Below are 72,089 nucleotides of genomic sequence, written 5' to 3' on the forward strand. Positions count from 1 at the left end.
ATTATTATAACACCCACTACAACCATAGTGTAAACAGTGTCCTGTGACATAATGGTGTAGAATCAGGGTATCCTTTTGACGGTGAAGTTGGTAGAATTTTGGAGTATTAATAAATAAAAACTGGATTATTTGTAGAAGTAAAAACGTAGATTTCAAAATGCCTGGAGGAAATATGAGTGATAATGATCCAAAATGTGAAAGTGTCCACAATATATTGCTCTTGTTTATTCATTGTGCATTGGTATTGTTAATTTGCCCAGCAAATTTAGTGAGAGAGTGAGAATGTGTCACAGTCTGACTTGCTACATCCCTTGCAAAAAGTTAACCCACTTTCATACCAAAACACACTTAAACCAACATAAAACTGTGTTTTTTCTAAGTTTTTCTGAGCGGAAGTTGGTTTTTGCTAATAAAAGCGAGTTTTATGTGAGCTAAACTGTGCTTAACTGAGTTTAAAGTTGGTTTTTTAAAGTAGATGTGTGTTAAAGCGAGTTTTTTTGCTGTAAGAAGTTGGTTTTTTATGTGTCAAAAGTGAGTCTTTTTATTTATGAGTTGGTTTATGTGTGTTTAAGTGTGTCTTTTTGTTTCATAAGCGAGTCTTTTACAACAGAAGTGGGTCTTTTTATAAACAGAAGTGGGTTAAAGCGAGTTTAAGTTGGTCTTTTTATAAATAATTTGAAAGCCGCAACAAGGCTAAAAGACTCACTTTAACACACTTATCAATAAGTTGGTCTTTTGTTTATTAACATAACTCAACAATAAAACAATAATTCTTCAACTAGGTCTTTGTTTCATGTTTATAGCCATATATTATCAAGGTGAATTGTAAAGGGGCTTTTTTTCAGCTTGTTTGCCATTGCACCTTTTGTACATTTATGGGCTCCCCATAATTTTAAGGAAACATTGGATAAAAATTGCTCTTTCAGAACATCACAGGTTCACAGATACTATAAAAATGTTAAAATGTTCAAACTTAGTTTTATACCTGAATATGAAATTGTTTGTCTTTCACTTTGAATCAATACATAAATATTAAATATATTATAAGAACAATCACACATCTATAAAAATGAGTATACTTCCATTTAATTCACGTTCTTTGGAGAATTCAATAGACTTACAGTGTGTTTTTTATAGATTTTTTGAGGGGGAGAGTGACACTGTTTCTATAATAAATAAAACTAGTTTCAGTGTGAAAGTGTTGATTAATATATGGAAATTTATGTGGGCTTGCCAGCATCAATTATATCTCCTCAACATAAAAACAATAACTATTTTAACTTTCTTATACTGATATTTAACCCCAATACAATTAATGCCTACCACATTGACCTTTAACATACAATTTAAAAGGCAATAAAAATAAATAATATTTATACTATTAATATTATTTGCTAACACCATTCAGCATGTTTTTTTTTAAATATTCACAATTAAATATAATATGCTAAGGGTGCTGTGTATTATTCAATAAATACATATATGTTGGTGTTGAAATCAGTAGATATTTCTCAGATTTAGTAATTGGCTGACACACATAAGAGATTAGCCCCCCCCCCCCCCCCCCCCCAAATTAAATCATAAACATTAATTCTTATCACAGTATCAGTGCTCCATCTATAGGCCTAACAAAGGGGTGTTGATAGACTTTTGATTGGCTGAGCCACCATCTATTTGAAAACAAGCGACTTTGATTGGCTGGAGACAGGAAGTTATGTTTTGAAAACAAAGGGGGTTTTCATCAACTGACTTTGAGCTTTAAGGTATAATTGAGTAACATTAAGACTTATAATACTAGTTTAAAATGTCTTGAATAACTTTCAGCATGAAGTATTGTGTGGTGAAAACAATGTGTATGTACTACAATGTGTAAATCAACAATAAGTTTGTTGCAAAGGAGATTCAAAGTGGATGGTTAAAGTGATATGGTCTCATAATTCATCAACTGCCTGTTATCTTGGAATACTGAAGAACAGTTGTTTTAGGTTTGTATTTTCATTTTTACATCACTTTTTTATTTAGTTTTATATTGAATTAATTATGATCATTATCATATTTATGTATTGTCACTGGGAAATGTAAATGGATAAGTATAAATGTAATGCAATTATAAGGAAAAACAACACCATTTGAATAATTATGGCTGTATTTTATGATTATTGTCATCTTAAATGTTATTTATACCTATTTCTGGTCATTAATGAACAGATTTCTTTCCCACATATTCAATGAAAACTTTTATATTTTAAATTTGAAGGTTAAACTCCCAAGGTGAAATTTACATTGATTGGAAGATTCTTTGGATAGAATATTCCTGCCAAAAGACAGCAGAAGGGGGACTAACTGATGTATGGATTTTAACACCAGATTTTACCCTGCACGAGCAGCCCAACTTGAGTAGATCAGGAGTGGGAAAACCGAGCCCTGTCCTTGACCAAGGAAAGTTGGATTTGTTGAGAGGTAAAACTATACAGGTTTTAGCATTTGAAAGGCGTCACACTTCCGACCAGTCCACACAGCCAAATGAGACCACATATCTTGGTACATTTTCAAACAGTATTTTCTACCACACGTAATTTCTTTTAATTATTTATGACAAGCGTTAAGTCACATGTGATCACAGGATTTAAATTGCAAAAATAAACAAACAAAAACAACAAGCAAACAAACTTGTTTTGATTTAAACTAATAATATTTATAGTAACAAGATATACCATAACAGCAATATTTATCACTTACATTATAAAATATCTTTCAGGACCTGATCTCAAATGAGATCATTCACAAGACGCACCTCGCAAAGGCCATGACAGTATAGTTTTCAGACCTGATCAGCTGGTGACTGCTCTATGAAGTGCTGTTCAACCTCCCCTAAGGGGGAGATTCGAGAGGGTCTCCTGATTGCTGAACACTACGCCATGGTTGGTATGATTCTTTTTTATAGGGAAAAAGGGGATTTAAATATATAGGTGTTCTACTGCCTCCATATTCATTTTGAAACAAACATAATGCAATTGATTCAAATTTGACTCCAGCACATAATCTGTCTTGCGTTAATTTAATACAACTGCTAAAATTTAAGAGTTACTAAAAATTGTGTTTGTGTATAAAAGTTTTGAGAATTTAACACATAGGCAGACAAAAATAACCCCAGTATAAAGTTAACGATCAAGCTCTAATTTTGAACGATAAAAAAATTCAAGCAACAGTAATTTGCCTCCTTGTTTCAAAAACCTCTTTTGAAATCCTTCTAATGTAGATGATGTTAAAATGGGATATCTGAACTGATGATATTGATGTAAAAGTTTATTCCACCAAAATCAAGTCATTCAGATCAGACTTGATTTGGGTGGAATAAACTTCTACATGTTTTTTAATACTGTAATGTACAGTAAAATCCTGCATTGATTGTTCATATACATTTCAGTTGTCATCTCCAAAAAGTTTGCCCTGCCCATATCAACAGTGGAAGAGAACATGAGATGGGCCTTGAGGAGGCTTCGTGTCATGTACTGCGGGGAGAATATATAAACTGTTTAGTGCTGAGCAATATGTTCCTTTGTTCATAGGTGTAAATATGTGTAAAGGGCTATTCCAGGAAAAGATAGGATGAAGGATTCCTTAATGTTGTCATTTTATAAATCCGGTACCACCAACACAGTTAAAAACAATTATTATTAAATTTATCCTCTGTATCACCCCTCACTAACTGAAACTGTATATAATCATGGTTCATACCCTTCCTCCCATTTTTACCTGTGGTAGCCCAAAGAGGAGAATGTTATTTATTTTAATTTATTATGTTAAATGTGCTCGCATATTGTGATAATGTATCTTGGGTAGATGTTTTCCTGGTTTTGTTAAAAATGCACTGTAAAAATGTTCACATTATTTGTTTTTTTTAATATAAACATTGTTTTTTGCAAATTGTGTGTGTCTTTTATTTATAATCACATGGGGCTTGTAATGATCTGTTGTGATTTTATCTCAAATAACCTTTTTACCATTAAGGTGTAAATATTTTTTTTTACAAAGGTTACAGGTCAAACAAGCAAAATTTTATGATCCCTTAAGCGAACAAAAGACTCACAAAAACCAACTTAAACACACTATTGTAGACAGAAGTGTGTTTAAGTTGGTTTTTTGTGAGTTTTGGTATGTTGGTTTTTTGTGAGTTTTGGTATGTTGGTTTTTTTGTGGGTTTTGGTATGTTGGTTTTTTGTGAGTTTTGGTATGTTGGTTTTTGTGAGTTTTTTCTGTGTTTAACTCAGTTTTAACCAAGTTGGTAAAAAAACCCACTTTAAACACAGAAAAAACCAACATACCAAAACTCACAAAAAACCAACATACCGAAACTCACAAAAAACCAACATACCAAAACTCACAAAAAACCAACTTACCAAAGCCCACATTTATGTAACAAGTGAGTTTTTTCTGTGTTTAACTCAGTTTTAACCAAGTTGGTAAAAATACCCACTTTAAACACAGAAAAAACCAACTTACCAAAACTCGCAAAAAACCAACATACCGAAACTCACAAAAAACCAACTTACCAAAACTCACAAAAAACCAACTTACCAAAGCCCACATTTATGTAACAAGTGAGTTTTTTCTGTGTTTAACTCAGTTTTAACCAAGTTGGTAAAAATACCCACTTTAAACACAGAAAAAACCAACTTACCAAAACTCACAAAAACCAACATACCAAAACCCACTAAAAACCAACTGCCAATACCGCTTGGTTTAACACGGATAAAACTCGTGTTTAACTCGAGTTTTACACACTTATTTGGGAAGGGATACTGGATTCATCTTAACAGTCTAACATACTTAGTACTGATATCATTGTCTCAGTCTGAAATGCTATGTACATGTATGATTGTCATAGTCTAATATTCTACTTACTGGTAACGTTGTCATCATCTTGTATTATGCTACATATTGGTATCAGTGTCGGTCTAACATGCTACATACTGGTTACATTGTCTCAGTCTTACATCCTATGTACTGTTACCATTTTTCAGTCTGAAATTATACTGTTCTGTTTTCATTGTTAAAGTCTGACATGCTTTGTACTGGTATCACCTTCTTAGTCTTACATGCTACGTAATGGTACCATTGTCTCAGACTAACATTCTATGTACTGGTACGATTGTAACAGTGTGAGAAGTTTAGTGGATGTGGTGCCCACCTAGAAAACTTTAGTTTGAAAACTACCTTTTTATCATTTGCTCTCTGTTAAAAGAAAACATTTGTGGGGTCTATCTATGAACATGGACTCAAGTTTGTCTCATTAGGTATCACTGAAAATTGTTACAAATTATTTGTCGAAGTGTGTGGTTTCTGTGCTATTTTTTTATGAGTAATAGAATCCCTGTTTCACAAAACAAATTATTCCATGTAACCTAACAATATTGACACATAGTTTATACATATAAAAGTCAAGATGATAAACATACGACTCAAAAACACAATTTTGCTTAATTTATCACATAAAAACATTCAATAAATAAAAGAAAAAGTAAAATAATTTGTCATTTAATTTTTATTAACATATCACTTACAAATATACAGCATAAAAAAGAAAACAAGTACAATGTTAACAATTCAATGTTGATTATATCATGTTAATACAAACTACATATAAAAGAAAACAAATATAATTTAATAGTTAAATTTTGATTAATACATCATGTATATACAACATAGTAAAGATAACAAATATTATTTTATTATTTAACAATCATATTTTTATAAGTGTACCACTTAAAAACATTCAACATAGAGAAACAAATTAACAATTGCATATTGATCAATGTATCAATAATAAACATATAACATAGACAAAACACAAGTATTATTGAACAATCGATTTTTTTGTTGTTAAACACTTCAGGTTTAAACATACAACATAGGAAAGAAAACAAATATACTTCAACAATCATATTTCGATTAATGCATCACGTAAAAACATACAACATAGAAAAGAAAACAAGTATAAAGTTGTTTTTTTTTAACGAAGCACATTAAAACATACATCATGTGAAAGAAAACAAATATAAATTAATAATCATATCAAGACTCATATATTATGTAAAAAACATACAATATAGAAAAGAAAACAGTATTACTTTATTTCCAATTTTGATAGAAGCATCAAGCATAAACACACAACATTCAAAAAGATAAACATTATTTAATAATCATATTCTGATTAACACATCATGTAAAAACATACAAAATAAAAAAATACAAATATAATTAAATAAAAAATAAAAAATAACAATATAATTTCGATTAACAAATATGTTAAAACATTCAACATATAAAGGAAAAAAATTGAACACTCCAATTTTCTGAACATATCTTGAAAAACATACATCATGTAAACGAAAACAAATATAATTAAACAATCAAAATTTTATTAGCATGTCATAAAAAACATACAACATGGAAATAAAAGCAAATATGATAAAACTATCAAATTTGTATGAACATATCACATATAAACATACAACAATGAAAAATAACTTAACAATTGAAGTTTGATTAATGCATCTGTATTTATATACAACATAGAAATACAAAAAAATAATTTAACAATCAATTTTGATAAACATATCACGTAAAATCATACAACAAAGAAAAGAAAAAAGAAATTGAATTTAATAATCAAATTTCTAATTACATATCACATAAAAGCTCACAACATTGATTTTTTTATTATTTAACAATGGAATTTTGATTTACATATAATATAAAAACATACAACATAGAAAAGATAAAAAATATTATTTAACAATCAAATTTTGATAAATCTTTCACATAAAAACATTCAACATAGAAAAGAAAAAGAAAATCATTTAACAAGGGAATTTTGATTACCAGTAACGTATAACATAAAAACATACAACAAATGAAATAAAACAGGTATAATTAAACAATCGGTTTTGATGACAATGTATCACAAACAAACCTACATCATAGAAAACAAAACAAATTTAACTTAACAATCACATTTTGATTAACACATCACATCACATCATAACATAGAAGATAGAACAGAAAACAAAAATTATTTAACAATCAAATTTTGATTAATTGATCACTTTAAATCATACAACATATAAAATAATACAAGTCTTCTTCAAACATTGAATTTTTATAAATGTATCACGTAAAAACATACAACAAAGAAAAGAAAACAAATATTATATAACAATCTATTTTTAATTCATGCATCACATAAAATATACATAAATGTATCTAGTAAAACATTCAAGAGTTAAGAGAAAATAACGATGATTCAACAATCAAATTTTGACACGAAGCACATAAAAAACATACATCATGTTAAAGAAAAAACAAATATAATTCAACAATATATTTTAAATAATATATCACATAAAAACAAAATACAACATACAAAATAAAACAATATCATACTTTTCAATCAAATTTTGATTAAGGTAATTTCACGTAAAAACATACAACATTGAACAATAAATTATAATTGAATCATGTAAAAACATACAACATAGAAAAAATACAAATATAATTTAACACTAAAATTTTGATTCACAATTAAAGCATTCAACATGTAAAAGAAAACAAACATAATTTAACACTCTTTTTTTCTTATTACATATCTTGAAAAACATTCATCAATTAAAAGAAAGCAAATATAATTATTCAATCAAAATTGTATTAGCATACCACGAAAAAACATACAACATGTGAATGAAAACATACAACATAAATAAAAAAACATGTCACATAAAATATACAACATAGTAAATAAAACTAATATTATTTAACAATCCAATTTTTATTTACATATCAAATAAAAACATACAACATAGAAAAGATAACAAATATTTTAACAATAAATCTTTTATTAAAGTATCAAATAAAAACATAGAAAATAAAACAAAAACTATTTAACAAAGGAATTTAGATTAACAAATCAGTCAAATATACAACATAACAGAAAAATAACACAAATAACACAAATATCATTTAACAATAGAATTTTGATTAACTCGTACCGTTAAACATGCAAGATAGGCATTGAAACAAGAATAATTTAACAGTTTTTTTTGTTTACAAATCACATGCAAACATTCTGCTTAGAAAAGTCAACAAATATAATTTAACAAATGAATTTTGATTAAAAGTTGTATGTAAAAACAAATACACACACATAATATATATATATTGACAATTTTGACTATTTTGATTAACATTTCACTTCAAAGCATACAGCATGTAAAAGAAAACAAATATAATTTGCCAATCAAATATTGATTGACATATCATGTAACAGAAAATAAATATAATTTTATGTAAAAACATACATCATTGAAAAGAAAAAACAAACAAGTAATTCAACAATTGCATAGTCATTAATGTATCATGTATAAACATATAACATAGAAAAAAAGCAAGTAACTCAACAATCAAATTTTGATAAACATGTAAGGTAAAAATGTACCTCATGTTAAATCAAACAAATATAATTTAACAATCAAATTTTGATTAAAATATGTGCAAACATACAACATAGAAAATATAATTAATATAATTTAACAATTGCATAGTCATTAATGTATCACGTATAAACAGATAACATACAAGAAAAGCATAATTTAACAATTGCAATTTGATTAAAACATCATGCAGGTTACAACATACACACAGAAAAGAAAACAAATATAATTTTACAATAAAACTTTGATTAACATATATCCTCAAAACATACAAGATAGAACAGGAAAAAGATATTATTTACGATCAAATTTTGATTAATGTATCACATAAAATCATACTGCATAGAAAAGAAAACAAGTATAATTCAAAAATTGAACTTGGTTAATGTATCACGCAAAAACATACAACATAGACAAAAAAACAAATAATTTTTAATAATCAAATTTTGATTAACCCATTGAGTTAAAAAATTCAACACATAAAAGAAAACAAATATAATTAAACAATCTAAATTTCATTAATGTATGTAAAAACATTCAGAATTTAAGAAAACCTAAGAATAAATACAACAAGCAAATTTTAAAATGAAGCACATAAAATATACATTATATAAAGTAAAACAAAAATAATTTAACAATGGGATTTTGATTTATATATCACATTTCAACATACACTATTAAAACGAAACAACTATAATTTAACTTTCAAATTTTCATAAATAATTATGATGTAAAAAAACATACAATATAGAAAAGAAAACAGTTTTACTTTACATTCAAATTTTGATAAAAGTATCATCCAACATAGAAAAGAATTAAATTTTGATAAACGCATCATGATTAAACATTCAACATGTAAAAGAAAACAAACATAATTTAACAATCGAATTTTGCTTAATATATCTTGAACAAGAGCTGTCACCATAGGATGACTTATGCCCCCTATAAACGCTTGATAGAAGTTATGAGCCTATTTTGAAACCTAAACGCGGACCCTAAGTTCAAGGTCAAGGTCACAGGGGTCAAAATTTGTAAGCGTATGGAAAGGCCTTGTCCATTATACACATGCATACCAAAAATAAAGTTTATATCTCAACGGACATAGAAGTTATGAGCATTTTTCAAAACATAAACGCATATTTCGAAACCTAAACGCGGACCCTTACTTCATGGTCAAGGTCACAGGGGTCAAATTTTTTGTGCGTATGGAAAGGCCTTGTCCATATACACATGCATACCAAATATGAAGGTTATATCTCAAGGGACATAGAAGTTATGAGCATTTTTCGAAACCTAAACGCAGATTTCGAAACCTAAACACGGACCCTAAGTTCAAAGTCAAGGTGACAGGTGTGAACAATTTTGTGCGTATGGAAAGGCCTTGTCCATTTACACATGCATACCAAATATGAAGGTTATATCGCAAGGGACATAGAAGTTATGAGCATTTTTCAAAACCTAAACGCAGATTTCGAAACCTAAACGCGGACCCTAAGTTCAAGGTCAAGGTCACAGGGGTAACATTTTTTGTGGGTATGGAAAGGCCTTGTTCATATACACATGCATACCAAATATGAAGGTTATATCTCAAGGGACATTTTTTGAAACCTAAACGCAGATTTCGAAACCTTCAGCGGACCGTAAGTTCAAGGTCAAGGTCACAGGGGTAAAAATGTGTGTGCGTGTGGAAAGGCTTTGTCCATATACACATGCATTCCAAATATGAAGGTTATATCTCAAGGGACATAGAAGTTATGAGCATTTTTCGAAACCTAAACGCCAAGTGTGACGGAAAGACGGACAGACAAAAGGACGGACAGACAGACGGACAGACAGACAGACAGTCCGATCACTATATGCCCCCTTTTCTTCGAAAGGGGGCATAAAAATAAACATCATAAAAAAGAAAACAAATATAAATTAAAAATCAAAATTGTATTAACCAATCATTAAAAAAACATACAACATGTAAATGAAAAGAAATAAAATTTAACAATCAGATTTCTATTCACCGTAAAAATGCAGTCATAAGTCTACCGGCTCATAAGTCGGGAGGTAAAAAATGAAACGAAAATCGGAGATTTTGCATATGTCCAAGTCATAATTCGAGTCAGAAATTATCCGTGCAAGAATTTCATAAACAGACGCAATTATAAATGCACAGGAAGTTTTTATTCTATACATAGACCATGACGTCAATATTGCACTGTAGGACGTAGACATAGCGGACACGTGTATTATGTACTTTGTTAAATATAATCAATACGAATCGATATATATTTAGGAAATCGAAATTATATATGAAATTAAAGACAAGCAAATCATAATGAACCACATAAAAACAAAAAAAACAACAACATAGGAAACCAGAACTTATATACATGTACATCGTAATTTACACATCAACGAAATACGAAACACCAAACTCGCGTTCAGCAGCACTATTATTAATTGATTGCTCTGCAGATTCTATCACGCGTATTTTAAACGTATTGTCATACGCATGGTGTTGGCGTTTTCGAGGCATTTTCACAAATAAAATGTGTTAGTCAAATTAATAAATTAGTATTTTAAGTTTGCACTAAATTTTCTACGCTAGTAATATTCCACAAACTTAAAATCCGATGACACACTGTGATCACTGTAATCAAATCTTTGTACTTTTATCTGACTATCAAAACAATTGCTTAGTTCCTCGGTAAACACGTTTTTATGACTATGATTGACATAACCAATAGACCGCTAACTCCACCTTTGTTCTACATAACAGTTTCAAAGGCGGAGCTATGCACGTGCTCAATCATAATTGGACGATTGCCAGTGAATAAAAAACTCGCGATTGGTTAAACATTTCGCTTCACAAATTAAAGAAATTTTATTTTATCGGCGAGAAGGGTGATGCTTTATGGCTTCTTGACAGGAAGCGGCTTTCCTTTGATGACGTCAAACTGTCAATTCACACAGATTGCCAATTCTCGCTCTTCTTTAAAAATGACTTGATCTTTTGTTTACACGTTCAGTTGTAAAAAAACAACACCTGCGTACATGAAAACTTTGGATTAAATTATGAAAATAAAAACGAGGGAAATGTTGCGGCAAACTGTGGTTATATTAATTGGTAATTATCAGTTAAAAGAGGAAATTTTGTGTGTCGTATTTCAACAAGTTTTCTATACAACAACAACAACAACATTAAACATTTCCGCGGGGATCGATCTTAGTAGAATGTCATCATTATTTTTTATGGACGACCTCATAGGTCGAGACTGTAAATTTAATCAAAATTGTGAGGAAAAAAATCTCGACTTATGACTGCATTTTTACGGTACATATAATGTAAAATCTTACAACATAAAAAAGAAAACAATTATAATTTAGCAATTGAATTTTAATTAACATATCTAAGTAAAATGCAACATAGAAATAAAAAATGCATAATTTATCAATCAAATTTTGATAAAATATATAATTAAAAAATAAACAACAGAGAAAAGAAAAGCAAACATAATTAATAATCAAAAGTTGCAACATACAAAAATAAAACAAATACCATCTAACAATCAAATTTTGATAAATGTATCATGTAAAAACTACAAAATAGAAAAGAAAACAAATATAATTTAAGAATTTAATTTTGAATAGCATATCATGTATAAACAAACAACATAGAAAATAAATAAAACAAGTTAAACTTTACAATCTAATTTTTATTAACATGTCACGTAAAAACATGCAACATTATTATAAAAAGAAAATCAATTTAAATTTAATAAGCAAGTTTTGATTAACGAATCATGTAAAATCTTACACCATAGAAAATAAAACAAATATTATTTAACAATCAAATTTTGATTAACAGATCACGTAAAAAAAAGTATATTAAAGATAACAAATATTATTTAACAATCAAATTTTGATTAATGTATCACAAAAAAAACATACAGCATAGAAAAAGAAAAAAATAATTTAACAATGGAATTTTAATTAACAAATCATGCCAAAACCTACAACATGGAAAAAAATCAATATTATTTTGATTAGCATATCATGTAAAAGTATAAAACATAGAAAAGAAAACAAATTTGAACAATATTTGTTTATTAATGTATCACTGGTATAAATGTCCAACATAGAAAATAAAACAAGTATAATTTTACAATCAATTTTTTTATTAATATATCACATGAAAACATACAACATGTAAAAGGAAACAAATAGTATTTAGCAATCAAATTTTCATTAAAATATCACATAAAACATACAGCATAGAAAAGAAAAGAATTTTGATTAACAATCATGTAAAATCATTCAACATAGAAACAAAAACAAATATAATTTAACAATTGAATTTGGATTATTGTATCACATAAAAAATCCAACATAGAAAAGAAATCATATGTAAATAAAAAATAGAATTTTATTAACGTATCAGGTAAAACATACAACATAGAACAGAAAACAAATATAAATTCGCAAATAAATTTTGATTCATGTATCACTAGAAAACATTAATTAATATTGAAAAGAAAACAAATATAAATTAACAATCCAATTCTGGTTTATGCTTCACGTAAAAACAAAAAATATATGTATTTAATAACGATTTTGAATAATCACGTAAACAGGTACAACAAAGAAAAGAAAACAAATACAAATTAACAACGGTATTTTGATTAACATATCACATAAAAACCTAATACATTGAAAAACAAACAAATATAAATTGACAATGAAATTATGGTTAACACATCAAGCATATCAATTTGTCAAAGCCACAAAGGTGGGTTTCTTCTTTATGTATTAGTTATTTCCTGTTGCTATGTTTCATTGGTTCCCTGCATAAGTGATTTGCAAAGTTGTCATCTTGCTACCTTTTCATTGTTTCTCTTTATGTGATCTTCAGACGTGGCCATAAATGTAGTTTGTTGGCAAATCAGCTCGAACAGTACCACACACGCAGCAACATTATATATAGAGGAAGAACATCTTGTAGTTGTGGGGCAGTTAGGCCTTGCATGAATCATGTTGTTCAAAATCGTTCAAAGACTTAATAGAGAGTTTGTGTTTCAGATATAACAGAAAAATAAATCTCAATGAAAACTTTGTGGAGTCGTGCATTTTATTGAACCATCACAGTTACTGTACAACAAATATATCATAAAGCAATTTTATAACATGATCAATAAATATAGAAAAGTGTGGAAAATCTTTTAAAGGCTATCATGTACTGAGTTGAAAGTGTATTATTATCTAAATGACCTATACTACCTATAATGATGCTCTTACAGGATTGTGCAAAGTCATAGGGGAATAGGATTGGTAGTCAGGGGTGGGGGTATTCTGTGCTAAGTCATATGGGAATAGGATGGGTAGTCAGGGGTGGAGGTTCTACCTGCATATGAGCGGAGCTGTGTGAAAATGGGGCTTCGTGCATGTGGAACAGGCTAATCAGGAATGAAACTTTCTACTTTAATGGTATTTCTTGTTTGAATTAAGTGTCTTCTTTGAGAAAATCTAGTTAAGGCATGTGTTTAATCTCACATACTCAATCTGGTGACATGCTATGATCTTGTACCATAATGTCACACAGTCTGACATTCTACATACTGAGTATTTCTGGTATACTTGTCTAAGTCTAACATGTTATGTACAGAACTGGTACCATTGATGCTATCTGACATACTACATAATTTTATGGTATCATTGTCACAGTCTTACATGCTACATACTGGTATTATTGTCCCAGTCTGACCTGCTACGCACTTGTACCATTGTCTCAGTCTAACATGCTAAGCCTATGTACTGGTACCATTGATGCTATCTGAAATACTACAAAATAATTATGGTATCATTGTCACAACATGCTAGTGTTGCCTTTTTTAAAAATAAGCCTATTTTGGCCATTTAATTATGTTCAAGTTGGGAGTAATGGATACTTCTGTAATCTTATTGCAGGTCACACACTTCTGATAAATACCAGGTGTAGTCCATCTCTCTGGTGAGGGGTGACTCACATATCTCTTAATTTCTGCAAATTGCTCTTCTGCTAAAAGCTATAAATCTTACTTCTGCTAATTGCTATAAATCATAGTCACTTCTGAGAATTCCCAGAAATTTGCATATTGACAGAAATGTGCATACAAATTGCAAATGTCAGAAATTAGCATATTTGAATAGTATAAAAAAGGGTTTTGGGGATTGAGAGGGGGAAAAAAAGAGAATAGGACAGGGGAAACAGAAGGATGCTTTTAATATATAATATTGAAAACTTGTGTCTTGATATCAATACTTTAATGTTTTAAATATGCTTTTTGTTACTAATCAGAAGAGTGTATTTCTAGTGTATTTCTTTAATAAAAGTGTTAAGAGTGATTGTGAAATAAAGTTTAGAAGAAGACATTCGCCTCAGTTTGGATTTAATCATTGTCCAACACATCAACATGGACTGGTGGCAGCAAAATTACCGCTGAGAAATTGCCCAAACTAATAAATGTTGTTTTGGGCCATGCGCTAACTGACGGTGGGGAGAAAAAGGTTACACTGGTGTACAGCGGTCGGATTTCTGTGAAATTAATTTTTACAGATGTATGGACTTTAACACGTGAAACTTCAACGATTTCTGTGAAATTTATTTTTACAGAGGTATGGACTTTAACACGCGAAACTTCGAGGATTTCTGCAAAATTTATTTTGACAGATGTATGGACTTTAACACATGAAACTTCAATTATTTCTGTTTTGATGCAGTTTTACAGAAATGGGCCTTAAAACACTTCAATTGTTGTGGTGCTGGTGAAAAGCCTTTATTGGATACACGTTGGACTTAAAATTTGAAATGAATAATAAAAATCAACAGCGATTTGGACAGGTAGTTTTCAGTGGGATATATTAATAGCAACCATCAATCAGAGACGACAGGATTACAGTGAGCTGTTGGAAGCAATCATCTGGGGAGTGTTTTATTGCGGTTGGAACTATGGACATTGTACAGCGCTTCATCGTGATAATTGACGTTATAATTGCAATGATAATTGCCGATGTTCCAATTTTTGGAATAACTGTGGGTCTATGTGATGTATTAAGCACAGGGTCAGCTGCTAGCTGTTTAGTGGAACCTGAGGAAAAGTTCAGACTGGCTTCAGATCGGAATAACCATAGAAAGTTTAAGCTGAATCGATGTAAATAATCTTCAGCGTTTGAACTATGCGTAAATATACAAGAAGAATAGAAGAAATAGATGGTGTGATCTGTGGAAATTATGAGACGATTTTAAAACTTAAATATCAAATTGAAAATAATCACTTCAACTGTTACAGTTTAAACAGAATTCCCTGTGATCCAACAACGTGAGATTGTTACAGCACTGAAACCGCACTGGAAAATGTGTCTCTTCAAGTCTGCAGTGTTTGTTTAAAATATCATATAAAATGGTCAGAGTTTGTTATTGTAAATGTGATTATCTGTACACTTGAAACACTACTATTTCAAGTAGTAAGTCAGACAAAGTTCTCATGCTTCAAATTCACTTTTACTTATTTTGGAAACATGATGTTTTCAGTTGCATAATGAGTGAGAAATGTGAAGACGGACTTTCACAGGTACACTGGTGAAGTGCATTGTCTCAGGATGCGAGATATGAATTTGGATAATGGTCAAGAAGTATCTCCGAAAGGGGTGGGAGAGGGGACAACACTTGAACTACGATCTAGCATATCATTTTTGCATGAATGATTACGACATAACTGTCAATGCTAATGACCAGCTCAAGCCCTCGCTTTTTGTGAATCATTCTCCGTGAGGTGTTACAATGTTGCAATTACTCAGACGGACATGGATTACGTCATTCACTTGATTGTGGATGGACCAATGTTGTAATGTATTTACCCAGACATACATGGGTTGTGTCATCCGCTGGATGGAAGAAGGCCTTTATTTATCCAGGGATGTTTTTTTACCAGTGAACCACCTGCAGTTTGCAATTCATGGATTAATTTGCTTATCCTAAGTTGATGGATAATTTAGAAGATATCCATATAATGCGTTGACCATACAGGATCACATGGTGTTACTTGGATTATTTAGGAAGGATGTTTTAAAATCTATATAATTTTAATTTGTCAAGCATCCTAGTTCAAAGAATTTGCTTTAAGTGAAACTATTCTTTTACTGGTACCCACAGAAATGATTAGTTGAAACAACAAATTTAATCACACCACCATCAACTGTTACATTAAGAATGGGACTTTGAAATTATAGAAGACAGACTGATTTCTTCAGAGCAAAATGATGGATGGTTGGAACCTCTTAATGATGATGGCAACATTGTTCAGACAACAGAATGTTTATTTAACTTGCCTGGCAAAACAACCCTCCATCTATATTGCTTGAATCATAAACACACTGTCAGTACTAATGTCTCTACTGTTGATCTCAGAATGCAGAAAATTTCCAGAAATTAGACTGTGATGACCATTAGATTCCTGTCAACTGTCTGTGCAATCAAATGTATGTTTGTGCTTTGACCATTTTAATAACCAAATCTTATCAATTAACTATAATACAAAGAAATGACCATAAGATTCATGTCAAACTGTCTCTGCAATCAAATTTATGTTGGTACTTTGACCATGCTAACAACCAAATCTCACCTATGAACTCTTGTCCTTGGTATTTTTCCCTATCAACTAGTGGTTGGAATCGGTTCCCCAAAACCGAGTCGATTAATTGGAGGCCATAATCAGCGATTAATCGATTAATCAGCATTTTTAACAAAACATGAAGTTTTTAATATTTTTACCATTTTTTTATATTAACATTATATTGCTATATTTTATCAAAAAGAACTTTATCATGAATATTCCTTATGTGTTTTGTGATTTAATAATGAATAAATGCTAAAACATCTTGCTTCGTGTTCGAATAAGTGAAAAATCTTGTTGCTGCAATGTTACGTACTGTGTTGAAAATGGCGTTAAACCCCGATAACAACAAGTCAACAACAAATCTTGTAAAGAGTGAAGAATATTACAGATTGGTAAATAAAAACAGATCTTTAAAAAGTAATTTTAATTCTAAAGAACAACTTTTATGATCATTATCAGAAGAATATGAAAATATCAACTTTAATATGGATCTTATGATACTAGTTTCTTGACCACTTAATACAAATTCTTTTCTGACTGACATCTTGAAGAATTGCCTATACACATCCATGTTGTTTTGGGCCATGCGCTAACTAACTGACCGTGGGGAGAAAACAGTTACGCTACTCACTGGTATTATTGCCTCAGTCTGAAATGCTACATACTGGTAACATTTCCACAGTCTAACATGCTACATACTGGTCCATTTGTGATAGTCTGACAAGATAGTACTGGTACCATTGATACAGTCTGACTTGCTTCATATAAGTTCCATTGTCACAGTCTGACATGCTATGTACTGGTATCATTGTCACAGTCTAGCATGTTACCTACTGGTATAATTGTCTACGTCTTAAATGCTACAATACTGGTACTATTGTCTCAATCTAGCATGCTATGTACTGGAAGCTCTGTCTCAGTCTGACATTCTACGTCCTGGTACCATTGTCTCAGTCAAAATGCTACCGACGGTTACAATTGACTGGTCCTATTATCGTAGTCAAACATGCTTCATACTGGTGCCATTGTCTTAGTCTGATACCAGTATTCTACATTCTGGTCAAATAGCATCAGTCTGACATGCGATGTACTGGTAGCATTGTCTCAGTGTAACATGCTACATACTGATACTGTTGTCTCTGTCTGACATGCTATGTACTGTTACCATTGTCTCAGTCGGTAGTGGTCCCATCGTCTTAGTCTAACATGCTGCGTACTGGTATCACTGTGACAGTTTAACATGCTACATACTGGTATCATTCACTCAGTCTGTCATACTACATACTGGTTCTATAGTCACTGTATCTGACATACTATATTCTGATATAATTGTCTCTGGCTGACAAGTTATGCACTGGTATTGTTGTTTTCGTCTGGCATGCTATTTAATGTTATCATTGTCACAGCCTTACAAGCTACACACTGGTAGAATTACCTAGGTCGAACATGCTACATACAGTGATTTTTTTTGCTTTTTTTTCTTACAGCCAGTGCCTTTTGGATTGGGAAAATTAGCGCGATAAACCATGAAATTGGGAAAAATAGCGCGATAAACCATGAAATTGGGAAAAATAGCGCGATAAACCATGCAATTGGGAAACATTATAAATATGATTATAAGAACAGAATTAAAATTATTAAAGTATGTTTGACAGCATTTTTATATTATAAAGTATTAATTTAATGTGTTCTTACAATAAAGACAATGTTAAGTTAATATCCTTCCACATTCATATTGAACTTGCAATAATCTATATAGATTCTTAAATATACCATTTAATCATGACCTCTTTAACAGTAAGAATTAAATTCAGTATTCTTTTAAATTAAATATCATATGGTGAAAACATTAACACATATTTATAAAAAAACGCTTTAGTGGTCTTGCTATGTTAATGATGTATTATATGGAGTTAATTTTTTTTAAATTTAATTTCTTTACCTTTCAACATCTTGCACTTCAATGCTATTTCAGTAAACTGTAAAGCGTGACAAACATAATAAAGCAGAATATGCATATGAATCTGATTTTACACAGATCCACTAACATATAAATCATATCATGTTTGTCTCTTTCCATTTTCAAATGATACTCATCTTAAATGCATTAACTTTGTGAGTAACGGTAGACTAACTCCAATTTCCCAACACTGATTTCCGTGATGCACATTCACTGTGAAGATTTGTAATAAATATTTGTTGTTTTTATCTCAAACGTTATATTTTGCGTTAATTGACACACGCATCAAATTATTCCGTAATAACCATATGATATCCGTTGTTAATTTGAATGTTATTTATCATTTTCGCCGCGCATCGCAAATTTCTCGTCTGCTTGCCGCCATCTTGGGCGTGTGTAAAAACAGGCGTTTACAATCGGGATACATCGACTATCGTCGGTATCCTCCGCAATATAGAGAGAGATGTGGATAGCAACGTAAAATCGTATTGGCCAAATTCGCTAAAAATACGTAAGTCAGTTGTTGTTCGGCGACGACTCAGCAACTCGATCGGCACTCGTTCGAATTATTGCTAAATTACATTGTAATCTTATTGGCTTTATTGGGAAAATTTTGTCTTTTTTTGGGAAATTTTAATCAAATTTTTGGGAAAAAACGTCATTTTTTGCAATTGGGAAGCAGCTGAATATCGGCTGTAATTTCTGGCAAAAAAAATCACTGTACTGGTACAATTGTCTTATTCTAACATGCTTTGCACTTGTACCATTGTCTTATTCTAACATGCTATGTACTGGTATCATTGTCGCAGTCTAACATGCAGCATTATGGTACCATCGTCACACTCTGCATGCTGCTATATTTGTCACATTCTAACATGCTACTGAACTATTTTCTCAGTCTGACATGCTACATACTGGTACTAATTTCTTAGTCTAAAATGCTACATACTGGAACTATTTCTCAGTTTGACATGCTTCGCACTGGCACTATTGTCTCAGTCTTTCTTTCTACATACTGGTATTATTTTCTGACATGCTATGTACTGGTACTATTGTCTCAGTCTGTCTTGCTATGTACATGTATAATTGTCACAGTCTAATGTGCAGCATTTTGGTACCATTGTCACAGTCTTACATTCTACTTACTGATATCATTGTCGTCTGACATGATACTTTTTGGTACCATTATCACAATCTGACATGCTACGTACTGATATCATTGTCATAGTCTGACATGCTACATTCTGGCATTATTTTCTCAGTCTTACATGCTTGGTACTGAAACCATTGTCTCAGTCTGACATGCTACACACTGGTACCATTGTCTCAGTCTGACATGCTACACACTGGTACCATTGTCTCAGTCTGACATGCTACACACTGGTACCATTGTCTCAGTCTGACTTTCTACATACTGGTACCATTGTCTCAGTCTGACTTTCTACATACTGGTACCATTGTCTCAGTCTGACTTTCTACATACTTATCTCAGTCTGACATGCTATGTACTGGTACTTTTTTCTCAGTCTGTCTTACCATGTACATGTATAATAGTCACAGTCTAACATGCAGCATTTTAGAACCTTTGTCACAGTCTGCCATGCTATGCACTGACAGTATTTTCTCAGTCTAACATGCTAGGTACTGGTATCATTATCTCAGTCTGAAATGCTTAATACTGGAACTATTGTCTCATTCTGACATGCTTTGTACTGGTATCATTGTCACAGTCTATCATGCAGGGTAATGGTACAATTGTCACAGTCTGGCATGCTGCATACAGATAAAAATTAAATTGTCTCAGTCTGATATGCTACTAAACTGATATGATTGTATTTCTAACATGCTGCGTAGTGGTACCATTGTCTCAGTTTGACATGCTACGTACTGGTACCATTGTCTCAGTTTGACATGCTACGTAGTGGTACCATTGTCTCAGTTTGACATGCTACGTAGTGGTACCATTGTCTCAGTTTGACACGCTACTTACTGGTACCATTTTCTCAGTTTGACATGCTACGTACTGGTACCATTGTCTCAGTTTGACATGCTACATAGTGGTACCATTGTCTCAGTTTGACATGCTACTTACTGGTACCATTGTCTCAGTTTGACATGCTACGTACTGGTGCCATTGTCTCAGTCTAACATGCTACTCACTGGCACCATTGTCTCAGTCTGACATGACATGTACTGATACCATTTTCTCAATCTAAGATGGTACATACTTAAGTACCATTGTCTCAGTCGAACATGCTTCTCACTTGCTGCTATGGTACCATGGTCTCAGTTTGACATGCTACATACTGGTACCATTGTCTCAGCATGACATGCTACATTCTGGTACTATTAAATATTGTCTATGTCTAACATGCTACCGACTGGTACCCTTGTCACAGTCTAATATGTTTCATACTGATACTATTGTCAGAGTCTGACATTCTATGTGCTGCTACCATTGTCTCAGTCATACATGCTATGGTCTGGTACCATTCACTCAGTTTGACATTCTACGGGTACCATTGTCTTAGTCTATGCTATGAACTGACCCCACTGTCTCAGTATAACATGCGAGGTGCTGGTACCATTGTCTACATCTAATCTGTCTCAGTCTGGCATTCTAAGCTCGGGTACCATTGTCTCAGTCTAACATGCTATGTACTGGTACCATTGTCTAAGTCAAATATTCCATGTTCTGTTACCATTGTCTCAATCTAGCATGCTATTTAATGTCAACTTTTCTGCTGCATTATGTTACCATTGTCTTAGTCAGACATGCTAGGTACAGTGGTAAAATTGTCTTAAGTCTATGCTATGTACTGGTACCATTGTCTCAGTTTAACATGCTATGCACTTGTATAATTGTCAAAGTCAAATAATTCACGTACTGTTACCAATTCTCAATCTAACATGCTACGTTATGCCACTTTTGATAGGTGACAGAATTCCTATTTTGCAAAACAGTTTATATTAACCCATTTTTGCCTAGCGTCTAGAAAAAAAGCCTTGGCAAACAGCGTAGACAAAGATCAGGGTCTGCGCTGATTGCTTTATGGAATTTATGTAAGAAATATTCTAAATATAGAAATAAATGTTATAGATATCCCTAATTTTGGAAATAAATTGATCCAATTTAAAAGGATGGGAGAGTCCACTAGGCATAAATGGGTTAATATATCCTTCATCAATTATGACATGATCAATACATATAGAAAATTGCTCAGTAAAACTAAACAAGAACATCAATATTAGCAGCATTCATATAATGTTGTCATTAATTATAAAAAATAATAATAAATAAACACAGCAGCATATTATTTCCCTGAGTTTCACATTACAAAGAGCAATATGTCGACTTGAAAGCAGCTTTCACAATTTCTGCAATGAATTCTTGTCAGACCAATAGAGCAGAGTTCTGGGAAAACTGGGCTTAATACATATACAGTAGTGTAAAGTGTCAACAAGCTCATTCTTAGGAACGACATTTTAGGCTTAGACAGGATTTTCTTAAAGAAGGACTTTCTGTAAACAAAAAACACCACAAATGTGAAAAGTGTCTTCCTGTGTAGATTGCACAGGCTGAGATCTAGCTTGACACTTTATGCACAGGCTGATCTATGTTGACACTTTATGCACATGCATTTAGCCCAGTTTTCCCAGAGTGTCGACATTCAATGTTGCAAGAAATTAGCTCTGTGTGACATCTTTCCAATCAACAGCATGGCTTAAGAGGCTGATATTATATCATGATAAGAAGGTTAATTATCATTGCTTTTCGTACATTTATTGATATATGTATATATGCAACTTGCACTTTTTACGTCGGATGATGTGATCGCTTTGCACATGCACGTTTGCATATTTTACGGGTCTTGCAGATTTTACGCTACACCAGTATACCAACCTGATTTATTTTGTTATAGACGCAAACAAGCTAAGAAGGACAGTTATGTCAGTTACTGTCATAAATTGATGCACATAGCACTGGTGAAGCAGCTATACCAGGAAAAGTATTAGTTGGTTAACCCTTTGCATTCTGGGAAATTTGTCGTCTGCTGAATTTCTAAAATAAGCATTTTCTTAGATTTTTTTTAAAGGAATACTATCAGAATAGCAAACAGTTTGGATCCTGATCAGACGCCACAAAACAAACAATAAAATTAAAAGGGATCATCTCAAAACAATCTCAAGTCCTACCTCAAACCTTGTATCCAGTTATAAAGCAATTTTGCATGCACCGAAATCATTGTCAGCCTTCTGGAAAGTCCATTATTACACAGTCCACAGTTAAGTCCATGAATCAGAAGACCTGTTGGATCAGGGATGCTTTTTATTGTAGAAGGTGCTGCTTTCAGGTTGGAATCCATCAGGTTGTGGAAATGCTGAATATAAAGATGGAATAAATATTCAATCGTTATTGCAGGTTTACAGGAATGGATCAGTGGAAAAAGGTAAGGGTAATATTGTTTCTTAAAATGGGTTATTCGTATCGTAATTAATGTTGTGATCCCTTACAAAAATTTCTTAAAAACATTTTAATTTTACATGCAATTACTCATTTACAAACAATATGACACAATATAAATATATATTTATTACTTGTTACCATATGAAGTAAAAACACATCCGTTCCATTTAATATCCAAATAACAATACAACCAATATTCACACCTGACCATTATGACACTCTGATCAGAACTCAGTACAGTGAAACATGCCACAGGCAACAGTCAGTCATTCACAAATGGGGCACCATTCAGTGATATTTAAAGTAATTATCAGCTTATTATTTTTTTAAAGGATATAATGTATTGAGCCTACATTGTATTATTATCGAAATGGCCTACTATAATAATCATGCTGTTCCAGGATTTTGTTAAAGGCACACTAGGGGCATAGGATTGTTGGCAGTCTGCACAGGCTAATTAGGGACAACTCTTTCAGCCTTAACTGGAATTTTGTTAAAGAAGCAACTTCCTTAACTCTTTCTCACTTAGAAGCTAGTGTATATGGCTATGTGCAAACAGCATACAACCAGAACAGCATGCGAGTAACTCGCAGTCTGTTCAGGTTGTATGCTGTTTGCTGCTCATCAGTATCTAAGGTTTGGAGATGAAGCCTTAACAACTTGAATCTAGTATGAAAGGCCTTAAATTAAAAATAGAAGTTTCTAAGGGACTACAAAGGCATGAAAATACGTATTTAAGTGGTAAAATGTTAAGCCCCATTCCAAAAGCAGTGAAAAACAAGTTGTCTCACAGACACTTAAACAGTCATGAAAGATGTGTGGACACAGAAAATCCAAACATCTGTTAAAGACTTGGATCAAGTAAGAAAGACCTTTGATTTAATATATCTTATATATAAGTGGTGAAGGGGGTTAAAAAGGATAATTCGGTAAAAATTGAAAATGATATCTCTGCTTAGCCTCTTCTGAATGACAGGCCAATAGATCTGGGATTACACTTTACGCACGTGCATTTAGCCCAATTTTCCCAAAACTAGGCTCATATTATTCTATTGAAACATACAGTAGATTGTCGAAATTTGTAAAACAATTTGATTTTTTTACAGGCTCCACTTTTTTTTAATAAAAAATAACTTTTTTGTGCACACATACGTTCTTGAATATCTGATATTTGGAGAAAAAAGAGGATCTTGTGTCAGTCATTTTCCAATAGGTTTGTGTTCATCCTTTCCCACTCAGAAGCAAAGTGAAAATGGCTATGTGCAAACAGCGTAAAACCAGAACAGCCTGCAAGTAATTAATAATCCCAGTCTATTCAGGTTTTATGCTGTTTGCTGCTCATCAGTAGCTTAGGGTTGGAAATGAAGCCTTGAAAAATTGAATTAAGTAAGAAAGGTATTTAATTAAATGTAACTTTCTATAGGACTACAAATGCGTCACAATTTGTATCTTAGTGGTATTAAAGGATTCAATTGAGGGATATGCTACCCAGGAAATCAAAGAAAATGCATGTCTCATGAGTAATAATGATTATACAGTGTTAAGACAAATCAAAGGCTTTACTATAATTATCCATTAAAATAATTGATATGAAATCTCTAAAAATGAATTTGTTAATTTTGTATATATACTTGATTTGTATGGAATGTTCATTTAAGTGTTGTGTTTTTAAGATTCATATCTGATTAAATATACCCGTTTTTATCCCTGACCCACTTAGATATGTATTTTCACACATTTGTAGTACCTAAGAACGTTTAATTTTATTACAGACCTTTCTTGCTAGATTCAAGTTTTAAAGGCTTCATTTCCAACCCTCAGATACTGATGAGCAGCAAACAGCATAAAAATCTGAACAGACTGGAAGTTACTCGCAGGCTGTTCTGGTTTTATGCTGTTTGCACATAACAATTTTCACTTTGCTTCTGAGTGGGAAAGGTTTAAATGTAATTAATGTAATCAACCCAAGTACATTTTCCACCAGAAAGACATCAAGCGAATGCTTATTTCAGTGAAACATGTTTTTATCGAAATGTATGTGACAATTAAATCTTTTGTTTTGATTCCTAAATTTAAAAAAGATTGAAGTAGTTCTGATCAGTATAAACATGTACATGTATGTGAACATAAGTCAGCTAAGAGTCTCTGGCTTACCAGACCCTAGCCTCTGTTCCTGTATGCATGTGTCCACTTGGGAGGTAGAGTCTCTGGCTTACCAGACCCTAGCCTCTGTTCCTGTATGCCTGTGCCCATCTGGCTTACCAGACCCTAGCCTCTGTTCCTGTATGCATGTGCCCATCTGGCTTACCAGACCCTAGCCTCTGTTCCTGTATGCATGTGTCCACTTAGGAGGTAAAGACTTTATAAACTAAAAGAAAACAATTTCAAAACAAGTGAGACATTTGATTACATTTTGTATGTCTTAACAATAAAATAACGGCAAAAATATCTACATATCAGATATTTCCTAAGAAGCAGGCAGGCACCCTTGCTACCCTTATTTGTTTATATCTTTCCTATCAATCAATTCACTTCAGTCATCATTTTGAAAGGAAAACACATAATGCCTGTTATCATTTTGATATAAATCATGAAATAAATATTCTCATGGGATGATAAACATCAAAATACTGTTAACCCATTTATGCCTAACGTCTAGAAAAAAGGCCATGGCAAACAGCGTAGGCCCAGATGAGACGCCACATGATGCGGCGTCTCATCTGGATCTGCGCTGTTTGCTTAAAGGAATTTCTGTAAGAAATATTCTAAATATAGAAATAAATATACTAGTCTAAGTCATCCCTAATTTTGGAAATAAATTGATCCAATTTAGAAGGATGGGAGAGTCAACTAGGCATTAATGGGTTAAACAATCAATATTTAAAAAATAATTGGCATTTACACAATATGTGTAGCAAATTAGACAATGCTTTTACGATTATTTGTTTTTATGCCCCCGAAGGAGGGCATATAGTGATCGCACTGTCTGTCTGTCTGTCTGTCCGTCACACTTAAAAAAAAATTCTCATAACTTCTATTAGGCTTCATATTTGGTATGCATGTGTATATGGACAAGGCCTTTCCATGCGCACATAAATATTTACCCCCTTAACCTTGAACTTAGGGTCTGCGTTGAGGTTTTGAAATCTGCCTTTAGGTTTTGAAAAATGCTCATAACTTATATGTCGCTTCAGATGTAACCTTTATATTTGGTATGCATGGGTATATGGACAAGGCCTTCCCACAGGCACACAAATGTTTACCCCTTTGACCTTGACATTGAACTTAGGGTCCGCATTTAGGTTTCGAAAAATGCTCATAACTTCTTTGTCGCTTCAGATGTAACCTTCATATTTGGTATGCTTGTGTACAGTAGACTCTGCGAATACCGGACTCTCTGAATACCGGAACTGTCCCGATTCTGGACGGTCGGGCCAGTCCCGTATTTTCTTCTTCTATTTCTTTATTAAAAAATGTTGAATAAACCGAACTCTCTGAAAACCGGAAACCGGACGGGTATCTCCGTAAATTTGGTCATTTTCAACGTAAAACACATTGAGTGTACCGGACGGTCTAAATTCTCAAGATGCCCGAGGCGTGAAAATAACAATACCTAGTCAGCACAGCAAGTGCGGTGTCACACATTTTGCTCGCGCAATTATCGATAATTGGATTTAACATAGCATAAAGGTGTCAAGTCGTTACCGCGCTATGGGAGTCCGATTAAGTAATGTAAAACAAACTGTGAATGTCTATAATAGAAGTGCGGTAACACCAAAAAAGTGATTGACTCGATCGTTTTATAAATTATTTATTATCGCCTATGATAAACAATTTAATTAAAAAATTAATGCATGCCGTTGCGACGATCACTTTCTTGTGATCTCAGGTATTTTACGTTAGAGGATAAGATAAAGCTCATCACGTAATCAACTGCTCAACCAAAACCATCTCTGAAGGCACTCGGCGAGCGCTTCAAGATCGGGAAGTCAACTGTCGGCGACATCTTGAAGAAAAAGAACGTCTACCAGGAGATTTCGAGATTATGAATATCTAAAAAAATAATTATGACGCTGTTTTTTGCTTGTGTGTATGTTTTATGAAATGTGGTACATGTATGTATTGAGTAATAAATCGTGTATCTACAACAATTTTATTTGTGTCGTCACTCGCCTGTATGACAAATGCCACGTACGTACATGTATAAAGCACCATGCTTACTTTGGGATTAATCAAAACAAGTCGGTATGGAGTGTTTTTTTTGCTTTTAATCGATTAAAAACACATTTTTTTAAGAATGCAATTAACATCATCAGTACCTGCGTACAATTATCACATGGTACATGTAAATGAATATAGTTTGTTTTATTTTTATGTGATTCTGTACACAATGCATACCATGTATATTTCGGCAATATGAAAACTCTTGGTAAACCGGAACTCTCTGAAAACCGGACGATCAGGCCGGTCCCGAGACCGTCCGGTTTACAGAGAGTCTACTGTATATGGACAAGGCCTTTCCATACGCACACAAAATTGTACTCCTTTTGCCTTGACCTTTAACTTAGGGTCCACGGTTTAAGGTTTAAAAATCTGCGTTTAGGTTTTGAAAAATGCTCATAACTTCTATGTCGCTTCAGATGTAACCTTTGTATTTGGTATGCATGTGTATATGGAAAAGACCTTTCCAGACAAAAACACAAATCTTGACCCCTGTGCCATGACCTTGAAGTTAGGGTCAACATATAGGTTTCGAAAATTTATTCTGTTATTTAGCTGTCTTACATAACTATCAAAGCGTTTTTCGGGGGCATATGTCATCCTATGGAGACAGCTCTTGTTGCCCAAAAAAATCTTAAATTCACACAATTCGAACCAGAAACATCATCTTTATGATAGAATTTTCATAATGAAAAAATTAATCTGAAGTAAAAAATTATTGCTTTGTACATTTTTTCTTAGCAAAAATCACTTAAATTATATGTATGAAATATGAAAAAATAATGTGGAAACTTGCTTTTTTTCATCTCAAAGCACACCAAATCCTGACAGAAAACCAAAATTTAACAAACTTTTATATCTGTTTAATTTTGATCTGCAGGGAATTTCATCAGCTTGGATGCAATCAAGTACAATTGTTAAGTGATGTCGGTATCCTGCCTGATCCTGAGGTCTGTAATATCTCTGCTGACTGGGTTCATCAAGGTGTACTGGCAGCTTGTCTCTGCTGACTGGGTTCATCAAGGTGTACTGGCAGCTTGTCTCTGCTGACTGGGTTCATCAAGGTGTACTGGCAGCTTGTCTCTGCTGACTGGGTTCATCAAGGTGTACTGGCAGCTTGTCTCTGCTGACTGAGTTCATCAAGGTGTACTGGCAGCTTGTCTCTGCTGACTGAGTTCATCAAGGTGTACTGGCAGCTTGTCTCTGCTGATTGGGTTCATCAAGGTGTACTGGCAGCTTGTCTCTGCTGACTTGAGTTCATCAAGGTGTACTGGCAGCTTGTCTCTGCTGACTGGGTTCATCAAGGTGTACTGGCAGCTTGTCTCTGCTGACTGAGTTCATCAAGGTGTACTGGCAGCTTGTCTCTGCTGACTGGGTTCATCAAGGTGTACTGGCAGCTTGTGCAGCTCAGATTTGGGTGAGCATTTGGGGTGAAGTGGCACAAAGTGCTTCCCCTGATTAGCCTGTGTGAACCGCACAGGCAACTCTTGAACAATTCTTTAGGCACATGCATGAAGGCCTGTTTTCATTTATTTGATTTGCGCTCTGGTAAATTGGTGTTGAATGCATGTGCATACAGTTTTGTCCAAAATTAACCTGTGCAGTATGCACAGTTTACCCAAAGTTTGGCTTATTTTATTGAAGTGTTGAGTGTGTAATGATGTTTTATGGATGGGAATAAGAAGTCTTTAACAGATGTTTGGATTTGTCTGTGTTCAAACATTTTTCATGACGGCATAAGTGTCTGTGAGTCAACTTGTTTTTCACTGGGCGTGGAATCAGGCTTTAAAATGTGTAAATGAATGAAATAAGTTAAGTGATAAGTATCTTAGTAGCTAGTGTTATAATTAATTGTTAAATTAAGTATTTTAAAGGTGAGTGGAACATTATCATAGAAGCAATTTTGTGAGTTGCAAATGAGTTTTACATAACATATGTATTTAGGATTTTGACATCTCTAATTTTGGATTCCTAGTTCATTCCTATTGAAAAATAAAACAGTTATGTTGTTGGAAATGTGTATATTTAACAAGGTGTATAGTGTAAAAAAACATGCCAGTCAGGGAGTCTGGTTATAGATTCCATAAATATTGTCATTTATAATAATGTTGAATTGCACCGTAAGGTAAGTTCTGTATGGTCTGGTACCTAGACCACTTCTTATTTTGTTTGTTTGTTCATAAAAAGAGTCAGACTCTGGGAAAATGGTGTTAAATGCATATGCAGGCTTTCCAGCATTACTAGTATTTCCTAGTATTTTCTAGTTTTCCTAGTTTTTTAAATGTGCTCCTAGTTTTTCCTAGTTTTGTCTAAAACCTCCTAGTATTCCTAGTTTTTCATTAATTTGGCACTTTTTGGGATAAGGTAAAACTGTCTTTTAATGTGTTTTAGAGATTTTGTTTCAAAATAGGACCTAATTCAGGTTGTTGATCTGACAATATTTGGTAGTCTTAGTGGGGTCTGGTGTCACTGGTCACAGTCTAGCCTTTATATGTGATACCTGAAAGTTGGACTGAGGTCTGTGATGACTACAAATAAAAACTTATGGCTATATTCTGAAACGTTCCTCCACTTAACCCAACCTCAGTTAAATCTGATCAGTATAATTACCCACATGATTTTATCTAACGGTCCCGTCCTTCACTCACATTAGTATTCACAAACGTTAGAACAGCTCAAGGTTCCGCGACTGGGGAGGATATGGTGAGGTAGTGAAGTTGTTCCTCGAGCCTTACTCAACGTGTTTTTTATAAATACCGAAACAAGCTTGTACAACCCTATGTTTATTTTGTAAGTTTTAATATTTCAAAGTGTGCGTAACCTGAAAAATACGCTGTATTGCGGATTTGGAACTACAAAATCTTGTGTTCATGGATATAATATTTACTCTAGAGCACTTTGGTGATGGCTATTTTTTTAGTTTTATATACCACTTGAATCTTGTGCGCATGAAGTACAAGATGGTAAACAGCATTTTGTGTGTGTGTTAGACATTGTCTTGTTTATCCGATTAAGTCCACAGTTTTCATCCGATTCTTTTCAAACTTACTCAGTGTCTTTATATTAATGAGGACTCGAACCCTATTGATTTTCAGGTCACTGGGTCAAAGGTCAAGGTCACAGTGACTCGAAATAGTAAAAACTTGTTTATCCGATTAAGTCCACAGTTTTAATCAGATTCTTTTCAAACTTACTCAGTGTCTTTATATTAATGAGGACTCAAACCCAATTGATTTTCAGGTCACTGGGTCAAAGGTCAAGGTCACAGTGACTTGAAACAGTAAAAACTTGTTTATCCGGTAAAGTCCACCGTTTTCATGTGATTTTTTTCAAACTTGTTCAGTTTTTTATATTAATGAGGATTCAAACCCTATTGATTTTCAGGTCACTGGGTTAAAGGTCAAGGTCACAGTGACTCGAAATAGTAAAATGGTTTCCAGATGTTAACTCAAGAATGCTTAGGTCTAGGATCATGAAACTTCATAGGTACATTGATCATGACTGGCTGATGACCCTTATTGATTTTCAGGTCACTAGGTCAAAGGTTAAGGTCACAGTGACTCGAAATAGTAAAATGGTTACTTTTTCTTGTTTATCCGATAAAGTCCACAGTTTTCATCCGATTCTTTTCAAACTTGTTCACAGTCGTTATATTAATGAGGACTCGAACCCTATTGATTTTCTGGTCACTTGGTCAAAGGTCAAGGTCACAGTGACTCAAAATAGTAAAATGGTTTCCAGATGTTAACTCAAGAATGCTTAGGCCTAGAATCATGAAACTTCATAGGTACATTGATTATGACTGGCTGATGACCCCTATTGATTTTCAGGTCGCTAGGTCAAAGGTCAAGGTCACAGTGACAGTGTTTAAAGCAGTAGAGCGATTCAGGCCCTCGTGGGCCTCTTGTTTGTAAATAATTGTCCTAGTTTTCTCCTAGTTTTTTCAAAGGTGCTGCTGGAAAGCCTGCATATGCGTAATGTTTCATTCTAGATTAGCCTGTGCAGTCTGCACATTATGAAAACAATTGTGCTTCATCTGAATTGATTGTAAGCTGAAGCAGTAATGTTAGTTGGTTGTTGAAGTTGTAGAATTTGTTTTGTTGCTGATGATGTGGTAGTACCAATAGTTAACAGTATCAAGAACTGCTTTACTAAAAGTGAGTATTAATTGCAAGCATATAAAGTTGAAGCAAATTGTGATGGTGTGAGTACGGGGCGGGAAATGATAAATGATGATACTGGTAATGATGGTAATGGTGATGTTATATTGTAATACAATAAGAACTATCTGCTCATTTACTGTTATTTTTAAAACATTTTAACTTTAATTAAAACAATTAATTCTGATTAGGATTAGGGGATTGCTTGTCCGTATTGCAGGGGAAACGTGTTTTAAACATGTTATAATTAAATAAATTTGAATTGTATGTAAAACCATCATTTATTGAGTACAAGAAACAGTCTGTAGCATACTTTTATCAAATATGCATGCAGAAAATGATCTTCTCAAGATACCAGTAACAACAAAAGAACAGAAATAATTATTTGAAAAGTCATTTGGCTGTCAGCATATTACCAAAACCTTTGCGATAAAGCTCATAAGGGCACTGGCATTATTGAAACATTATATCCTTTTTAGCTCACCTGATTGCTCAGTTGAGCTTTTGTGATTGGTCTTTGTCCGTCGTCTGTCTGTCCGTCCACATAATCATTTGTTTGTGAACACTCTAAAGGCCAAATTTCTTGTGCGATCTTAATGAAACTGGGTCAAAATATTTGGCCCAATGATACCACGATCGAGTTCAAAACTGGGTCATGCTGAGTCAGAAACTAGGTCACTAGGTCAAGAAAAAGACAAATCTTGTAAGCACTGTAGAAGTCACATTTTATGCCCAATCTTCATGTTACTTTGTCAAAATGTTTGTCTTAATGATAATTATGTTGGTTGAGTTCAAAAGTGGTTCTGGTCCGTTGAAAAACATGGCGCCAGTTTTCCTTATACGGCTATAGAGAAACATTGTAAACACTCTAGAGGCCACATTTCTTGTGGGATCTTCATGAAACTTGGTCAAAAGATTTGTCCCAATGATACCTTGATCAAGTTCGAAACTGGGTCATGCTGGGTCAAAAACTAGGTCACTAGATCAAAAAACAACAAAAAACCATGCAAACACTGTAGAAGTCACATTTCATGCCCAATCTTATGTAACTTTGTCAAAATGTTTGTCATATATGTTGGTTGAGTTCAAAAGTGGTACCGGTCCGTTGAAAAACATAGCCGCCAGTGGGCGGGGCAGTTTTCCTTATTTGGCTATAGAGAAACCTTGTAAACACTCTAAAGGCCACACTTCTTGTCCGATCTTCATGAAACTTGGTCAGAAGATTTGTCCCAATGATTAAGTCTGAAAATGGTTCTGATCCGCTGAAAAACAGGGCTGCCAGGGAGACAGGGCAGTTTTCCTTATATTTATATAGTAAAAAAGACTTGTGAACAGTCAAAAAGTAAAATTTTTTCATCATGAAACTTAGTCAAAACATTGGTTTTATTGATTTCTCGGCCAAGTTCGAAAATGGTCCAGATCGGTGAACAAATATGGCCGCCAGTGGGCAGGGCAGTTTTCTCTATATGTATATCTTGAAAACATGTGAAATTTGGTCAGAAAATTTATATACAAGAGTTGAGTTTGAAAATGGTTCCCGTCCGTTGAAAAACATGGCTGCAAGGGAGGGGGGGGGGGGCGCATTTTTCTTATATTTATATAGTAAAAAAAAAGTTGCGGACACTCTAGAAGTCACATTTTTTGCCCAATCATCATGAAACTTGGTGAAAACATTGGTTTTATTTATATCTCAGATGAGTTTGAAAATTGTCCTGATCGGTCTAAAAACATGGCTGCTAGGGGGTGTGGGGCAGTTTTCCTTATATGACTATTGAGAAACCTTGTGAACACTCTAGAAGTCACATATTTTGCCTAATCATTGTGAAACTTAGTCAAGACATTAGTTTTATTGATATCTCGAACAAAATGGAAAATGGCTCAGATCGGTGAAATAAACACACTTTTTAGCTCATCTGATTGCTCAGGTGAGGTTTTAGGATCGGTCTTTGTCTGTCTTCCGTCTGTCCGTCCACATTTGGTTTGTAAACACTTTAGCATTCACATTTCTCAAGCATTCTTTATCAAAGTTGCTGAGAAGCTATATGGCCCCAAGACCTCGTTCAAGTTTGAAAGTGAGCAAAATCACATAATAAATTCCGGAATAATTGCCCTTAGATTGTCAAATTTTTTATTATATTATACAAAATCCTTGTAAACACTCTTGAAGTCACAATTTTGTTCCAGATTTTATGAATCTTGGTCATAATACTTATGCCCCCCTTCGAAGAGGAGGGGGTATATTGTTTTGCACATGTCGGTCCGTCCACCAGATGGTTTCCGGATGATAACTCAAGAACGCTTAGGCCAAGGATCATGAAACTTCATAGGTACATTAATCATGACTGGCAGATGACCCCTATTGATTTTGAGGTTACTAGGTCAAAGGTCAAGGTCACGGTCAAGGCCACGTTTGGGGGGGTATGTCTCCGACTGCCGAACACTTGTTATTTTTGTAAGCATAGTTTGATGTTTGGTCATGAGGGGTCAAAATACAGGTCACCAGGTAAAATCTTACAAAAACCTTATAAACACTCCATATGCCAGAGTTTTGGTTCAATAATGATGAAACTTGACCAGAATGTTTATCTGGACAATATCTAGGTCACGTTTGACATTTGGTAATGGGGACAAAATCTAGGTCATGGGGTCTAATCTTACAAAAACCTTGTAAACACACTAGAGGCCATAGTTTTGTCCAATAATGATAATACTTGACCAGGATGTTTTTCTTGATGATATCTAGGCAAAGTTTGACATTGGATCATGTGGGGTAAAAATCTTGGTCACGAGGTCCAAATCTTACAAAAACATGTAGAATTAGCATAACTTGCAAATGTTTGCATTGCAAAAAAAAACATGCAAATGGACAGAACTCAATCAGAATTAATCAGATGCTCACACTACAAAAGTAAACAGAAGAGAACCAATCTAATATGCTCTAGAGTACTGTATTTTCAACTAAGCAATGAACAAGGCCTTGTAAAACTAGGGCCATCTTGCCATCTTGTTTTTAATTAAGCAATAAACATTTATAGTTGTATATACATGTATTAACCCTTAATACCACTTAGATATGTATTTTCACACATCTGTAGTCCATTAGAAAGTTATATTTAATTTAAGACCTTTCCTTCTAGATTCAAGTTGTAAAGGCTTCATTTCCAACCCTTAGACACTGATGAGTAGCAAACAGCATAAAGCCTGAACAGACTGCAAGTTACATGCATGTTGTTCTGGTTGTATGCTGAATGCAAAAGCCATTTTCACTTTGCTTCTTATGGGGGAAAGGGTTATGCCACATGTGAGAAAATTGAAAGTTGTATTTCTGCTCTCAGATAAAACTAAATTAGCTATGTTTATTGCATGCCTTCCAATTACATATAATTTGATAATACTATGAGTAAACAGACCATCAATTCAGAATGGTTTTAATTGGATGATTTGACATTATGCAAAGAAAAAAATCATTACATTTCTTAATATTATACCTCACTTTTATTATGCTCCCCCAAAAATTTATTGGGGGGGAGCATATAGTCGCCGCTTCGTCTGTCCCTGTTTCCATTCGTCCGTCCGTCCGTGCACAATTTTGTCCGGGCTATTTCTCAGCAACTAATGACCGGAATTCAATTAAACTTTATGGGAAGCTTCACTACCAAGAGGAGATGTGCATATTATCAGCCGGTTATGGTCGGATGATTTTTCACAGAGTTATGGCCCTTTGAAATTTCCATTAACTGTACATATAGTGCAATTCTTGTCCGGGCTATTTCTCAGCAACTAATAACCGAAATTCAATTAAACTTTATGGGAAGCTTCACTACCAAGAGAAGATGTACATATTATCAGGGGGTTGTGGTAGAATGATTTTTCACAGAGTTATGGCCCTTTGAAATTTTCTATAAACTGTACATATAGTGCAATTCTTGTCCGGGCTATTTCTCAGCAACTAATGACCGGAATGCAATGAAACTTTATGGGAAGCTTCACTACCAAGATGAGATGTGCATATTATCAGCCGGTTTGGGTCGGATGATTTTTCCCAGAGTCTTGGCTCTTTGAAATTTTCCATTGTTCATATAGTGCAATTCTTGTCCGGGCTATTTTTCAGCAACTTAATACGGGAATTCAATGAAACTTTATGGGAAGCTTCACTACTAAAAGGAGATGTGCATATTATCAGCCTGTTATGGTCGGATGATTTTTCACAGAGTTATGGCCCTTTGACATTTTCCATTGTACATATAGTGCAATTCTTGTCCGAGCTATTTCTCAGCAATTTATCACGGGAATTCAATGAAACTTTATGGGAAGCTTCACTTCCAACAGGAGATGTGCACATTATCAGCTGTTTATGGTCGGATGATTTTTCACAGAGTTATGGCCCTTCGAAATTTTCTATAAACTCAGTACATATAGTGCAATTCTTGTCCGGGCTATTTCTCCCCAACTACTGACTGGACTTCAATGAAGCATTATGGGAAGCTTAACTACCTTGAGGAGATGCGCATGTTATTAGTGGGTTCTGGTTAGATGAGTTATGGCCCTTTGAAATTTTTAAGTTGCTAAACCATCCATTGTATTATTTTGTCCAAAGTTATGCCCCTCAAGACGTTTCCTTTAATCTGAATATATAGTGCAATATTGTGACAAAAAAACCTTTGGGGAGCATCACCCGTCTTTGACGGTCTCTTGTTCACAATGCTAAAATCCCATAGGCCATCGTGACATAGAAATACTGTCAGACCCAGCGGGAGAAAATATACTGTCCAAAAAATACTGTTGCCAGCTACTTTAGCAATCACATGCCACCAGCGCGAAAAAATTTACTGTCCAAAAAATACTGTCGCCTGCTACCTTAGCAATCACGTGCGGAATGGTAAAAAAATTAAACTGTCCCATTTGCGCATGCGCAGTACGCAGTTTTGCATTTCCGTTGTATTTGGATAACTAAAATATCAATTGCTCCTGAAGCTGTGCTGTAGAATAGATTAATGCCATAATTTAAACTTTGACATTTAGTGGGGGCCTGGAGTCATTAAAAAAATCAATTTAGTATAAACGACATGCTTACCTCAATGGCAACTTTGATGAAATGCTAGTAACAATAAAGTTACAACGATATACACTTCCAGTGTCTGTTCTTAAGATGTTGTGCATGACAAACACACAATCCGAAATACGTTTTGGATTCGTCCAATGCTTTAAACAAATATTGTACTGTTAAAAAACCACCACATCCATATTGTTGTCCCAAAATGTTTTGTCACCAAAATGACGTCACACAAGTATAAAATACTTTTAGAGAGCAATTTGTAATAAGTACTTTGTTGTGATCTGATATCTTGCAAAGCTGTTTTGTTTTATTTTTCATGATAAAATGTCCATCAAATGATTTTGACGTTGACATGGAGTATTTGCATTGGGTCATTATACACATGCAACTTATTAATTATGCCCCCTTTCGAAGAAAAGGGGGTATATAGTTTTCGCACTGTCCGTCAGTCTGTCACACTTTTCGTGTCCGCTCTCTTATTCAAATAGTTTTCATCCGATCTTTACCAAACTTGGTCAGAAGTTGTATGTAGACAATATCTAGGTCAAGTTCGAATATGGGTCATGCCAGGTCAAAAACTAGATCATGGGGTCACTTAGTGCATTTCAATAACTTCTATCAAAGCGTTTATGGAGACAGCTCTTGTTTTTATGTAATTATTACAGGAGTTGGAAATCAGCGTGTAAAAATCCTCCTGCATGGTCACAAGCACTCACATCTGCTGTATAAGACGTATGATTTCTATGACTTGCGGCTGTTTGTAGGCATTTTGTTTGTGTCATTAAAGGGACTTTTGAGGTGTTGAGGTCAACAGATCCTTGATTTGCGTTGCAGTGAACTTGACAATGGTGAGGAAACAAAGTTTAACTTAAAGATCAAAGGTGTAAGCATCAATGGCATACTTTGAGCACCACTGCCTGTTACAATCTCAGGACTATGACTCTCAGCTCAATGACAGAGGTACTTATATGATATACTGGTAGTTTTCAGGCCACACATTTTGAAAAAAGTTTACATGCCTATTGCACCATGTTTTTGGGGTGATTGCCTTCTGCCATTCGCCCTATAGGTAACATAATATAAGTATACCGAAGAAGAAGTCTGTTACTGCAACTAACCACTTTGCATCCAGATCCTGCATTCGCAAAAAAAAGCTCCGATGGCATGGTATTAATATTAATGCGTCACAAAAACACTGACACATAGTACATCTGTATTTTCCGTTGCAAAAAATGACCAATCAGAAGATGTCAAAGCTATCGGAAATTGTTTGATTTTTTGCTAATACATATTGTGGAGACAAATGTGCCCACCCTAGTGCTACAAGCTCACCACTAGTCGCTGTAAATTCTTGGTAGTATGGACCAATGAGATTGCGGGGATCTACAAAGAATTCAAAATTATCTTGGTACTGTCCACCAATCATATTGCTGACATCTACCAAGAATCGCATGGGTAAATTCAAAATGGCGGCGCCCATCACAGAAATTAAGATTGCAGTAATTAATTATCAATGAACCATATTACTAATTAATATTTTTAATCATTATCGGTGCGTGTTTATTAATAAAGGTAATCAGTAATGATTTATGCAAGAAATGATGGTTCTGCAAAAGTGAATTTGATTCTACATCAGTATGTTTCAAATTGTATAAGCTGACCTACTTTTCTGTTCTCGCCTTTCTGTTTTGCAATCAATATTTGTGACTTTACCCAATCATTAATGTATATTGGTCATATAAAGCTAGCTCTCATAGATCATTAAAGAACGACCCTTGTTCTTTGTCCGACTATATTGTTCAAAATGCTTAAATACTTGTAATAGTTATATGTTTTAGCGATATACATATGGTATATATGTACAGTGGAACCCCTCTAAACCGGACATCCCCGGGACCAAGAGGAAATTCCGGTTTAGAGAGGATCCCTGTTTAGAGGGGACATTGAATATTTTACTTTCAGAAGGTCAATTACATAGTCTTATTTGGGGAAAAAATACTTTCAGCAAATTGAAATAGTTTATTTACATATAACATTCATTCATACTTCATCACATTATAACAATACATGTCACTTAATCTGTTGTTTCGAAAGCACAACATAAATCAAACAGTGCACCCTGAAAAACAAACAATGGTATATGTATGCATATTTAGTTAAATTTAGTTTTTTTTTACACTAATAAACTTGTCAAGAATGACCTGTTTTTTCAAACATCTACCACGCATAATAGTCTTCTTCACCTTGTTTATCATAGCCTGAATGGCTTCCTACATAAAAAAAACACAATAAAGAACTCTTTGTTTGTTATCAGTAATTATAATCAGTATTAACACCTTTTTTGATCGATATGTACATGGTCATCACAGGTCAAGTATTGTTAAATTGTGTTGCGATATTTACAGTTTGCAATTTTTTCGACCACCTTTATCAATTTCACGCGTCTTTAATCCGCTATTCACAACTTGTTGACACCAAAGGTCTGAGGTGCGATAAACCAACCCTGAGTGGTTTAGAGAGATACAATTACGTTTGGAATAACTTATTTTGATCCTAAGAATGACTGGTATTCGGAATTGATGGGATTCCGGTCTAAAGGAGATATTTTACGCATGGTTTTATAGGAAAAAAATTGGGACTGGACAATTTGTCCGGTTTTAGAGAGGATTCCGGTATAGAGAGGATCCGGTTTAGAGGGTATCTACTATATATCATATTTAAATGAATCATTATCTCGAACTGTATCAAAGAGTATTACTATTAGGAATTTAATCTGATATCCTCAACCGTCTTAAATGTTTGTAACCTTTAGGTATTTTCACACTCTTATGAATTAAATTTATTTTTCAAATTTTGATAACGTTTATATTATTAATTTTGAAGTCTTTGCACAAGTCATGATGATTAAAATTTTTAAGATTACTACTCTTTTTTAGTACTTTCTTGTTTAATTTGCCTTAAGTAAGTAACTTCTAACCACATTTACCAGTTCGACTTGTGCCCCTTGTTTCGACAGTGATATAGGTTAAGTCGTTAAAATGTGTTAATTGTTCTCCAGTGAGTCATCTTTGTAAAATCAGCAATTTATTCAACATTATTTTGTTGTATTCTTAACACTCTATTATTTGAACCTTGGAAAAGAACAATGTAAGTGTTAATATCTGAAACATCGTTGTTTATTTTACTATTACGCTTTATATTTTTTTGCATTATACTTTCTTAAGAAATTACAAGTGATATAATTCCAGAACCTTCCAGGCTCATATTCTGTGTAATCTCACATTTTTCGGCGTAAGCTGTATTGAGCCAGCCTTTCGCCCTGACTTGACCTTTGTAAGTGTCCAATAATATTCAAATAAAATTTCCCGCGGCTAGGTACGAATGAATACACTTCATTTATTCCATTGGCTGATTTGAGTATAACACCAGAACATTGGAAACATATCCGCGTCTTTGTAACACTGTTTTACTGCATGAAACAATTTTATCTCTAATGAAAAGGCTCAATAGATAGAATAGTTTTACAATCAATTTTCGACATAAATACAGTTTGTGCGTTCACCTTTTATTTTCAGAGAATTACCAGCGCAAAAGCGTTTATACTAAAGGCTATATTCTCATATTTAGTTCTTACTTGCATTGCATTTCAAACCGCGAGGTTTCGGGTCAATTCGCGGCCAGTGTGTGAAAGTCAGAGTTTATATACAGTTCATTACGGAGTTCGCAGAAGGGGTTGCGATCTTTTAATTGAAGGAAAAAATTGGAATCTATGCCATTTTTGTCTGATGGAGGAAATAGTTTGTTTAGTCGCTTTGTCGATATATCAATATTTTAGGCACAGCTGTTGCCTTGGTCGTGTACAGTTGGCGTAAACAAGCCGTCGTTTCAGCAGCAGAATTGTTACCTAACTTTAATGCATTGCATTCCAATCCGCAAGGTATCAAGGTCAGTTTGCGGTCAGTTGCAGAAATCTTTATATAAACGCCGTCTCGTAAACTTTGTGCACTTGAAGTCTGTTTTGATCAGAAAGATACTAAATAAAGATATTCGGCGATATTATTTTATTGGTATGTCAATCATCGATTTTTAATATGTTTTCAACATTTGCATGATAAGGACCAATTTTGATAAAATTAATTAGAAATATTTATCCATTTAGACCAGTTTATTAAGCATGAGCACAATAATTCACTATACTATAATCAGGGATAATATTTTCCCGCAACATCAATCGGTCCGGATATAAATGGGAAAAAGTATCCGAAAATGTGTATCCCAAATCATGACAAATTACGTTAAAATATATACCATTGATTTTGCCATTCATGAAGGTGGTATAATACATGTACAAGTAAAATTCCTTTAGGCATTTTTTTTTTAAACGGAACGAGCTTTCTCAACTGGTTTTATCATTTGGTATTTCATTGTTGTTTCGTGTGCTGTTTTATCAGACTTTTTTCATCGATGTCAATATTATTAATCTGTGTAAGTCTATACCGATGTTTTAAATTGTTGTCGACTCGATAATATCTTACAAACATGCACTGAACCAAACAAATGTCTGTGCGTAGGTTGGCTACTGACAACAACAAACCAAATAATTAAGAAATAATTTGTTGTCAAATAACCCACGTCCGATAGTTAAGATACGCAGGGATTTAAACACGAGAGCGAAGCATTTGAAACCACGCATCTAATTTTCCGGTCATGAGTTATTCAACAACAAAGTATTAAGTACACGAATTATTTCCATTCTAACACTATTTTCTGTGAAGTTCAGCCCATAAAAATAACTTTAGGCTGTTCTGTCGATCAGATCCGCGACTTTCATTCATAATTATGTTACCGGATTAATACGCTGGTGGAAAATGTATCGGCATGTTTTGTTTAGTTACAGCGCGTGCATTCAGACGCGTCTTTTCGGATGCGTCTTTAACTGCTGTACACAAGTTTTTGATTCTTGGTCTGACGTGCAATAAACCGGTCCTGACCGGATTAGAGACTGCAGCGAATGGTTTATCACACCTAATCGAGATAAGAATGTCATTAGGGTGTGTTAGCATGTACACTGTGTAATCGATTTCATGACATGGGAATTTTAATAGCAAACAGAATCGGACCGACTGTTTGGGATTTCCAATCGGTCTTTCATGACCCCAATCGGTCTAGGACCGACAAAACCGAAAAAAATATGATCCCTGACTATAATTATGCAATTAAATAAGATTCGAGTATTGCCGGCTGACCTACATGCACTCGTTTATTTTCTTGTTTCTTGTGTTTTTCTATTCTGTAAATATAGATATCTGAGTAATAATATCACATAAAGCAAAATAAGCCACGAAATCTGGCGCAACACCCCGTAATTGATTTGCTTGTCATGTAGCTAAGAACTGCACAGAAAAAAGGCATCCGCTACTTTTTATCTCATAGAGATAACCTTTGATCGTTCATAAACATCAACCACAATCAACGCTGTATATCTTTTTAAAAGATATTACTTGTTATAAATAATCTAATAGAGATTGATGGTTCCACAACAATATTTACTGTCTTGTTGTGTCAAAACTACTGGAGATTATTTGGATGCATGTTAGCATTGAATACATATTGTATGCAGAGTTTGTATCTTTTGCAAGATGGAACCTGTTTTCCGGAAGACGGCTACTGGGGATCCGGTGCTTTATGACACCCAGGCAGTAACACTTATTAAAGCTGAAGCGAAAGGGGAAAACAGCCAGTATCCTCCAGCCGAGTCAGTACACACAGTTAAAACTGAGGCACAGAAGTTGTGCATTGCCCTGAATGGTGATATTTCTAACCTGGAAAGTACATAGAACTTTTTGAAGAGGGACATTACATAGTTCAAGCAAACAGAAAAAAAACACAAGGTACATTTTAAGCTCCACTGGCCAGAGGCCAGCGGGGCTTATGTCATGGTCCTGTGTCCGTCTTGCGTGCGTGCGTGCATCAGTGCGTGCATCCGTGCGTGCGTTTATTTTTCCTTAAAACATTTTCTCCTAGACTACTGGTCCAATTCTGATGAAATTTCTCAGGGATGTTCCTGGGGTGAACCTCTTTCAAATTTGTTCAAATTATGCCCCTGGGGTCAAATTTGACCTGCCCCAGGGGTCAAAAAAATTAAAATTTGCTTATATAAGGCCTATTTTGTGAAAACTTTCAAAATCTTCTCGTCCATAACCATTTGGCCTAAGGCTATCAAATTTGGTATGTAGAGACATCTAATAGTCCTCTACCAAATTTCTTCAAATTATGCCCCTGGGGTCAAATTTGACCCTGCCCCGAGGGTCACAAAATTGAACATATGCTTATATAAGGCCTATTTTGTAAAAACTTTCAAAATCTTCTCGTCCATAACCATTTGTCCTAAGGCTATCAAATTTGGTATGCAGAGACATCTAATAGTCCTCTGCCAAATTTCTTCAAATTATGCCCCTGGGGTCAAATTTGACCCTTCCCCTAATAGTCCTCTACCAAATTTCTTCAAACTATGCCCCTGGGGTCAAATTTGACCCTTCCCCGGGGGTCACAAAATTGAACATATGCTTATATAAGGCCTATTTTGTGAAAACTTTCTAAATTTTCTCGTCCATAACCATTGGGCCTAGGGCTATCAAATTTGGTATGTAGAGACATCTAATAGTCCTCTACCAAATTTCTTCAAATTATGCCCCTGGTGTCAAATTTGACCCTGCCCCGAGGGTCACAAAATTGAACATATGCTTATATAAGGCCTATTGTGGGATTTTTTTTTTTTAATTTCCTGTCCATAACCGTATGGCATAGGGCCAAATTTGGTATGTAGTGACATGTAATAGTTCTCTTCTTAGTTTGTTCAAATAATGTCCCTGGGGTCAAATTTGAAACTGCACCTGGGGTCACAAAATTGAATATATTGTTATAAAGGGCTTATTTTGTGAAAACTTTAAAAAGCTTCTTGTACATAACCATTGGTTTAGAGCTACCAAATTTGGTATGTAGTGACATCTTATAGTCCTCTACCAAGTTTGTTCAAATTATGCCCCTGAGGTCCAATTTGACCCTGCCCTTGGGGTCACAAAATTGAACATACGCTTATATGGAGTCTATTTTGTGAAAACTTAAAAAAGCTTCTTGGCCATAAACATTGGGCCTAGGGCTACCAAATTTGGTATGTAGTGAAATCTTATAGTTCTCTACCAAGTTTGTTCAAATTATGCCCCTGGGGTCAAATTTGACCCTGCCCAGGGGGATCACAAAATTGAACATATGCTTATATAAGGCCTATTTTTATGAAAACTTCAAAAATCTTTTTGTCCATAACCATCGGGCCTAGGGCTATCAAATTTGGTATGTGGGGTCAAATTTGAACCTGCCCCGGGCAGGGCTAGCGCTGGCCCAAAATTTCTTTGAGCCAACCGGATTTCGTTTTACAGCCCGCGAAAATTGGTTTTAAAATAATAATATATACTATCAACTTGTTCATATTTCTTTTTATGACAGCAAGGGCATATCACATATAATATAACATGCAGTTTTCAATATAGAAGTAATTATTATGGTACTTTTCAAAGTACAAACATAAGTTTATTTGTACATGTACACTTAACAGTGGAGTAAGTTGTCCCAAATTTGAAATCCTGAAAATAAGGCCGGGGGTCTTAGAACCAGGAACCCAATAGAAATAAAGGGCAAAGCCCCCCACCCCACCCACCCTTGCAAAAAGTTAACCCACTTTCATACCAAAACACACTTAAACCAACATAAAACTGTGTTTTTTCTAAGTTTTTCTGAGCGGAAGTTGGTTTTTGCTAATAAAAGCGAGTTTTATGTGAGCTAAACTGTGCTTAACTGAGTTTAAAGTTGGTTTTTTAAAGTAGATGTGTGTTAAAGCGAGTTTTTTTGCTGTAAGAAGTTGGTTTTTTATGTGTCAAAAGTGAGTCTTTTTATTTATGAGTTGGTTTATGTGTGTTTAAGTGTGTCTTTTTGTTTCATAAGCGAGTCTTTTACAACAGAAGTGGGTCTTTTTATAAACAGAAGTGGGTTAAAGCGAGTTTAAGTTGGTCTTTTTATAAATAATTTGAAAGCCGCAACAAGGCTAAAAGACTCACTTTAACACACTTATCAATAAGTTGGTCTTTTGTTTATTAACATAACTCAACAATAAAACAATAATTCTTCAACTAGGTCTTTGTTTCATGTTTATAGCCATATATTATCAAGGTGAATTGTAAAGGGGCTTTTTTTCAGCTTGTTTGCCATTGCACCTTTTGTACATTTATGGGCTCCCCATAATTTTAAGGAAACATTGGATAAAAATTGCTCTTTCAGAACATCACAGGTTCACAGATACTATAAAAATGTTAAAATGTTCAAACTTAGTTTTATACCTGAATATGAAATTGTTTGTCTTTCACTTTGAATCAATACATAAATATTAAATATATTATAAGAACAATCACACATCTATAAAAATGAGTATACTTCCATTTAATTCACGTTCTTTGGAGAATTCAATAGACTTACAGTGTGTTTTTTATAGATTTTTTGAGGGGGAGAGTGACACTGTTTCTATAATAAATAAAACTAGTTTCAGTGTGAAAGTGTTGATTAATATATGGAAATTTATGTGGGCTTGCCAGCATCAATTATATCTCCTCAACATAAAAACAATAACTATTTTAACTTTCTTATACTGATATTTAACCCCAATACAATTAATGCCTACCACATTGACCTTTAACATACAATTTAAAAGGCAATAAAAATAAATAATATTTATACTATTAATATTATTTGCTAACACCATTCAGCATGTTTTTTTTTTAAATATTCACAATTAAATATAATATGCTAAGGGTGCTGTGTATTATTCAATAAATACATATATGTTGGTGTTGAAATCAGTAGATATTTCTCAGATTTAGTAATTGGCTGACACACATAAGAGATTAGCCCCCCCCCCCCCCCCCCCCAAATTAAATCATAAACATTAATTCTTATCACAGTATCAGTGCTCCATCTATAGGCCTAACAAAGGGGTGTTGATAGACTTTTGATTGGCTGAGCCACCATCTATTTGAAAACAAGCGACTTTGATTGGCTGGAGACAGGAAGTTATGTTTTGAAAACAAAGGGGGTTTTCATCAACTGACTTTGAGCTTTAAGGTATAATTGAGTAACATTAAGACTTATAATACTAGTTTAAAATGTCTTGAATAACTTTCAGCATGAAGTATTGTGTGGTGAAAACAATGTGTATGTACTACAATGTGTAAATCAACAATAAGTTTGTTGCAAAGGAGATTCAAAGTGGATGGTTAAAGTGATATGGTCTCATAATTCATCAACTGCCTGTTATCTTGGAATACTGAAGAACAGTTGTTTTAGGTTTGTATTTTCATTTTTACATCACTTTTTTATTTAGTTTTATATTGAATTAATTATGATCATTATCATATTTATGTATTGTCACTGGGAAATGTAAATGGATAAGTATAAATGTAATGCAATTATAAGGAAAAACAACACCATTTGAATAATTATGGCTGTATTTTATGATTATTGTCATCTTAAATGTTATTTATACCTATTTCTGGTCATTAATGAACAGATTTCTTTCCCACATATTCAATGAAAACTTTTATATTTTAAATTTGAAGGTTAAACTCCCAAGGTGAAATTTACATTGATTGGAAGATTCTTTGGATAGAATATTCCTGCCAAAAGACAGCAGAAGGGGGACTAACTGATGTATGGATTTTAACACCAGATTTTACCCTGCACGAGCAGCCCAACTTGAGTAGATCAGGAGTGGGAAAACCGAGCCCTGTCCTTGACCAAGGAAAGTTGGATTTGTTGAGAGGTAAAACTATACAGGTTTTAGCATTTGAAAGGCGTCACACTTCCGACCAGTCCACACAGCCAAATGAGACCACATATCTTGGTACATTTTCAAACAGTATTTTCTACCACACGTAATTTCTTTTAATTATTTATGACAAGCGTTAAGTCACATGTGATCACAGGATTTAAATTGCAAAAATAAACAAACAAAAACAACAAGCAAACAAACTTGTTTTGATTTAAACTAATAATATTTATAGTAACAAGATATACCATAACAGCAATATTTATCACTTACATTATAAAATATCTTTCAGGACCTGATCTCAAATGAGATCATTCACAAGACGCACCTCGCAAAGGCCATGACAGTATAGTTTTCAGACCTGATCAGCTGGTGACTGCTCTATGAAGTGCTGTTCAACCTCCCCTAAGGGGGAGATTCGAGAGGGTCTCCTGATTGCTGAACACTACGCCATGGTTGGTATGATTCTTTTTTATAGGGAAAAAGGGGATTTAAATATATAGGTGTTCTACTGCCTCCATATTCATTTTGAAACAAACATAATGCAATTGATTCAAATTTGACTCCAGCACATAATCTGTCTTGCGTTAATTTAATACAACTGCTAAAATTTAAGAGTTACTAAAAATTGTGTTTGTGTATAAAAGTTTTGAGAATTTAACACATAGGCAGACAAAAATAACCCCAGTATAAAGTTAACGATCAAGCTCTAATTTTGAACGATAAAAAAATTCAAGCAACAGTAATTTGCCTCCTTGTTTCAAAAACCTCTTTTGAAATCCTTCTAATGTAGATGATGTTAAAATGGGATATCTGAACTGATGATATTGATGTAAAAGTTTATTCCACCAAAATCAAGTCATTCAGATCAGACTTGATTTGGGTGGAATAAACTTCTACATGTTTTTTAATACTGTAATGTACAGTAAAATCCTGCATTGATTGTTCATATACATTTCAGTTGTCATCTCCAAAAAGTTTGCCCTGCCCATATCAACAGTGGAAGAGAACATGAGATGGGCCTTGAGGAGGCTTCGTGTCATGTACTGCGGGGAGAATATATAAACTGTTTAGTGCTGAGCAATATGTTCCTTTGTTCATAGGTGTAAATATGTGTAAAGGGCTATTCCAGGAAAAGATAGGATGAAGGATTCCTTAATGTTGTCATTTTATAAATCCGGTACCACCAACACAGTTAAAAACAATTATTATTAAATTTATCCTCTGTATCACCCCTCACTAACTGAAACTGTATATAATCATGGTTCATACCCTTCCTCCCATTTTTACCTGTGGTAGCCCAAAGAGGAGAATGTTATTTATTTTAATTTATTATGTTAAATGTGCTCGCATATTGTGATAATGTATCTTGGGTAGATGTTTTCCTGGTTTTGTTAAAAATGCACTGTAAAAATGTTCACATTATTTGTTTTTTTTAATATAAACATTGTTTTTTGCAAATTGTGTGTGTCTTTTATTTATAATCACATGGGGCTTGTAATGATCTGTTGTGATTTTATCTCAAATAACCTTTTTACCATTAAGGTGTAAATATTTTTTTTACAAAGGTTACAGGTCAAACAAGCAAAATTTTATGATCCCTTAAGCGAACAAAAGACTCACAAAAACCAACTTAAACACACTATTGTAGACAGAAGTGTGTTTAAGTTGGTTTTTTGTGAGTTTTGGTATGTTGGTTTTTTGTGAGTTTTGGTATGTTGGTTTTTTTGTGGGTTTTGGTATGTTGGTTTTTTGTGAGTTTTGGTATGTTGGTTTTTGTGAGTTTTTTCTGTGTTTAACTCAGTTTTAACCAAGTTGGTAAAAAAACCCACTTTAAACACAGAAAAAACCAACATACCAAAACTCACAAAAAACCAACATACCGAAACTCACAAAAAACCAACATACCAAAACTCACAAAAAACCAACTTACCAAAGCCCACATTTATGTAACAAGTGAGTTTTTTCTGTGTTTAACTCAGTTTTAACCAAGTTGGTAAAAATACCCACTTTAAACACAGAAAAAACCAACTTACCAAAACTCGCAAAAAACCAACATACCGAAACTCACAAAAAACCAACTTACCAAAACTCACAAAAAACCAACTTACCAAAGCCCACATTTATGTAACAAGTGAGTTTTTTCTGTGTTTAACTCAGTTTTAACCAAGTTGGTAAAAATACCCACTTTAAACACAGAAAAAACCAACTTACCAAAACTCACAAAAACCAACATACCAAAACCCACTAAAAACCAACTGCCAATACCGCTTGGTTTAACACGGATAAAACTCGTGTTTAACTCGAGTTTTACACACTTATTTGGGAAGGGCAGAGACTTACAAATTGTTCTTTGTGATAGTCTTTCCAATTGCAATTTCAAGTGAATACAATTCGAATTAATATCAACCATAACGTCTGTATTACCGCATGTGTATTCGGCATTCTATATCTTCTATAAAGAACTCCGAAAATAAATTTAAATCAGCGAAAAATAATGTATCCGAAAACGACAGTCCGAAAAATTGTACGCGTTCTGCACTTGAAATAAAATATGCATATCGTTTGATTGCAGAAAATGAAAATTGGTAGCCCAGCAAATATGTAATAAATATACCATTTGGTTGACATTTTTCTTTACAATAGCATAGCTTGTGGGTAAGTCGATAATCGTCAGAAAGGTGTAACATCATCAACATAGAACTAATTATTTAATGATCATCCTTTTATTCAGAACGATAGTCGGTAGACATGTCTAAAGTGATCAGCTTAGAAATTATTTATTGTTGCTCTTTTCATTTGTTTATCTTTAAGTACGAAGTTTGCCATCGGCCAATAAATTGTAGGCAGACGACAATATCAACTGTGTATTCCAAGTGTCTACGCATGATTGACCCAATATTATGTGTGAGCGAACTCAATGTTGATTGGCCAGCTACCACGTGCACAATAAGGTCAAGCGATGTCTCATGTTCTGGTGCAGAACGGTTTTCATTTATTGTTCAATTTGCGAACACTTTTAATGAAACAAAGAGAAAACTATAGAAAACCAGCCTGGATTTAAATGGCGGATAATTTCAATGAAGATTTGCGAGATTTTAGCATTTTCGCAAATCAGAATTTTCTTGAGCCAATTTCTCAATATTTTCGCAAATGGCGAACGACAGCGCGAGCCCTGCCCGGGGGTCACAAAATTGAACATATGCTTATATAATGCCTATTTTGTGAAAACTTAAAAAAAATCTTGTCCATAACCATTAGTAATGACATTGTATAGTCCTCCACTTAGTTTGTTCAAATTATGCCCCAGGAGTCAAATTTGACCATGTCCTGGGGGCCACAAAAATCGATTATATGCTTATATAGTGCCTATTTTGTGAAAACTTTACAATTTTTCTGTCCTCAACCATAAGGCATAGGGCTACCAAATTTGGTATGTAGTGAGATCTAATAGTTCTCTACCAAGTTTGTTCAAATTATGCCCCTTGGGTAAAATTTGACCCTGCCCGGAGGGTCACAAAACTGAACATACGCTTATATGGGGCCTATTTTGTGAAAACTTTAAAAATCTTTTTGTCCATAACCATTGGGCCTAGGTCTACCAAATTTGGTATGTAGTGACATCTAATAAACCTCTACCAAATTTGTTCAAATAATGCCTCTGGGGGGTCACAAAATTGAATAAACGCTTATAAAGCGCCTTTTTTGTGAAATCTTTAAAAACCTTCTTGTCGAAAACCATTCAGACTATGGCTTCCAAATTTGGTATGCAGTAACATCTTATAGTCCTCTACCAAGTTTGTTCAAATTATGCCCTTTGGGTCAAATTTGACCCTGACCCGCGGGTCACAAAATTGAACATTATATACGCTTATATCTTGCTTATTATGTGAAAACTTTTAAAATATTCTTGTCCTTAACTCTAGGATCTAGGGCTACCATATTTTGTATGTACATGTAGTGAGATATAGTAGTCCTCTACAAAGTTTGCTCAAATTATGCCCCTGCAGGGTTCGCACAGGGCTTGAAAAGTGCTTGAAAACGAGTCCAAGGCTTGAAAAGCCCTTGAACAAAGGTTGGCCTTGAAAAAGTGCTTGAAAAGTGCTTATTTCATGTAAAAAAGCCTTGAAAATGTTTATTTATGCTCAAAATTACTTTTATCATCGCTTTAATTATTTTACTTAAATCGTTCTTAAGGGAAATATTATGAAAATTTATCATAAATTCCTTCGCGCAAAAAAGTTGAATACGAAATATAAGTTTCGTACACTATTTAGTACGAAACGTTATGTGTATACGTCACAGATTATGTGTACTACGTCAGAGGTTCTCCATTGTGATCAATTTTTGCGAGTGAAAACGCAGGGATGGGGAAGTGTCGTTTCAAACCAGGGTGGTTAACTGAATAAGAGGAGAGAGCTGGAAGAACTGGAAAAGGAAATCAATTCTGTTAAAGACAAAATGTTATAGTAACTGACTGCTGTTCAAATGTAATGAACTAGTCTGTTTGATGTGAGCATAGAAAGAGACAATGTGTTTGTTTGTAATAACTTTTAAATGTAAATACAGTACAGCCAATGCGGAACAAACGTATTTCGCGATCCGCGGCGGCAAGGCGAAACGAGTCGATGCCGCTTCAGTCGTTGAAGCCGCGTCAGTATGCGGCGGCAAGTCGCATTTCGCCGCGAAACTTCGCATCTGTCCGCCGAGGCATGCCGCGATCCGCGACATGATGCCGAGTCGATGCGCATCATGAAATAAAAAATCTTCAATTTTTTTAGTTACATGTAGTTAACAAATTTTGAAAGAACAATTATAATAATAATTAAAATCATAATAAATGTATTGTGCGCGGATTGTCTTAGCATATACATGTAAGCATAGTTAATGTGTCGGGCCAATTAAGTTTGTTTCCCGCCCGTAGTGTATGTATTTCACACATAAACACTGTCACGTAATTATGTTTTCGCACATACAAGTGGTCAAGGCTCCAGCATATGGTTGATTTATGAATTAATTGCATGTTGATTTTGCTATTATATTTAAGCTAAGAAAATTAGCAGCTTGAAGCCACATCAATAATCAAGACGGTGACGACGTATTTGTTGTTTTGTTAATTATCAGCTTATTATAACTATTGTTTGAATATGTGTATGTAAACACGTTTTATTTTGTTCATATTATACAGTTAATATCGCTACTAATTACCCGATAATTCTGTATATTCCAGTTTTAAAGCAAATGCTGGTAAATATTTACGATACACAAACATTCTCGATATTTCCTTAAGTATCAAATACATTTTGGCATGTGTTACTATTTATAGAGATAATGAAATAACGTCTAATCGGTGCTTTTTTTCAACTGAACACGCGATTTACGCTTGACGTGATGTTCATGTATTTATACAACACAAAATACACCCAAACTTTCCAAACGACGTTCTACATGTCTGCATAATTTTCGCGCGCTTTTTATGAAACAAAGGATATTTTAGCACTGTTTATTTGACGCTAGAATTTGCCAAAGGTCGCGTTAGCATTAAAATTCGGAAGTGTGTTTCGGATTACAAATTTAATAATGATAATCGAACGAAACATTAACAGTTGCGCGTAATTAATTCTACGCTTCACATACATGTATGTACATGTAGGTGGATATCTTTTCACTCGATCTGCCGCGTACGTATGCGGCGGATTTACTCCGCGAAAGTACGCGAGGTTAATACAGACTCTGCGTCGTTGCGCGTATCGATGCCGATTGCCACGGCGATACGCCGCGTGAACACACGATTCGGCGGCCGCGTACTAATAATCTGGCCGTGGCGTAGCCGCGGATTATGTTTGAGCCGCGTTGGCTGTACTGTACATATGTGACACTCATTGTGTTAAGGATGGATAACCTGTATTTCTATGTAATAACTAGAAATAACATGTATGAGTTATTGTGGAATAAGTGTAATGTGTTTGAGCAAATAAAAAAAATGATATTTACTATGTAAATCTGGTTTGAAAATGCAGTTTTTAAAGGAAACTAACGTACGGTGCTCGGCCTTGAAAATGAAAATTTGGCCTTGAAAAGTCCTTGAAAAGTGCTTGAATTTAGGTTTGAGATTTCTGTTTGAACCATGCCCTGGGGTTAAATTTGACCCAGCCCAGGGGGTCACAAAAGTGTACATGTGCTTAAATAGAGCCTATATTTAAGTATTTGCACATGCAGAGAATATTTGTTTCAGCCTTTTTTCAGCAGTGGAGCGATACAGGGCCATCATGGCCCTCTTGTTTTATAACTGCACACTTAGCAACTAATATCTATACCTTGTTTTTAAACATGACAAATAATAACTGGTGAATTAAAGGGGCATTTTCACAGATTTTGGCATGTTTTGATGTTTGTCATTAAATGCTTTATATTGATAAATGTTAACATTGGATATAAAAAGCTCCAGTAAAAAATCAAGAATAAAATTTAAAAATATGGAACGCCTTCACTGTCTTATAATACTAAAACTTGTGATATTACGTCAATCTGACTGTGCATGAAAGCCTGTAACCGTTATATATATGCATAATCACAATATATAAATACATAATTCAAATATATTCTTATAAAGCATTAATATATAAAGATATAATTTTCTTATATATAGATAAAATGTAAAAATATACAGATACAAATGTATTATATACATATAATCTTCCATTATATAAAGGCATTACTTCTTTATATGAAAGCAAAAGATCTTTATATGAATGCCTGTAACCATTATATATATGCATAATAACAATATATAAATACATTATTTGAATATATACAGATAAAGCATTAATATATAAAGATATAATTTTCTTATATATAGATATATAATCTTCCATTATATAAAGGCATTACTTCTTTATGTGAAGGCAAAAGATCTTTATATGAACATAAATTAGTATTATGTTACCACGGATTACTCCAGTAACAAACACATTCCACACGCAATTCCATGATAGTTGTTTTGTCATTTACACCCAAGCAATTAAAGTCCCACAGTGACATATTAAATGATATGATGTCCGGTGCTATCTTCTCCTGTCTGAAGCGCCGTATAACTCCTTCTTTCACTCCAAGTCGCTTAAGTATCAAATCCATATCCCTTGTTTTGAAATGATGCAACACAAATTTTCTCCCGCGTGTAATAAAAGCTTTGTATATTTAATGTTATCTTTAATTCATTAAGATTATATATATTGCTTACGAAATTTTGTATTAATGTAATTTATTTCGATGTTCATCAGCATCTTAACTTAGCATGGATTTATGTACATGTAATAACGTAATTATCTTAATAAAACGACTATTAAGGATCATACAAAACATCAAAATCTTTCTGTACTATAAATTTATCTTTACGTGTTGAGATTACATATTTACATAAATTAATTTAAGATTTTAAACGTATTTTTCAAATTTTATCTGCATATAAAGACGATATGTGTTTATATAATTACGATTTATGTTTATATTAAGGTATTTTGCCTTTATATAAACAAGTTATGCCAATATATAATGAGAAAATTTTCGTTATGATTATTACATAATGATTTATGTTCATATAAAGATATTTTACCTTCATATAAAGAAGTAATGCCTTTATACAATGGAAGATTATCTGTGTATAATACATTCGTATCTGTATATTTTTACATTTTATCTATATATAAGAGAATTATATCTTTATATATTAATGCTTTATCTGTATATATTCAAATTATGTATTTATATATTGTGATTATGCATATATATAATGGTTACATGCATTCATACACAGTCAGATTGAGGTAATATCACAAGGGCTCGAACCACTGACCCCTGGAGTCCCGTAATAAAAAAGTCTCCCTCTTAGACCACTCAGCCATCCTTCCGGATACAAATTGCAGGTGAATTTTATACTTCATATAACCAATCCTCATAGTTTCACAAAATGTAACGACACCAACAGAACTCTCCAAATTATTAAAGGGGCCTTAACAGATTTTGGCATATTTTGAAGTTTGTCATTAAATGCTTTATATTGATAAATGTAAACATTGGATATAAAAAGCTCCAGTAAAAAATCTAGAATAAAATTAAATAAAAGAAAAAAAGGTAACCCTTAGCAGGACTCAACCACTGACCCCTGGAGTCATGGAGTAAAAAGTCTACCAATTAGACCTCTCGGCCATCCTTCCAGATACAATGCTAGATGTATTTTATACTATATATACAATAAATAATTATATAAAACAGAGAAACAACTTCTTTGTTTTTAAAAAAATCTATTCACTCAACGTTTCGGTCAATTTAGACCTTCATCAGGAGTAAACATTTTGTTATTCAATACACGCAATATATACTATATATACGCAATCCTTGTAGTTTCATAAAATATAACGACAACAACAGAACTTTCCAAATTATTCATTCGTTTTGTGTTGCAACGCTATATTATTTTCGGGTTTAAAATGTCAACATATGCATATAATTGTTATTTTAGAGCATGGTAAATGTTGAGTATTACTGTGTCCTCACAAATTTCATAACTAAAAGAAAATTTGCGAATCTAACACAACCTTTTTTCAATTTTGTCAATTTACCCAAACGTGAAAAGGCCCCTTTAATTCGTTTCGCGTTGCAACGCTTTATAATTTTTGGGTTTTTAAATCGTCAAAAGATAAATATGATGGCTATTGTAGAGCACGGTAAATGTTCACAGTAAACAGTACATATTCTTTATTAACAATTCAACAAATGTCATGTCCGCCATATTTTTGTAAGAACTGCGCATTCTTCTTGTGATGAATCTCGTTGCTTCTGTAAATATAAAATAAAAACAATTTTAAATTATAGTGGTTTGTTTCCTTTGTCTTGTGGACCATCTGTAAGGGTAGATTGGAACGTTAGCACACGTACACTGCATACGTCTTCATACGTATTTTACGCTTATACTTTTCATTCAGTTGATTTTAGATCGTACCTGAAAATAAAAATAAATAATGACATAACAATTATCACAATAATCAAAACATATTACGATATTATTTTTTCCAGTTCAAATTGCGCATGTTATAATTAATTTGCAATTATTACGACAGTAATATATAGCGGCGCCGTAAATGAACTGTAAACAATGGTGAAATTTGACACATTATATGCTCTCTATTTATTGAGATCTTTCTGGACTTATATCACGCACTGGATATATCGCGGTCGCGATCTTTGGACCCCTTCAAACGCGATATATTGGAGTTGCAGTAGAGAGTCTTAATAATAATTTGGATATTTATATGGATATAATTATATATTGTAAGTGCCTAGTTCTGGCTACAATAACTTAAAATGTCGCTTTTTTTAATTTTTGACTGGCGCAACATTGTCTGTCAATACTATATAAACTGTACGCTGAAGTTTCTTTACCTAGTAAGTGCCATGTTTCAGATAAGGCAATGTACATGTACTTAAAAAAAAATATGTGTTAAGTAATAAAAGCACAGATGTGATTCTTTCAACGGTATTGTAGTTGATTAATTTTAGCCTAATATTGTTTTGTAATTTATTGACTTAATTATGTTTTGTTTAAAAGTAGCAACATGATCTAAAGTAAGTATTTGTGGTTAGTCAGGGCCATAACACCAACTTTGGGGAAAGGGCCACAGCCTTTTTTTCGGGGAAAAAGACACAATTTTCTGGCATTGGGGAATGAAAAATACTGATTTTTTTTGGGGCCCTTTAGTATATGGGTGACTGTGTGGTACATATATGGGTGACTGTGTGGTACATATATGGGTGACTGTGTGGTACATATATGGTTGACTGTAGCTTTTACCCACTAGCTAGTATCTTATCCTCCCCATATACATTTGTTGCTTCTTGTAACATCTCTTTACATTCTCATTCTCATTGACTTATATTGGTTAAAATTTTAAATTGGCATCAAAAGATAACGAGGAACATTTTCAAAATTTGAATTGCTCAAATATAGTTTATTAAAAGTCTTATTTGTTTCTTGTAGTCTCTTTCCTGTGTTTAATATTTCACTGCAGTACTTTACTTTACACTCATCTTTTAATTCTGCTTAATCATGTACATAGTATTGTGTCTCCTTTTTGTTCTTCTTAAAATCAACATTATCTGTTGTGTGAATTTTAATGTGGTTACTAGAATTGGACAAAAAAAGCTTTTGTATTAACACTTTGCATGGTCACTATTGCTTTTTTATCAGAAAAGATATGTGGTCTCTAACTAGAATTGCGCTTTATTGTAAAATTTATTAAAAAAAATTAAATTGTTACTGCTTAACAACTATTATAAACACATTTGGTGCTGAGTGTAAAAATAACATTGTTGAAACTAGGATTAATCCGTGATTATGGTATGTAGTTCAACAAATTATAAAAAATGTTAACACAGCTAGTTTTTCTTTTCTAAAGAAGGAAAATAATCAATGGTAGTTCTAAGCAGTAGCTCATGATTTTCACACCCTTATGCGGTTGACCTTTTAGTGTAATTGCTACAAATTGGTACTACTAACCATTTATTATTATAGCAATAAGCATTTTCCTGTTTGTTATGTCTAAAATAAAATGCGTGTTTTGTACAGCGGTTTAAAGTTTATGTTTAATGTGTTATGTCAATGAAATGCTAAAATTTATACACATGATATACAAACAATTTGAACCTAGAAGTATTTCATAGTTACTGTACAGCTGATTTACCGAGCCGGATTTGAATTTGTCTGAATCTGTTCAGTTATAATGTTTAAGTCGACAGTTATGTATTCGGTGTAATCATTTGTAGGCATTTCCACTGGCAGATTAGACGCTGTTGCTTTACAGCCTGTAATTCCCCTGCAGGTGCCACCGTCACAGACTGACAGTCAAAATACAGAAAAAGGTATTAAAGTGCTTTCATAATTTGTTAGGTCATAGTACTATTGCAGACAACAATGATAATAATACTGTATATGTCAAAAGCCCCCTGGATTAAAAGAATAAATAGACAACAAACTCTTTTCAACTTTATGCTCATAAGCAAACATGAAACATTTGGTTGTGATTAATTTCCAGGAACAGCAAACTTGTGAGTTTGCTGTATTATGTACCATATAATAGTACATGTATTTAATATATAAAGATTGACTTCATAAACAGTATTTTAACAGTAAAAATGTTTTCACTGATTATTGTAGGTGCCCCTACTGACAGTGTTGACACGGATGATTGGCAGTCATCATCAACATATCTGCAGGCTCCACAGTCACAGACTAAAAGTTCAAGTATAGAACAAGGTATTTTAGTGCATTAAATTTATTGGAGATGTTTGAATATTGTTCATCGTCACATACTTGATTATTTAAAACCTGTTTATACCACTGCTGACAACTTTAACTGTATTGGATTAATTAAAGGATATAACTCTTTTTAAATCATTCCTGTGTGTTTGTTCATCATTAATAGTTGTGTACTCTACAGTAGAACTGTCCGTCATTATGCCCCCATTCGAAGAAGAGGGGGTATATTGTTTTACACATGTTGGTCGGTCGGTCGGTCCGTCTGTCGGTCCATCCACCAGATGGTTTCCGGATGATAACTCAAGAACGCTTAGGCATAGGATCATGAAACTTAATAGGTACATTGATCATGACTGGCAGATGACCGCTATTGGTTTGCAGTTTTTTATGTCAAAGGTCAATGTCACAGTGACTCAAAATGGTAAAATTGTTTCGGGATGATAACTCAAGAATGGTTACGCCGAGGATCATGAAACTTTATAGGTACATTGATAATGACCGGCAGATGACCCGTATTGATTTTCAGGTCACTAGGTCAAAGGTCAAGGTCACAGTGACTCGAAATAGTAAAATTGTTTCCTAATGATAACTCAAGAATGCTTACGCCTAGGATCATGAAACTTCATTTAACATTGTTTTGTCAGAAGAAATCTAAAACAACACTAAGCACCTCCAGTTTGCACCTATTGTTTCAATATTCAATAATATTGGTAAAATCGAAACTATTGAAAGATATTGAAATGAAATAAAGATCAATATTTGTTTACCAGTCTGAATGATTATGTTCCCTTATTCTTAAAAAAATAAGGTTAAGGTTTGTGTGTTTGTTAAATTCAGGTTTAAGTTTGCATTCATACTTCTCTCTGTAACTACTGCAGAATGCAGATACTCATTTGAAACTTTACAGATGTCTTCAGGATCTTTAATGTCGTCACAGACTATGGACCATAACTAAGGCTTTCAATTAACCCTTTGCCACTTAGATACATTTTTTGATGCAATTGTAGTCCCTCAGAAAGGTAAATTTAATGAAAGAGCTTTCTTACTAGATTCAAATCGAGGCTTCATTTCCAACCCATAGATACTGATGAGCAGCAAACAGCATTAAACCTGAAAGACTGCAAGTTATTCGCAGGCTGTTCTGCAGCAATTTTCTCCCTTCTTTATAAAGTAGCCGTAAAAGGTACTTTCCCAATTGGAGAAAAACTACAAAATTCCCGATCGCTGTCTAAAAAATTCCCAACAGGAAGGAAAATTCCTTCAATTTTGTTCCAAAAGTTCATTATCTGCAAGTTAACAAATAAAATGAGCTCTTACACTGAACATTTCAAGCCAAAATGAATGCAAATCAATATTTGAGATGATTTTTATGCCCCCCTTCGAAAAAGAGGGAGTATATTGTTTTGCACATGTCGGTCCGTCAACCAGATGGTTTCCGGATGATAACTCAAGAACGCTTAGGCCTAGGATCATGAAAATTCATAGGTACATTGATCATGACTGGAAGATGACTTCTATTGATTTTCAGGTCACTAGGTCAAAGGTCAAGGTCACAGTGACTCGAAATAGTAAAATGGTGTCCGAATGATCACTCGAGAATGCTTAGGCCTAGGATCATGAAACTTCAAAGGTACATTGATCATGACTGGCAAATGACCCCTATTGATTTTCATGTCACTAGGTCAAAGGTCAAGGTCACAGTGACTCGAAACAGTAAAATGGTTTCCGGATGACAACTCAAGAATGCTTAGGCATAGGATCATGAAACTTCATAGGTACATTGATCATGACTGGCAGATGACCGCTATTGGTTTGCAGTTTTTTATGTCAAAGGTCAATGTCACAGTGACTCAAAATGGTAAAATTGTTTCGGGATGATAACTCAAGAATGGTTACGCCGAGGATCATGAAACTTTATAGGTACATTGATAATGACCGGCAGATGACCCGTATTGATTTTCAGGTCACTAGGTCAAAGGTCAAGGTCACAGTGACTCGAAATAGTAAAATTGTTTCCTAATGATAACTCAAGAATGCTTACGCCTAGGATCATGAAACTTCATTTAACATTGTTTTGTCAGAAGAAATCTAAAACAACACTAAGCACCTCCAGTTTGCACCTATTGTTTCAATATTCAATAATATTGGTAAAATCGAAACTATTGAAAGATATTGAAATGAAATAAAGATCAATATTTGTTTACCAGTCTGAATGATTATGTTCCCTTATTCTTAAAAAAATAAGGTTAAGGTTTGTGTGTTTGTTAAATTCAGGTTTAAGTTTGCATTCATACTTCTCTCTGTAACTACTGCAGAATGCAGATACTCATTTGAAACTTTACAGATGTCTTCAGGATCTTTAATGTCGTCACAGACTATGGACCATAACTAAGGCTTTCAATTAACCCTTTGCCACTTAGATACATTTTTTGATGCAATTGTAGTCCCTCAGAAAGGTAAATTTAATGAAAGAGCTTTCTTACTAGATTCAAATCGAGGCTTCATTTCCAACCCATAGATACTGATGAGCAGCAAACAGCATTAAACCTGAAAGACTGCAAGTTATTCGCAGGCTGTTCTGCAGCAATTTTCTCCCTTCTTTATAAAGTAGCCGTAAAAGGTACTTTCCCAATTGGAGAAAAACTACAAAATTCCCGATCGCTGTCTAAAAAATTCCCAACAGGAAGGAAAATTCCTTCAATTTTGTTCCAAAAGTTCATTATCTGCAAGTTAACAAATAAAATGAGCTCTTACACTGAACATTTCAAGCCAAAATGAATGCAAATCAATATTTGAGATGATTTTTATGCCCCCCTTCGAAAAAGAGGGAGTATATTGTTTTGCACATGTCGGTCCGTCAACCAGATGGTTTCCGGATGATAACTCAAGAACGCTTAGGCCTAGGATCATGAAAATTCATAGGTACATTGATCATGACTGGAAGATGACTTCTATTGATTTTCAGGTCACTAGGTCAAAGGTCAAGGTCACAGTGACTCGAAATAGTAAAATGGTGTCCGAATGATCACTCGAGAATGCTTAGGCCTAGGATCATGAAACTTCAAAGGTACATTGATCATGACTGGCAAATGACCCCTATTGATTTTCATGTCACTAGGTCAAAGGTCAAGGTCACAGTGACTCGAAACAGTAAAATGGTTTCCGGATGACAACTCAAGAATGCTTAGGCATAGGATCATGAAACTTCATAGGTACATTGATCATGACTGGCACTCGACCCTTATTGATTTTCAGGTCACTAGGTCAAGGTCACAGTGCCACTACAACTGACAGCCTATATGGGGGGCATGCATGTTTTACAAACAGCCCTTGTTTAACTGCATTTTGTCAATCCAGTTCCTTCTGTGAACCTCACTCAGTCTGGATGTGTTTGTGTTTCTCGTGTTGCCCCATCATCCACAGTCCGAGACATTATTCAAGGTAAGCCTATCTATGCATACAAGTCCATTTGCGATTATATATGTTAATCCTATTCTATAGTAAAAATGCTTTATTGTGCTGCTTTTCACTAGATACTACATGTATAAGACCTTTAATTTTGAACCGTTTAAAGACATTTTAATCGTAGGTTGCATATATTAGGATGTTTTTTAGCTTGTTTATTCACTGAATAATCTCAGCTATACTACTCTCACATTTGTTTGCGTAAGTTAATGCTCTGGTTAAGAAAAATGTGTAATCTCTCCATATCACTGTCTCTGCTACAGATATTCAATAGAAACTTCACACATGTTTCCATGTTAGTGTGTTTTTTACGCCCCCTTCTTTGAAGAAGAGGGGTATATTGTTTTTGGCCTGTCTGTCATTCTGTCCCAAAACTTTAACCTTGGTTAAAGTTTGATAACTTTTGCAATATTGAAGATAGCAACTTCATATTTGGCATGCATGTGTATCTCATAGAGCTGCACATTTTGAGGGGTGAAAAGTCAACGTCAAGGTCATCCTTCAAGGTCAAAGGTACTTTACCCTTCGTTAAAGTTTTGTCATAACTTTTTGAATATTGAAGATAGTAACTTGATATTTGGCATGCATGTGTATCTCATGAAGCTGCACATTTTGAGTGGTGAAAAGTCAAGATCAAGGTCATCCTACAAGGTCAAAAGGTCAAATATCATTGTATTTTTCTTTCCTAAAACTTTGCTCTTCGTTAAACTTTGATCATAACTTTTTGAATATTGAAGATAGCAACTTGATATTTGGCATGCATGTGTATCTCATGAAGCTGCACATTTTGAGTGGGAAAGATCAAGGTCAAGGTCATCCTTCAAGGTCTAAAGTCAAAAGGTGGCAGTCTACAGTTTTTTAGCTCTATTTGCGCATTGGCCCTGGTCAATTTCCTGAATTTAAGGTGTATGGCCTAAAACAGATTGATTTTTGACTCCGGGAGCTGAAATGTAAGTATAAATGGTCAATATTCTAGTAATTTCACATGTTTTCACTAATTCGAAACTAAGTGACCTGAATTTTAGTCAACAACAACAACATGCTGAGTGAGAAGTAAACACATGTACTTCCTTATTGAAGCAGCCGGCATTTGACAAATTTTAATGGTGAGTTTAAATAAGTTAGCAGTGCAAAAAAGTTCAATGGTAATGACCCATTTTGTTTGGCTCAGTTTGAAAGCATTTGCTGTGATAGTGCAAACTGCAAAGCATGTTGTCGACTGTGTGCGTATTGTTACCCGGAAAGATAAATGCACTTGCCGGGCTTATCTAAAAATGGTGTTTTTACGTGCAATTTCCGAGACCCCTGAAAAGGTCTTTTTTTATCCCAGATATGAATTTAAAGAGCATTTTCTGCATTGTTTGGTGCTTTTTTTCAAGCTGTTGATGAACTTTCAAGAACAACTGTAGACTGCCCCCTTAAGGTAAAAATCCCAAATTTCACACCCAACGCCAAGGGTGACATTTTTTTATAAAATAGAGTCAAAAATACAATTCAAGGGAAGTAGCTTAAAGCTTAAAAGGGAGATAATTTCTTTACCTGCCAAATGATATATTGAAATTTTATTTCAAAGCGGCGCAATAGGGGGCATCGTGTTTCTGACAAACACATCTCTTTTTATGCCCCCCTTCGAAGAAGAGGGGGTATATTGCTTTGCTCATGTCGGTCTGTCGGTCGGTCGGTCGGTCCGTCCACCAGGTGGTTGTCAGACGATAACTCAAGAACGCTTGGGCCTAGGATCATGAAACTTCATAGGTACATTGATCATTACTTGCAGATGACCCCTATTGATTTTGAGGTCACTAGGTCAAAGGTCAAGGTCACGGTGACCAGAAATAGTAAAATGGTTTTTGAATAATAACCCAAGAACGCATACGCCTAGGATCATGAAACTTCATGGGTAGATTGATCATGACTTGCAGATGACCCCTATTGATTTTGAGGTCACTAGGTCAAAGGTCAAGGTCACGGTGACCCGAAATAGTAAAATGGTTTCCAGATGATAACTCAAGATGGCATACGCCTAGGATCATGAAACTTCATAGGTAGATTGATCATGACTCGCAGATGACCCCTATTGATTTTGAGGTCACTAGGTCAAAGGTCAAGGTCACGGTGACCCGAAATAGTAAAATGGTTTTCGGATGATAACTCAAGAACACATACGCCTAGGATCATGAAACTTCATAGGTAGATTGATCATGACTTGCAGATGACCCCTATTGATTTTGAGGTCACAAGGTCAAGGTCACGGTGACCCAAAATAGTAAAATGATTTTCGGATGATAACTCAAGAACGGTTTTGCCTACGATCATGACACTTCATAGGTACATTGATCGTGACTAGCAGATGACCCCTATTGATTTTCAGGTCGCTAGGTCAAAGGTCAAGGTCACAGTGACAAAAATCGTATTCACACAATGGCTGCCACTACAACGGACAGCCCATATGGGGGGCATGCATGTTTTACAAACAGCGTTTGTTCAAGTTTGTAGTACAAAATAGCTGTATCTATGGTTATGATGATATTTGTTTTTATTTCAGGAGCAAAGACTGGTTGCTGTTGCGGCAAAAGTTGCAGTACCCAGACAGCAGACATCAATAACACCAGCAACATCACCTGACCAAGGTATTAGTGCTGCAAATGAAATTGATGTAACTTATTACAGAAGAACTTCAATTTATTAAATAACATTTCAGCTTGCCAATTTATCAAATAGTTTAATTTTACTTCTCACCTATAAGTCAGTGTCATCATTATGCTTTTTAAAGATGCAACAATACCTATATTACAATTTATTTTTTTCAGTTTTAAATTCATAGTGGAGTTTTTAGGTTTGAATTATTTTGAATTTGCCATTCTAGTTGTTTTTGATGTCTGTGTTCAGACAGATTATATGCAATTTTAAGTGAACTTGAATAAAACATTGGAGGTTAGCTATACTTTAATCAAGTAACAAGAACCATTATTTAGCCCTAGATTATTTAATCGCCTAATTTACTTCAATAGTATTTTCTATATTATATATGTACAGCAATATTATCTGGTCTTTTCCAAAATTGTTGTTGTTTTCAAATTAAAAGTCACATTCATATATCTTTTGAAAAAAAACATATTGTCATACTTTATATTTTCAGAACAAGAGACGAATGTTTGCATTACTGGTGGCTGGAAGAAGTCTCTGCCTAAGGCTGATCACCAGTAGATCGCAAAGGCATTCTTCAGTTGGACCAAGAAAGGAGGTGTTCAGCTTAACGGCTCCATCCTAGACTTTGGTGGCATCCTCCTCAGCCACATTTGGGGTCAACATGAAACCCGGTGTGGACCGCTACTTTGCGCGCCCCCTGTTCCTCTGGATTCCTCGTAAGATGTGGAGGCTGAAGCTCGTTTGTCCACATGCCGACTGCAACAAGAGCGAGCTGATTTCTACTGGAATCCATAAGAAGATGCGACAAGTAGTGGATGTAACATGGCCTCTGAATACCTCCAATGCACAGACTGCAAAAGGAAGGTCATTAGCTGGAGCCATGACATATTGTCACAGCTGGATGTTGGCCACAGAGTTCAGTTCCCCTGCATACTCACAGCAATGTTGGCATGTGACATACAGGTGATTCTGCCTCTATGCAACAGAGGACTGGGAAACAGCAGCAGCCAAATCCAGAAAAAACTCGAGGAGCAGCATTCAGAGGCCCATCTCAAGAAGCAGCTCCACTACCTGAATGACTGCAAAGGGTTCTCTGGCGCTATGAAGTCTGGACTTATGAGAAACCACCTACAATTGCACCAGTTTCTAAGCACAGATGGCTGATGCAGGTATACTCACAGGATGTACTTCTCCGTGAGAAGGCCAGCATCACCTTGGTCTTTGGCGAGATGCTAAAAATTGACTCTACAAAGAAGGTCACTAAAAAGCTGGCTGGTAAGGCTGACGGGACAGCGCATTGGTGCACGAAATTTTGGCAACAAACATGGCCAAGTGTCAGTGCTGACAACTGGAGAGGGACATGGCATCGACTCCATGCTAGGTGGCATCATTAAGAGGTACACCGATGCAGAAATGCCACCGCCAACAATTGTGTATGTTGACCGCGATTGTTATGGAACCACACAACTTAGACAGGCTCTCACCAAAGCAGGCTGGAAGACACACATCTGGTTAGATGTCTGGCACTTCATGCGGCGAATATCTACTTGGTTTACTACAGAATACCGCCAGTTTGTTTGCCACCTTCATGGGCTTACTGTCGAACGCCTTGTTTCTGTGGGATATAAAAAGACCTGGATGTTGTGAATAAGGCAAAGGCTGGGGAGCTTAAACAACAGCTTATTGACTGCAATACGGACCATGACATAATGTGCGGGTTATGATCAGAGATGGCTTTGCACTGCCGTCAAAGCACTCGAGGTGTGGAGGAGACCACCCAACTGCTGGTGTGGCCTTGTACACCCAAACAGGCACCATGAAGAAAGGGGGAGTGGACCTGCCAGTCTTCAGATGTGCCAGGGGATCCACATCCTTCGAATGTTTTCACCTGCACCTTAACAGGTTTATTCCAGGTAAAAAAATAGCAACATTTTATTCTTGTCAAGTTGCATTATATTTGTTATATTGTACAGTCAGCATATGAACAACATTTTAAAGTACATATTTCTATTTAAAATTAAGTACCAATTGTGGTAAGAAATCATACATACTTTTCATTGATACAAGAAACAAAGCAAACTTGTATATTTCTGAATCAGGTTATTATTGTTAGTAAGCCAATGTACAATCTTGATAAAAACTTGTCTAGCTGACTATAAAGAATTCTTAAGTTATTACAATATTCTGGTTTAAAATATATTTAAGGGCTTTTCCTTTTTTCAGGAACCTTAGCAAATCCAGGGCTTTTTTAAGCATACCTTCTGGATGGCCTGTTTAGGTGGAACGAGGACCGGGCTGTGGAAGCAACAACAGCGGCAGGGACACTCAATGTTACAGTGGCTTGCTCCAACAAAGCTAACACACTTTGAATGGAGGTGCTAGGCGAAAAAATCTGTCCTGCGTACCATGAACCCAGAAAGTACACAGGTACTTTAACATTAACAGTAACATACATTTATTGAAAAAAATACTCAACCCATTACTCAACCCAGATTATACTTTTGTACATTTTGTATAGCTGATACAGAATTATTAGGAAGATTCTTGAAGTGGTAAATGTTTGAGATAAACATGATCATGATGGTATTGGTGGTTATGGTTGGGTTGATTATGTATTAAATGCTATATTTGTTTAAATTATGTGGGTACAAAACAATAAACGTGCCTTTAAATGAATGAAAATTGTACACTGTTATTTATATATATATCTAACTTTATACAGGCATAGTAAATTGTAAAAATTGTGCTGTTTGCTGCATTCGTATACATTATGCTCTTGAGTATTTATGTATATAATCATTGCCTGTTCTTTATCATTTATTATGCTCCCCCCAAAAATTGTGGGGGGAGCATATAGTCGCCGCTTCGTCTGTCCGCCCGTGTGTCCGTCCGTCCGTGCACAATTTTTGTCCGGGCTATTTCTCAGCAATTAATGACAAGAATTCAATGAAACTTTATGGAAAGCTTCACTACCAAGAGGAGATGTGCATATTATCAGCCGGTTCTGGTCGGATGATTTTTCACAGAGTAATGGCCCTTTGAAATTTTACTTTAACTGTACATATAGTGCAATTCTTGTCCGGGCTATTTCTCAGCAACTAATGACCGGTCAATGAAACTTTATGGGATGCTTCACTACCAAGAGGAGATGTGCATATTATCAGCGGGTTCTGGTCGGATGATTTTTCACAGAGTTATGGCCCTTTGAAATTTTCTACAAAAAAATTCTTGTCCCCCCGACTACTGTGCCCTCAAGATGTTTCCTTTTATCGGAATATATAGTGCAATATTGTGACAAAAAAACCTTTGGAGAGCATCACCAGTCTCCTACCGTTTCTTGTTTTCAGTCTTATATTGATCATCCTGAATTAAATTTATCTGTTTATTATATTTCAAATAGAAATGCTTTCATTCTATTCAGGAATAATTGTTTTATTTAAAGGTGACGATTTCAGATTTGTTTTTCATAGGCACTGTGAGACATTTTGTTAAATTCATCTATATTATTCATAAATATATGCTCACATTTTAGATGAATTTATCGGTAAAGAGTACCTGTACAACCAGACAGGCCAGATTCTCAAGGATTATAAACAAGCTATTGAGACCAAGGCTGAGGAAGATCCTGTTCAGGAGGATGAAGTCCTTACTGACTCCATTGACAGTGTGGAAGACCTCACTGTCTCCACTGAGGGCTTGACTGCCACTGTTGGTAATGCTGCTGTGGTGTTGGAAGAAACAACGACCTTGGTTACTTGAGCTACTGATGCATCCACTATTACTGCGACAACAGTAACTGAGCGTTCTTCTAGACCCATACTTCATTTGCCAACAGAGGCAGAATACCTTGAGATGCATGAGAAGGCTACCAAGCAACCTGGTCTGGGCCTGCTGAACACCCTCAACCGACTGCAACAAGTGTGCAAAAAGAGCCCTCTGCAAAGTCTATCAGACACAGCGCACCTGCTTGCGATACTGTAAGCTTTGTTTAAGTATGATCTTGTAATTTAGTGTAACATAAAATAGCATTTATTTTCACTAGAGACATGTTATCCACCTTTGCATTCAATTATTACTTTTGATAGTGAAAGTCAATCTTGTCTGAATTAAAAGAAAGACAGCCCAGTAATGGCATTTCCTAGGAATGTACTTGAGCATGTGTCTATTTTCATATTAAAACCATAAGATTTATTCAATCTTTAATCATAAGTTAAGACTTCATACACTTTTTCATTGTCACTTGAGTAATGATTTCACTACTGTGTACTGATGTTATTATATTTTTTGTTGGCTTTCAGGATACTGTTGGACCAGATGACATCCCTTGATATGACAAGGTTGTGGCCATGGCTTAGTTCTTCGTGTACATCCGTGACTGCGGAGCACTGACCAACAGCCAGGTTGACGAGGTTGTTGAGCTGTGGGAGGCCGACAAACGGCCGACAGTCTTCCCAGAACGCTTTCCCTCCCACCTGAAAGGCAGGTTTCGAGCCACGAAGAGAAAAGTTGCTCCAGGCATCGAAGCCACCCAAAAGTGAGAAAAAAACAGTTATGTCAAAGGAATAGGCATCATACCTGTGAACAATTAACAGTTCATAGTGTACACATTCAATTATTAGTATGCCCATGTATCACTTAAATCACTTGGTTAAAACAGTATTTATGTGAGCAATGAAATATAAATGCAAAGCATACAAATCAAAAGAATTAACCATTTACTTGTATTTGTGCATGCTTCATATAAGTGTGCACAAAATAACATCAGATACAAATGTTTAAATGCATATTAAATGCAAAATGTATAGGGTTATGCAATGAATAATTTTAAACACAATTCATTATTCTTGCAGATGTTTACTTGGACCCAACACTGGAGCAGCAAGTTTCCGGGACTGCAACCGATACAGGGAGGCAACCATTATCCGTCTTTTGAGTGTTTTCCCCTTCAAAACAAACAGCGAATTTCCATGGTGTCAAAGGCGTATGAAAACATACGGAATTTGATCCATGGAAATTCCAGAGTTGCCATGGAAACTAAACTCCAGCTGCCTCAACTAGGCCAGGGAACTTTCATACAATGGTAAGAACTTGATCATTTCAGCTGTACAAATATTTATAAGATTTTAATAATTGCAGCTGTACAGATATTTTATAAGAACTGTATTATTTCAGGTGTACAACTATTTTATAAGAACTTAATCATTTCAGATGTACAAATATTTTAGGATTTTATGATGATTTGCAAATTGCCTGATTATATGCTAATGAACAGATAATACTTATTTTGAAATGAATAAATTTGCTGCTTTTGTTATTTAATTTTACAAAAAAATTTCAGTGTTACAATTTTTGTTTCAATTTATGAAAAAAAATTGTAAAGAAATAGTCTACATTAATGAATCCTGCAAGTTGCAACAAGTATTTTTTTTCCAAAGTTTTCATTGTTTAAGTTTATCATTTAAAACTTTCTCTTTATCAGGCGTTAAGGCTCTGGATAGGCTGGTTCTTAACCAGGGTGTGAACAGCCTCCACAGACAGCCACCTACAGTCTACTTCCTCCGCGAACCCAACCCCAGCAACTGCCTTCTGGGCAAACAGACGCCCATGTCTTCCAGTGCCCAGTCAACACAGCAGGGACAGCCAGCATCAAACAGCGCCACCATCTTGACACGCCAGTCCCTACGGTGTCTGCTGCTACATGTACCAACACCATCGATCCCCCCAATGCCCCAACCTTTGGTAATAATGGTTACACCAAGTTGTAGTGTACCTTTGGCCTCCTCTTGCTTCGCTATGGATGTGTCCTATACTACTCAGCAGTATAGGAAGCGGAAGATAAAACAAGAGCAGTTGGGTGTCCATACCAGAAAAGACACAAAAAAAATCAGATAAAATTATGTGTAAGAAGTGTGGACTGGAACGTACCAGTGCCATCCATAGGCAGTACTTTGGTAACTGGTACTGTTCAACCACTGCCACAACATCTTTTGAGGATTGGAAAGAGCTACTCATGGATAGGGGCTATGGGAGGAAGAAAGATGAGTGACGATGTTTGTGTTTGTGAAATATTGATTATTCTTTTCACATATGTGCAAAATACTTTTTTGTTTGTGCAAAACTGAAAACGACAGTGCATTTATTGTTGATTACTGATAGTGACAGTTTATTGTGTGTCAAATACTGATAGTGACAGTTTAGTGTGTGTTCAAAACTGAAAGTGACAGTGTATTGTGTAATCAAAACTGAAAGTGACAGTGTATTGTGTGATCAAAACTGAAAGTGACAGTGTATTGTGTGATCAAAACTGAAAGTGGCAGTGTATTGTGTGATCAAAACTGAAAGTGACAGTTTATTTTTTGTGAAGTACTGATAGTGACAGTTTTTATTTTGTGTATGTACCATTATCAGTGACAGTGAGAGCAATGACAAAAAACACTAAACTTTGAAGCTGCCTGATAAAAAATGATGTTTTACATTATTTTTAACAGAAGGTTCCAAGCCCTTGTAAAAGCAGAGGAGAATTTTATTTAAAGTTATGTCTTCTGTTCAACAACACAACTTCCATAGTGTAATGGTAACACGTTTACTCTCACAGTGAAAGATCCTGGTTCAAATTCTGGTGGAAGTCAAAAGTTGGACAGAGACATTTTTTTCCATTTATAATACTTACATACAAATTAATTTAAGAAATCTAATAGCAATAACATATCTGAGTAACACAGTAATTATACAGCATAAACCTGTTATGGATTGTAATACTCTTATTTTCAAAGAATTTTTATAGATCTAATATTCAAAACGGGTTTGGAAAATGACAGTCAAAAAGGTTAATATAAGAATTATAGAATGTGAATATGATTTTATAAGCATGTGTTACTTCAGTGACATATACTTTGATTGCATAGGTCCGTGGTTGCTTCTTTGAAATTTAAAAAGAAACAGTTGACCATGAGTTCATATATAATAAACATGCTTATAAATTTTTTTATGCATAGTAACACGTATCTTATGTAATAAAAAGGCATCTTTGCTTTGCATTTGGTTGTTTGTTTATTTAATAAACATTTTTTGTTTATTTAATAAACAAAGAGACAGGGGTGAACAAGTTTTTACATATCAAAAACAACTAATACAACTTTGATTTAGCGCAAATTCACATGAAATTATTCAATATAATTGACATGACGCCTCATCAGTGATAGCTCCGCCCACTTAATCACGTGGCTCAGCGGGAAGAAAACCTAGACAAGCTAACACCAAAATGGCTTCTTTGCCTATAGACTGCATATAGATTTACGCGATATTCTGGATGATTTTATGGACTTGTTTAACACCATATTACACTTGTAAAGGGGTTGATGCTATTTAGTTATTCTGCAAATGCAAACAATATACGATTAAAGAGAACATCAGCTATTTATAACGAGTAAATCGGTACATGAAACACGCTCTCAAACGCTTGCGCGCTTACCGAAATCGAACCCGTTATTACGTATAATGGTGGTATTTGCAATAAATTAACACTTCACCGGTATTTACCCGTATTATTAACAAAATTATTACCGAAACATTCCCCCCTACCCGTGTATTTGACACGAAATAGCGCTTTATAACTGGGAATTCGGTGAAGTTTCACGCGCTTTCTGACGCCGGGTGGGTACCTCAATTCCACATGTTATTGCGTATAAAAGTGATATTAATCATATTAAACATTGCTTATGGAACATTTATCAATCACTATAAGTTAAAGCGCATAACAAAACACAGTAAGTTTGGACATTGTCTGATATAAAATTA

At 34.4% G+C, this 72,089-nt stretch overlaps 3 long non-coding RNA genes across 6 annotated transcripts; all 3 read left to right on the plus strand.

Annotated features, from left to right (window-relative positions):
• The first annotated feature begins 1,578 nt into the window (after positions 1-1,578).
• Positions 1,579-48,328, plus strand: LOC127835378 (uncharacterized). 4 transcript variants are annotated; one of them, XR_008028498.1, is made up of 4 exons: positions 1,579-1,985; positions 2,368-2,460; positions 47,160-47,326; positions 47,829-48,328. It is a non-coding gene; the product is annotated as an uncharacterized LOC127835378 (long non-coding RNA). The 4 variants fall into 4 exon arrangements; XR_008028499.1 differs by lacking the exon at positions 2,368-2,460 and adding an exon at positions 46,769-46,861 and having other exon boundaries at positions 1,581-1,985; XR_008028497.1 differs by lacking the exons at positions 47,160-47,326; positions 47,829-48,328 and adding exons at positions 2,759-2,925; positions 3,428-3,927 and having other exon boundaries at positions 1,583-1,985.
• Positions 48,329-57,699: 9,371 nt separating this feature from the next.
• LOC127835380 (uncharacterized) lies at positions 57,700-65,108 on the plus strand. Its single transcript, XR_008028502.1, has 4 exons — positions 57,700-57,781; positions 61,536-61,619; positions 64,189-64,273; positions 64,783-65,108. It is a non-coding gene; the product is annotated as an uncharacterized LOC127835380 (long non-coding RNA).
• Positions 65,109-67,830: 2,722 nt separating this feature from the next.
• On the plus strand, positions 67,831-71,130 carry LOC127835379 (uncharacterized). Its single transcript, XR_008028500.1, has 4 exons — positions 67,831-68,269; positions 68,591-68,826; positions 69,143-69,372; positions 69,780-71,130. It is a non-coding gene; the product is annotated as an uncharacterized LOC127835379 (long non-coding RNA).
• Positions 71,131-72,089: the final 959 nt, after the last annotated feature.

This window comes from Dreissena polymorpha, chromosome 6, assembly GCF_020536995.1.
Source record: "Dreissena polymorpha isolate Duluth1 chromosome 6, UMN_Dpol_1.0, whole genome shotgun sequence".
NCBI classification, from domain to species: domain Eukaryota; kingdom Metazoa; phylum Mollusca; class Bivalvia; order Myida; family Dreissenidae; genus Dreissena; species Dreissena polymorpha.